Consider the following 72,089-nt stretch of genomic DNA (forward strand, 5'->3'; position numbering starts at 1 on the left):
CCAACCTAGCAGTAGAAATGACAAATTCTCAAAATTAATCTTTAGTTAAATAAGAAATAAAATGGTTGCTGACCAAGTGATCAGTACCCATACCTGTAACTAATCGATGGGAGTGACAGTTTTCTACAGCATTTTAGACATTTCTACATTCAGTGGTTGTTTTGTGCAGTTTAGTTGACTCTAGCTGAAATGGAAACAAACTGATAAAAAAGACATTATTCGAAGAAAAACTGAAAGAAAATATCCATGAAGCAACACATTACATCAACTAAATACCTTCTGAGATCGATAAATAACTGTGAATTTCAAGAAAATTCACAACCTGAAAATACCATTCGAGTCTAGCAGTACACAAAAACAAGGAAAATGTAAAATGTATGTACTGTAATTTACGCTCATTCAACAAAGACAATAACAGGGACTTGTGAATAAACGGTAGCTGCTATTTGTAATACACCATCTATTTGTGTCCACATTGCAGCAAATAGATAGCAATATAGGGTTGGAACTATATATATCTCTTTACCGTCATCCTGTATTACAATATGAATGAATTATGTGAAGCAAATACTACATTACTATTATTAGTAAAAAATAGTATGGAGCTGAGTACAGAGCCGATGACTAATTCTCCTGTTTGTTCAGTACGCGAATATTTAGAAATTTATTTTACAGCTTCTACCTCATTTTATCTGACAGGATCATTCCTGTCGGAACAGCACACCCATGAAGTAAACTAGAGCAGCGTAGGAGGGTGAAAAATATTCATTAACATCTACGTAGTTGGGAGAGTAATAATTTTTTCATGTGGCCCAATTTTAATAAAGCACTGTTAGCACAAAAAAAAAAAAAAAAAAAAAAACCACCACTTCCTGACTCCCCGTAAGTTTGAACAGGAGTCGCACACCGAGGCTTCCTCACAGACTTAATTATGTATACAGACAGTGCATGCCTTCTATGAATCAAGAATTTCGACGAATTTTGCTTGTTATCGATATCGATACAGGCAAATATTTAAATGTGTGACATAAATGGCTGTACCTTTCGACTGAATTGGTAGAAGCTTAACGTTTCTGCAGCGCCAAGGGCGGGTATGTGACGTAAGGTTGAACCCTCAAGGTATACCTGTTTCTGAGAAAATTGGTCTGAACAGACGGACAGACAGACAGACAGACAGACAGTCAATAATACGAAAAATGAAGAAAAAAATTTCTGATACAATTAAAACCCAACTATTTTCGGATCCTTTACTTATACTGTGAGCACCTTGTTTCCTGCTAAATTTCATGATTCTATGTCAGCGGGAACTAGCCTTTATGTATAGATGACTGTGTTTAGGACTATTAAAATATGTTATGTAGATAGTCTCGTCGTAGAAACTTAAATTTCTTACATCGCCAAAGGACCACAGAACTTAGGATGTCACGTAAATTTCAACTTCACACGTCTACCCATTGCCGAGAAACAGGCTTCATAACAGTCGGCCAGACAGACAAACACAGGGACAGCAAAGTGACAATATTACTGTCCCATTTTTACCGGCTGAGCTACGGAATCCTAATTAATCTGAAATGAAAATGTGGACATTGTTTAATGAATGCTATATTCTGGAGATTGTCTCGTTATAGAAGTGACCTACGAATTCGAGGGGAAGGAAATTTGCTGGGTTAAAAAAAAACTGTATTCTAAGTTAGGAAGTAACACTTTGATGTGCCAGAATATCGTGAATTAGAGGCACACGTGTCAAGATAAGTGGAGCCCTTGTTAAGCTTTCATCGTCACTCTGTCGGGGAAATCTCCGTTACACCGGTGTACGATATGTGATACGACTTTAATAAGAACTCGCAGAATGCTCAGCGTCCTAATTTGGCAGCCGCAGACTTTCCCTTTCCGTGGAGAAACGGGGCTACCTCGTCGCTCGTAATGAGATAATCGTGAGGCCGGCCCACGTGTGCCAAGGACGTGTCGGCGCGGCCGCGCCAGCTCGTGGAGGCGGCACGTGGCCAATCGCAGGTCCGCAATGACGGCGACGGCGGCCCGAGGAACGTGGCTAATGCCAGAGCGTCGGAGGAGGGTGGGGGGGGGGGGGGGACGTCCGCCGTCCGTCGTCTGCCCTGAAGACGCCCCGGCACAAGTTGCAGTCTAGTGGATCAGGCTATGCATCATCGTAACAAAGTAAAAGTAGTAAGCCGAAAAGAAAACATAACACCTCTTTCGATTACAACACTTACAAAATACCATGTGCCACAAATGCACTCTCTTTATCCTGTAAAATTACAGCCTTTAACGAGACATAAAGAGAAAAATTTTCAGACAATCAAAATGAAGAAACTTGAAACGGACTTAAAAATTGTGAAGAGAAGCCTGTTAGCGAAGTAATTTGTCAGAGTGTTGAGGACACACTGAGGAAATATGCTGTCCAGTAATATATGTATATTTCTGTTTAAGATTAAAATATGGAATATGCAAAAAAAGTTTTTCTGTCAAGAAAACCTAACTACAGATGAACATTGTTCGTGACATAGATTGTCTATCAATATTAGAGTCTGAGGAGGAAGGAACAGGACAGAGACTGAAAAACTAAATAAAAATTTTATATAACTAGCTTAGGTCCTGCTACTTCGTTTGCGGAGAGTATATGATCTGGACAGATATTTATTTTGGTTTCATTAGTCGAATTTTTGTTATTCACAAACTGCAACCCCCTCCAAACTTTTCACGCTAATGAAAGCCATAGAAGCATGGTCTTTTCCGAATGTACTTCTGACCAAAAAGCGATTATGGTAGCTGGAAGCCAAGGTTTTTGTTAATCATGCCTTTGGAGTTCTTGTGGGGATATTTCCATAGCAACACTCATTCCTTAACACGTATTTTTTTGTATCTAACCGAACAGTGAAATACCAGTTCTCATACATTTAGCTTTAAAAATATTGTAATATAACTAAATATTTTCTTAAAAATTCCATCCCCTATTTCACCATCTTAGGCGTTGAATTTCTAAAAACAGAGAAACATGTATTTTTCATTTCGAACCGAAGCCAAATGTCAATTATCATTTATATCTAGCTTTAAAAATGTATTTACAATGAAATGTGTACAGAAAACGTTTCACCCACTTAGCTCCTGGATTCCACAAACAGTGAAATATGTACTTTCTTACTTCTAGAGTAGAAGCCAAATATAAATTTTGATAAATTTGGTTTCAAAAATTCTTCCATAAATAAATATTTACGTAAGAACTTCCATCCCGTCTTTCACTCCAATAAGGGTTGAATTTTCAAAAACAGTGAAACACGTATCTTTTTATTTCCAACAAGATAAATTCAAATTTTCATAGATTTAGCTAAAAAATGTTTTTATAATGAAATATTTCATCCCTTATGGTTTGAATTTCCCAAAACACTGAAACATGTGTTCCTCGATTTGTAACCAAGAAGTCAAGTACGAATTTTCGTAGATGTAGCTTTAATATTAATTTAGCAGTTCTTTAATAATGATATGTTTTAAGAAAAATTATACACTATTTCACCCCATTAGGTGTTAAATTCGCAAAATTCTGAAACACGTATTCCTTTGTTTCTGACCGAGAAACGAAATAGAAATTACTTTCGTAAGTTCAGCTTCAATATTGCGTTAACAGCGGCACAAATTAAAGAAATGCTGTCACCTATTTAATCCCATTAAGAGTGGAATTTCGAAAAATCCCCTCTTAAATGACGCCTTCACTATAATATCAACACCCTCCGCAATGTTCGGGTTTCTACCCTTAGTGGTTTGGGCTGGGCAAATGCGAGTCAGTGAATGACTGAGCCAGTCAGCCAGTCAGTCAGACACACTGCCGCCTCCACAGAAGTAAGAAAGATAATTCTTAAACACAGTAGCTAGAAAGTTGTTGAATAACGAGTTGTAGAACTGTGGGCGTAAAGTACCATTGTAAAATGTGGAATGCGATAGTTTGATCTATGAATGTGTAATTTGGGGGCGAATCTGTGTAAGAACTTGTTCCAGTTTTGCAAAAGTCAGTTCGCACTCTCCTCCCCCCCCCCCCCTGCCCCCTCCCCCCAAAAGAAAGAAATAGTGTAGCTGAGATTGCTTCTGAATGACAACATTCACTACACAGTATACGACTGATAATGTTTTTCAAATTTCTGCTCGGCATGATCTCTCTAGACATCTAGAAATTAGGGACATAGAACAGATTAAAAGTTGTCATAAAATATCTATGACTTTGCCCTATAAACAAGAGTAAGACACAATAATTTCATTTTCAATCAACAATTCAAACTGTCATTCATAAACAACAACTTGGGTGGCTCAGTTGTTAGAGCACTTACAATCTCGTTCAATAAACAGCATAGTCGATGCATTTTACAGGTCTGTGAAAAAAATAAGGTTACGAGAACATCATAATCTCAGCAAAAGGTTCTGGAATTTATATAAATGGAACAGGAGTACCGCACGTACGGCCTGATGTCCGCCCCTGGTAGCTGAGTGGTCAGCGCAACAGAATGTCACACCTAATGGCCCGGGTTCGATTCCCGGCTGCGTCGGAGATTTTCTCCGCTCAGGTACTGGGTGTTGGGTTGGCCTTATCATTATCATTTCATCGCCATCGACACGCAACTCGAACGGTCTACCCGGCTGGAGGCCCTAGCCACACGGCATTTCCGTTTCCATTACCGCCTGATGCGATAAAAGGTGCGGAAGCAACAGCTGCGGACGTAGAGGACGCCACATCTGTACGCGGCATCATGACGTAATGCAGCCAACCGGATGCCGTCTTGTAGATATAAAAGTGGGAACCTTGGCACGACAGAGAGTTTTAGTCCCTGAAGACGTTGAAGGACAGTATCTCGAAAGCTTGGACATTTACTCTGATTTGATGCGGCAAGCGAACAGAGAACTTGTTATCTATTGCTCCACAGACCTTCAGACACCTCTCTGAAAGTGCCCCCAGCAGAGTTCAAGCAGCCATAATGGCGATAGGTGTACGCAACCCGTATTACTTTCCGCTAATTGATGTCCGATACCTTAACCAGATAATGTACATAATCTAATATTCGGGAATTAAATATCATAGCGACATCTGAAGCATCGATGCAACGTCCCGAACAAAACTGTTAGGGCAATATGGACCAAACGAGTATAGAAACAAAGGGATTAGTATCTGACTGGTGCAGAACAGTATGAATCAAAGTGTATTGATATCAGCTGTCTGTATCACTAAATGTTTCAGACGGTCTCATAGTCACCTTGTCACCCTACTCCGGCTGCAGGTGGCCTTTCGGACAGCTTTCAGGAGCAAAAAAATGTGCATTTCAAATTTCGTATCATTGCTGGCTAATTTTAAAAATTTCTAATGCTTTCAGAGTCTACTCATTAGGAGGCTTAAACTTGCGTTGAAGACTTAACACAATAACTTAAATATTAAAGTTAGAAAGTTTGTGCATGACCTGAAGCACTGTAACGCACGGCGCACAAGTCACCCAGATGATATTAACGCAGTATGTCACAATGAGAGCACTTAAGTACTTACAACAAACTTCACACATATTTTCATATCTCTTCGAAACTTTTTCTCGCTGACATAGCCTAAAAGATAATGAAAGGGAAAACAATTTATCCCTTATTACGTTTTCGTTGTTAGTGGAGGAAACCTTCAGTATGAGCAGGACATTTTACCTTATTATTCTTATTACTGACTCTATTCACTGCCAGTTTCACACAGCGTATCCACGTATACAACTGTATGTACTTGCAAAATTATATCAGCGTACGAAAAATGTACTTTAGGAGAAAAGTGCAAATAGCTTTCAGCACCGGTATAGAACTCAAGCAGCCATAAAAGTGTGTTGGAAGGTAGTGCTTATATGAGTCTGCCATATATGACCTACGGCTATGGGTGAGTCTTTCCGAAACTCCTGAAACAAATACAAATAGGAGACTTCACATGCTTGATGTCAAACGTCTAACACCTTAATTCATTTGTAACCTAACCGGACATTTGAAACTCTGCATGACAGAATGGCGTTGTACTTCCAACATGATGGATGTCCGGCACATAGCTTGTGTGCGGTTGAAGCGGTATTGAATAGCATATTTCATGACAGGTGGATTGGTCGTCGAAGCACCATACCATGGCCCACACGTTCACCGGATCTGACGTCCCCGGATTTATTTCTGAGGGGACAGTTGAAGGATATTTGCTATCGTGATCCACCGACAACGCCTGGCAACATGCCTCAGTGCATTGTCAATGCATGTGCGAAAAATACGAAAGGCGAAATACTCGCAGTTGAGAGGAATTTCGTTACACGTATTGCCAAATGCATTGAGGTTGACGGAAATCATTTTGAACAATTATTGCATCAGTGTGGTATTTACAGGTAATCACAGCATGCGTTCTCAGAAACGATAAGTTCAGAAAGGCACATGTATCACATTGGAACAACCGAAATGAAATGTTCAAACGTACCTACGTTCTATATTTTAATTTAAAAAACCTATATGTTACCAACTGTTCGTCTAAAGTTGTGAGCCATATGTTTGTGACTATTACAGTGCCATCTATCACAAAGCGAAAAAAGCGGTCCAACTAATTTCTTTACATACTACACGAATATGTAATAAAAATGGGGATTCCTATTTAAAAGAAATGCAGTTGATATCCGTTTGACCTATGGCAGCACCATCTAGCGGGCCAACCATAGCGCCATCTGGTTTCACCCTTCAAGCTAGACGAGGTTCTTTCTTTGTAGTTTTTCCGTTTGACGCTTATTTCGTGAGATATTTGGCCCGGTCACGATCAATGGACCAATCTGTATACAAGATAAGTAGCAGTCTGCGGTTGTTTGCTGATGATGCTGTGGTTTATGGGTTATGGAAAGCTGTCGTTGAGTGACGGAAGGAGGATACGAGATGTTTTAGACAATATTTCTGGTTGCTATGATGAATGGTAGATAGCTCTAAATGTAGGAAAACGTAAATTAACCGGAGATGAGTAGGAGAAATAAACGCATAATGTTTTATACAGTTTTAGTAGTGTGCCACTTGGCACATTCACGTCTATTAAATGTCTAGGAGTAACGCTGCAGAGCAATATGAAATAGAACGAACATGTAACGACTGTAACAGGGAAAGTGAATGGTCGTCCTCGGTTTAGCGGGAAAATTTTACAAAAGTTATGCTCTTCTGTAATGGAGGCCGTATATAGGACCCATTACTGAGTACTGTTGGGGTATATGGGATACGCACCAGTTCGAATTAGAGGAAGATATCGAATCAATTCACAGGCGAGCTGTTACATTTGTTAGAGGTAGGTTCGAACGACACATAAGTGTTACGGAGATACTTTGGGAACTCAAATGCGTATCCCTGGAGGGAAGGTGACGTTCTTTTCGAGGAGCGCTACTGAGAAAATTTTGAGAACCGGCTTTTGAGGCTAGCTGCAGAATGACTGTACTGCGCCAACGTAGATTTCGCGTAAGGACCATGAGGATAAATTTATCGGATTAGCTCTCGTACGGAGGCTTTATTTGCAAGTTGAACAGAAAAAGGAAATGACCAGGAGTGGTACAGGGTACCCCTCGCAACGGTTGTTTGCGGAGTGTGTAGGGAGCTGTAAACGCAGAAAGGCGAAAGTCTGGCAGGTCTTCCAAGGTACAACACTCTCACGTCATGAAAAGATGATTTGCCCAGGCAGTACGGCGAGTTTTAATTGAACATAAACAATCCCAACCGCAAGAAATCTTTATTTTTGTAGTTACCGGTTTCGGTCGGTCACTGACCATCTTCAGACCTCACACAATAAGGCTGCGTTCACACTGCCGGCCGGGCCGAGCCGAGCCTGGCCGGGCCGGCGCCCGCTTTGATATCAAACACATGGTTTTGAATTGCGGTGTTCGCACTGGCGGCCGAGCCGCGCCGACACGGCGTACGCCTCCCGGAGCCGAGCCGGCGACATCTCGAATGTTTAATATTGCCGGCGCGAGCCGACCGCAGGCGCGAGCCTGTGGCGCAGCACTTCTGCTCCTGCAGTACACGCATCACACGTCTCCCTTCTGCTTTCATCACAAGTGTGACTGCACACGTCTTTTATTTTAAGATGTTACCTCACATTTCACAATCAGTGAGGAAAAATTACGTTTATTATAATGATACATGAGAAATTACTTTTATTTCATTTATTTAATCTACCGTATTTACATTCAAATTTGTGTCCTGTTTCGAAATTTTGTCTTGAAAATGTATTATGATTCATTCTGTAATATGAATAAAATTTTTCAGGATAGTTTTTAAGTTCTTCATGTAAAGAAAAAAATTCTCCTAAATGTCTGTCGCTATTTATGGGATGAATCCATAACCTCCTAGTTCTTCTGTACTTCAAAACTCGACGAGTTACAGCAGATTCAAAACAATACGAATAAAAGAGTGAAGACATTGTTCTACACGACAGCACAGACTAGCTAAAGGCGAGCAGCTGTTGGCTGCAGCTGCGTTTTCTACTGACTTGCTTGTCAGCTGTCGAAGGGTGGGGATTTTTTAAACTTTATTTATTTGGCCTCCGGCAGCTGACATCCATTTAGCCAAAGAGTGGTGATTACCTTGACAGTGCAGCGCAGCCCGCCAAGGAAGAAAAAAAAAAAACAATGAAGAACAATGAAACGCACATCTGTGTCGATATACAGTAGTTTCATTAACTCTCCATTATTTTTTCTGTCAAAGTAGACAACGAGACTACAGAATTGCGCTTCAGTTTCTGCAGTAAACGTATCACAAATCTCCAGTTTGTTTTTGTGATTAGTTTTACACCACTGATCACTAGTAATTAGTTTTTTTCTGTCCTGCATTATATGACTACATTAAACCAAGCTGTAACCGCTCGAACTCCGTGGCTTGCGGACGCGGCACTGACGCCACTGAATATCTCGCATTACTTGTGACCAGAGACAGATATCAGTGTCATTATCATTTCAAAAACTTTTTGGTACTTTTAGCTACATTTCATTCGCAACAATGTATGGTCTAAAACGGATCGAACAGTAAGCTACCCGCTACATAACTTTTTCACTACAAGATTTGTAAATCAAGTGCACAACGTTGACAAATAGCATCATTTCACAATGACTGTTAAGAAATATGAAAAGATAAATGATTCCATACGAAGCTAAGATGTTACACTAGCACGTGTACAAAAATAAGATTTTTTAGCCGCATACTTTCTTCAAAATCGGTTGGGAAGCGTTACGAAACTAAGAAATCACGCGAAACGAAAAGTAGACTTTTTCTTTTTTCACGACGCTTTTAAGGAAACAATGAGTTCATAAAACGATGTGGCGCAGTCTTATATACCGCTAAGTATTTTTAGAACATGAAAATCGGAGAAGTGGATTTTCCCCCATTTCGCCGTCCCGGCTCGGCGCGGCGCGCAGTGTGAATGCACTACTCGCCGGCCTGAGCTGGCTAGGCACGAGCCGAGCCAGTACGCGTCAGCCCGGCCCGGCCCGGCCGGCAGTGTGAACGCAGCCTAATGGTAGGCGGCTGCAGAGAACGGACCCAGCGTTACGAATCCACGAACATCGACTGCTGAAAGCAGCATTAAAACTGGTCAAAGCTGTTATCATCGGTAATGCCTAATGTAGTGTCCCTTTTGCGATGTTTGAGATTAATGCGTGCGAAGTGTGTATAAAAATATTTAACAAGACCAAACAGAAAAGACTGAAAGTCTATTGTGAAGAAAATATAAAATTATTTACAAAAGATATAACGTCGATACTACGGTACAGAAAGACAATAACGATGATAAACAATATCGCTTTAAAGAATATGATGAAGTAAAACATTTATATCTTTGTATAACTATAGAAGATGGAAAAGATAAGTTATTACTCGCCCTTCTGCTGTTTCTGTTTTTCACGTTACTATTGTTAGATAGATATTGTGTGTAGCGCTGAACGCCAGCAAATGTTCTTTTTGTTCTTTCGACTAAACGATGAAAAATGTGTGTATCAGGTTTGCGGTGTTGGCAGAAGAGCCAACACCGTGTTACGATTGGAGGCCGAAATGCACGTGTTTTAGCTCACGCAGGCTGGCGTGAAGAGGGAAAAACTATACTACCGTGAGGTCTGGAACATGATAAGGAATGAGGATTCAGAAAGCGGACATAATTAGTTTGATACTTAACTTTAATCCATTAATGATGAACATCGCTCTTGACGGTACATGATTCACAATATTATCAGTTCAGAATACATTCTTGAAGAATATGGCGCCTTGCTAGGTCGTAGCAAATGACGTAGCTGAAGGCTATGCTAAACTGTCATCTCTGCAAATGTGAGCGTATGTAGTCAGTGAACCATCGCTAGAGAAGTCGGCTGTACAATTGGGACGAGTGCTAGGGAGTCTCTCTAGACTAGACTTGCCGTGTGGCGGCGCTCGGTCTGCAATCACTGATAGTGGCGACACGCGGGTCCGACGTATACTAACAGACCGCGGCCGATTTAAAGGCTACCACCTAGCAAGTGTGGTGTCTGGCGTTGACACCACAAGGTTATTGATGAAAATATATGTGTAAAAGTGAGTTCATTGTATTGTTTCAAGAACGTGCCAGCCACTAATCGCAATGTTTTAACTGAAAAGAGAGGATAATTAGTATTTTTCAGCTATCAAGAAGACTAAAGCAGTGATCGCTGACTGGCAACAATTGGCCACCATTACGCTGCGGACTTAATATTAACTTACCTTACAGCTTTCCAAAAGAGCAGAAGTGATAAAATCATTTTAAAACATTATTCACTTTAAATCTGAATAATTCCATGAGTTGTGAGAGTTCAAATACTTTCAGATATACCATCTGTCGTAGATCTCTGAACTTTGGCCTTGAACGTATTTATATAAAAACCAGTGATGATAATCTTGTACGGAGCCTGGCGCTCATTTAAATTGAAAACAATCATTTATTTTGGCCTCCTATAAGATACTCTGCTTCTAATGGTCTCACCTACGTACAGAAAATCTTACGTAGTATCAAAAAGCATAAAACCAATATAGAATATTAAAATAGAACCGTTAGACTGCTCCGTTCTCTGCCACCACCTACCGTCATGGTATGAGGTCTGAAGATGGTCAGCGAGCGACCGAAACCGGTAACCACAAAAATAAGTTTTCTCGCGGTTGAGACTGTTCATGTTCAGTTTAAAGCACTAAGTAGAACCGTTGTTCTCCACTAGAAATATTCTGAAAAATTTCTAATACGAAGAATAGTGTCATTAGAAAACTCATGTTAGCTGGAAATGTCAAGATCAATCCAGAAATAGCTAAATTGTCAGTGCAAGGGATAGCTCAAAAGGGAATAGTAGTAGATGTAGACTAACATTACGCTATGAAACGGGACTGCAGAGGACGTAGGATGCAGGATGTAATAGCTAAGTAGATAGAAAAGTTCAGAGCGTATGAAAAACCACATAAACTTAGTCATCTGTCTATAAGTGCAAGGCTAATATTAAGTATAATTACTTTTAGGAATAAGTGTTCCTCAGCTGCTTCCATGTGTGACGGACTCGCGACGTCAACGCAAGGAGTGAGCAGACCTCTTACTGGCTGCCTGTCTGCGTCAACTGACTAGACTAAACTTTACGGCACGTGTAGCGAGTATCTGCTGCGACGCAAGCAGAGACGGTTTGGGAGAATGAGTAAACGCTGTTCCGCTGTCAGTTATTGTGAAATTTAGTGTTACTTGCCAAGAAAATTTGGCGTGCACTTACGAACCTACATTCCCGTAGTTGGTAATCTACAGCGACGATAGATTTGCTTAATTTTGCAGTTATTGTTAGAGAGAGGCCCACTAAACCATTTTCAGCATCGGGAGAAAAGCAAAAGGGTATACACAAACAATTAGATTGTAATTTAATATATTCTCTGTTCGTTTGAACTCTGTCTTACATTCTTGTTCACACGTTGGAGCAACGTAAGCAAACACAATAATAATACAGACCGCGACCGAAATTAATGAATTTTCTTATATTTGTTCAACTAAAACAGTGGAATGATTTAATATTTCACTGTCTCGTTTCGGTTCCACGACCATTTCCAGGTTGACCAAATTGACGAGCCAAAACATTATGACCACATGCATTATAGCTTTTTACCCGGCTTTGGAGAGAAATGCATCATTGATTTTGCGTATTAGGGATACGACATGTTTGACAGGTTTGTGAAGGGTTGTGGCATTAGATGTCTAAGCATAGGTCATGTAATTCGCCTAAATAATGGCTCGCTGATTTGCGTACGCGGTGATGGTGCCCGATAGCGACCTAGATGGGTTCTATAGGATTTGCATCAGGTGAATTGTTCGACGAGACATCGACGTGAGTTCACAATAATGCTCCTCCAGCAACTGTGGCATTGTTCTGACTCCGAGACACGGTCAATTATACTGCTGAAAGATGACATCGCCGTCGGGGAAGACATCTAGCTTGAAGGGATGGAGCTGGTTCGCAGCTGTCAGCGTGTATTTGATTACTACCACAGGTCCCACTTAAGGGCAGGATAAGGTCTCCAAGAGCACAATATTGGTCTCACCAGTTTACGCCTATGACGCGCTGCACGCTTCTAGTCGCTGTGCACCTCGATGACGTCGTTTGTGGAGACGACCAGCGACCAAGTGTAGCACAAATGTGATTCACCCAAAGAGCGACACGTTTCCATTGATGGACGGTCGAATCCCTATGACTCCGTGCCCACTGCAATAGTAATTGACGACACCGTAGGGTCAACACGTGAACACATAGGAGTGATCTGCCGCGGAGCTCCATGTTCAACAACGTACGATGAAGGATGTTCACCGAAACACTTATGCGTGCTCCAGCATGTGCTCTTTCGGCAGAGATGCCACAGATCACACCGTACCCTGCTTCACAGAGCAGAGAAGTCTCCGAACCCCAGGTTGTGTAAAGAGTCGTGGGCGTCCAAATATTTAGTGCCAAGTGGTGGTTTCACTGTCCATCTACGTCTTTACATAAAAGCTCACGATCTTCCCGTAAATGCTCACGTCAGAAGTACATGAACATTCGATCAGCTACGCTATTTTCGAGATACTCTTTTACAGGCTGTGCGTAATAATAATCTGCCCTTTGTCAAAGTTGTTTATCTCAATGGATTTCCCCATTTGCAACCGATATCTTCGATAGGATGATCCCGCGTCCTTGTCTGCTCCGCTTACATACTTTTGTAACCGCGACAAGTGCCCGCAACGTCACCTGGCGGCATCCAAACGTCATGGTGGCCAGTAGTCCTAATGTTGTGTCTTATTAGGGTACGTTAGAAACAACGGTGGTGTGAATGAATATCGGTAGCGGACAGAATATCACTACACAATCAAACTGAAAACCATTAAGCAGTAGTTCGTTGTAGAATGAGATTTTCACTTAGCAGCGGAGTATGCACTGATGTGAAATTTCCTGGAAGATTAAAACTGTGTGCTGGACCGAGATTAGAACTCAGGACCTTCGCCTTTCATAGGGAAGAGCTCTATCAACTTTTTTTTTTTATTTTTATCTCATTTTGTTCTACATAGCTCGTTGAATTTGTTCGGGGCGGACGTCTGATGACACCCATTTAAGTTCTCCGTTGATCTGTTCACTCAATCTTTTGTTACAGACGGTAGCTAACCCTCTGACCCAACACGCTGAGCTACCGTGCCGGCGCAACTGAGCTACCCCAGAACGCGTCACAATCGCTCCTCACAGCTTTAGTTCTGCCAGTACCTCACCTCCTACCTTCCAAACTTCACAGAAGCTCTTCGCAGAGCATTCAAGGCAGGAGACAAGGTGCTGACAGAAGTGAAGCTGTGAGGACAGGTCGTGAGTAGTGTTTGGGTAGCTCAGTTGGTTAGGGCGCTTGCCAGCGAAAGGCGAAAGTCCCGAGTTCGCGTCTCGGTTCAGCACACAGTTTTAATCTGCCAGGAAGTTTCATACCAGCGCACACTCCGCTGCAGAGTGAAAATCTCATTCTGGAAACATCCCCCAGGCTCTGGCTAAGCCATGGCTCCGCAATATCCTTTCTTCCAGGAGTGCTAGTTCTGCTATGTTCTCAAAAGAGCTTCTGTGAAATTTGGAAGGTAGGTGAAGTACTGCTAGCAATGAAACTGTAAGGAGGGGTCGTGAGTCTTGCTTGGGTAGCTCAGTTGGTTGAACAGTTACCCGCGAAAGGCGAAGGTCCCGAGTTCGAGGCTCTGTCCAGCACACAGTTTTAATCTGCCGGGAGGTATAATAGTTCGTTGTATTTCAGCGCAACGTGCTTCCGCGGCATTTTGAGCAGGAGCTTGCACGGAATGTGATCTTTATTTTCAAACAATGACAGTTTTGACGTGATTTCCTATTCCGACTTCTCTGTCTCGTGTGCCCACAATGAAAATATATTGAAATTGTTTTTTCTTAGTGTAAAGGCTCCTGGGATCTGGCAATTTTTTATACAATATGGTATATGAGAAGGTGCTAAACACTGTGCATTATTGTTTATGGGTGCAAAGCTGGATCCTAGAAGACTTTTACACAGCACACAAGGAAACTGTGGAAAGAGAGTCCTCAAGATTAGATAGGAAGCCTCTCATTACTAAAGCACCTGAGAGGAAAATAAAAGCCAAATCTAATGGCTAGTAGCACCGCTATGAGGATGTAAGTCACGTTTGCTTCAAATACAAGCTGCAACGGAAGCGAGCGTTACTTATCTTTGAGATTCCAAGTAGTGAGCTGATGTTAGTCGAGAAGGCTTTTATTTGTGTGTGTGTGTGTGGGGAGGGGGGTTGTGGGGGGGAGGGTCATCAGTCTTCTGACTGGTTTGATGCGGCCCGCCACGAATTCCTTTCCTGTGCCAACCTCTTCATCTCAGAGTAGCACTTGCGCCCTACGTCCCCCAATATTTGCTGAATGTATTCTAATCTCTGTCTTCCTCTACTGTTTTTGCCCTCTACATCTCCCTTTAGTACCATGGAAGTCACTCCCTGACATCTTAACAGATGTCCTGTCATCCTGTCCCTTCTTCTAGTCTTTTCCACACACTGCTTTCCTCTCCGATTCTCAACAGAACCTCCTCATTCTCTACCTCATCAATCCACATAATTTTCAACATTCGTCTATAGCACCACACCTCAAATGCTCCTATTCTCTTCTTTTCCGGCTTTCTCACAGTCCATGTTTCTCTGCCATGCGATGCTGTGCTTCATCTACATCAACATCTACATCCATACTCCGCAAGCCACCTGACGGTGTGTGGCGGAGGGTACCGTGAGTCCCTCTATCGGTTCTCCCTTTTATTTGCGTCTCATATTGTTCGTGGAAAGAAAGATTGTCGGTATGCCTCGGTGTGGGCTTTAATCTCTCTTATTTTATCCTCATGGTCTCTTCGCGAGATACACCACTTGACTCCTGTGTGAAGGTATGTTCTCAAAACTTCAACAAAAGCCCATTCCGAGCTACTGAGCGTCTCTCCTGCAAAGTCTTCCACTGGAGTTTATCTTTCGTCTCCGTAACGCTTTCGCAATTACTAAATGATCCTGTAACGAAGGACGCTGCTCTGCGTTGGATCTTCTCTATTCTTCTATCAACCCTATCTGGTACGGATCCCACACTGCTGAGCAATATTCAAACAGTGGGCGAAAAAGTGTACTGTAACGTACTTCCTTTGTTTTCGGATTGCATTTCCTTAGGATTCTTCCAATGAATCTGTCTGGCATCTGCTTTACCGACGATCAACTTTATATGATAATTCCATTTTAAATCACTCCTAATGCCTAGTCCGCAAATTAAGGTCTCTGTTTGGTACCAGAAGACCTCTCTTTGCCAGTAATGCCCTTTTTGCCAGTGCTAGTCTGCTTTTTATGTCCCCCTTTGCTGCCAAGGTAGCAGAATTCCTTAACTTCATCTACTTCGTGACCGTCAATCCCTATGTTAATGTTCTCGCTGTTCTCATTTCTGCTACTTCTCATTACTCTCGTCTTTCTTCGATTTACTCACAATCCATATTCTTTACACAGTAGGCTGTTCATTCCATTCAGCATATCATGTAATTCTTCTTCGCTTACACTCAAGATGGCAATGTCATCAGCGGGTGGTATCTTTGATATCGTTTCACCTTGAGTTTAAATTCCACTCGTGACCCTTTCTTTTATTTCCATCATTGCTTTCTTTTATTGCCATCAGTGCTTCTTTGACGTACAGATTGAACAGTACGGGGGGGGAGGGGGGGGGGGGAACACCACACCCCAGTCATATACCATTTTCAATCCGAGTGCTTCTTTCTTGGTCGTCCACTCTTATTATTCGCTCACGGCGCTTGTACATATTGTGTATTACCTGTGTCCCCCTATAGAGTACACCTATTTTTCTCAGAATTTCAAACATCTTGCAATATTTTAAATTTTCCAGCCCTTTTTCCAGGGCGCCAGATCGTATGAACGTGTCTTGATTTTTCTTTAGCCTTGCTTCCATTATCAGCCGCAACGTCAGAATTGCCTCTAGGGGGCGTTTACCTTTTCTAAAGGCAAACTGATCGTCATCTATCACATCACCTTTAAGGCGACAAAAACACCATTGTCAGTAGGTCACTGAATTTCACTAAGGTCTCGCTATAGAGCCACGAAATGTTGGATGTTCGTTCTGCGATACCGCAGAAAGTCTTGCCAGGAATGTAGCCATGGTAAATGATGCTCGGATCAGACGGCCACGTGGCACTACCGAGTGTTCGACATATGGCTCTAGTGCATCGTACTAAATCTGGAGCAGCAATCTGAGCAGCAGTTGACACGACAGTGGCACAATGAACTCTTACAAACTTGTTGCCTCAAAGATCGCTCTGTGCCAGATGTAGTATAGAGTACAATCCACTGGCCACAGATCACCGCCATTTACGACTACTTTGCCGACTAACGAGAGCTCATCTTACTCAGGTTGGAGGTCTGTTGTGTTTTCTGATGAAAGCTGGTTCAGCCTCTGTGTCAGTTATGGATGTGTGTTGGTTAGAACGAGACCAGTTGGGGGCCTGCAAGTACTCAGGACCTACACCTGGAGTTATCGTCTGGGGGGAGCGATTTCTTATGACAGCAGGAGCACACGCGTGATTACCTCACGCATCCTGACTGCAAATTTGTACGTCAAGCTGGTTATTCGACTTGTTATACTGCCATTCATGAACAGCATTCCAAGGGGTGTTTTCCAACATGATAACGCACGCCTACATATCTCTGTAGTTGTACAACATGCTCTTAAGAAAACCGACATGTTGCCTTTGCCTGCATGATCACTAGACATCTTTCATATCGTGCAGATACGGATCATCATCAGACGACAAGTCCAGCGTCATCCACAACCAGTCTTAACAATCGCTAAATTGACCATCCAGCCCGCATCTCGTGGTCGTGCGGTAGCGTTCTCGCTTCCCACGCCCGGGTTCCCAGGTTCGACTCCCAGCGGGGTCAGGGATTTTCTCTGCCTCGTGATGGCTGGGTGTTGTGTGCTGTCATTAGGTTAGTTAGGTTTAAGTAGTTCTAAGTTCTAGGGGACTGATGACCATAGATGTTAAGTCCCATAGTGCTCAGAGCCATTTGAACCATTTTTTTTGACCATCCAACTGCAACAGGCATTCTACTCCATACCACAAACTGACATCTCTTACCTGAACAACACAATGCAGGCACGTTTTCATGCTTGCATTAAACGTTGTGGCTGTTAGCCGGTTACTAATTTACCAGAATTTCATATTTTCAGTGGCTTATGTCGCACTTCCCCCCATGAACCATGGACCTTGCCGTTGGTGGGGAGGCTTGCGTCCCTCAGCGATACAGATGGCCGTACCGTAGGTGCAACCACAACGGAGGGGTATCTGTTGAGAGGCCAGACAAACATGTGGTTCCTGAAGAGGGGCAGCAGCCTTTTCAGTAGTTGTAGGGGCAACAGTCAGGATGATTGACTGATCTGGCCTTGTAACAATAACCAAAACGGCCTTGCTGTTCTGGTACTGCGAACGGCTGAAAGCAAGGGGAAACTACAGCCGTAATTTTTCCCGAGGGCATGCAGCTTTACTGTATGGTTAAATGATGATGGCGTCCTATTGGGTAAAATATTCCGGAGGTAAAATAGTCCCCCATTCGGATCTCCGGGCGCGGACTGCTCAAGAGGACGTCGTTATCAGGAGAAAGAAAACTGGCGTTCTACGGATCGGAGCGTGGAATGTCAGATTCCTTAATCGGGCAGGTACGTTAGAAAATTTAAAAAGGGAAATGGATAGATTAAAGTTAGATATATTGGGAATTAGTGAAGTTCGGTGGCAGGAGGAACAAGGCTTTTGGTCAGGTGATTACAGGGTTATAAATACAAAATCAAATACGGGTAATGCAGGAGTAGGTTTAATAATGAACAAAAAAAATAGGAGTGCGGGTTAGCTACTACAAACAGCATAGTGAACGCATTATTGTGGCCAAGATAGACACGAAGCCCATGCCTACTACAGTAGTACAAGTTTATATGCCAACTAGCTCTGCAGATGATGAAGAAATAGATGGAATGTATAATGAGATAAAAGAAATTATTCAGGTAGTGAAGGGAGACGAAAATTTAATAGTCATGGGTGACTGGAATTCGTCAGTAGGAAAAGGGAGAGAAGGAAACATAGTAGGTGAATATGGATTGGGGGGAAGAAATGAAAGAGGAAGTCGCCTTGTAGAATTTTGCACAGAGCATAACTTAATCATAGCTAACACTTGGTTAAAGAATCATAAAAGAAGGTTGTATACCTGGAAGAATCCTGGAGATACTAAAAGGTATCAGATAAATTATATAATGGTAAGACAGAGATTTCGGAACCAGGTTTAAATTGTAAGACATTTCCAGGGGCAGATGTGGATTCTGACCACAATCTATTGGTTATGAACTGCAGATTGAAACTGAAGAAACTAAGAAAAGGTGGGAATTTAAGGAGATGGGACCTGGATAAACTGAAAGAATCCTGGAGATACTAAAAGGTATCAGATAGATTATATAATGGTAAGACAGAGACTTAGGAACCAGGTTTTAAATTGTAAGACATTTCCAGGGGCAGATGTGGATTCTGACCACAATCTATTGGTTATGAACTGCAGATTGAAACTGAAGGAACTACAAAAAGGTGGAAATTTAAGGAGATGGGACCTGGATAAACTGAAAGAACCAGAGGTTGTAGAGAGTTTCAGGGAGAGCATAAGGGAACAATTGACAGGAATGGGGGAAAGAAATACAGTAGAAGAAGAATGGGAAGCTCTGAGGGATGAAGTAGTGAAGGCAGCAGACGATCAACTAGGTAAAAAGACGAGGGCTAATAGAAATCCTTGGGTAACAGAAGAAATATTGAATTTAATTGATGAAAGGAGAAAATATAAAAATGCAGTAAATGAGGCAGGCAAAAAGGAATACAAACCTCTCAAAAATGATATCTACAGGAAGTGCAAAATGGCTAAGCAGGGATGGCTAGAGGACAAATGTAAGGATGTAGAGGCCTATCTCATTAGGTGTAAGATAGATACCGCCTACAGGAAAATTAAAGAGACCTTTGGAGATAAGAGAACGACTTGTATGAATATCAAGAGCTCAGATGGAAACCCAGTTCTAAGCAAAGAAGGGAAGGCAGAAAGGTGGGAGGAGTATATAGAGGGTTTATACAAGGCCGATGTACTTGAGGACAATATTATGGAAATGGAAGAGGAGGTAGATGAAGACGAAATGGGAGATAAGATACTGCGTGAAGAGTTTGACAGAGCACTGAGAGACCTGAGACGAAACAAGGCCCTGGGAGTAGACAACATTCCATTAGAACTACTGATGGCCTTGGGAGAGCCATTCATGACAAAACTCTACCATCTGGTGAGCAAGATGTACGAGACAGGTGAAATACCCTCAGACTTCAAGAAGAATATAATAATTCCAATCCCAAAGAAATCAGGTGTTGACAGATGTGAAAATTACCGAACTGTCAGTTTAATAAGTCACAGCTGCAAAATACTAACGCGAATTCTTTACAGACGAATGGAAAAACTGGTAGAAGCGGACCTCAGGGAAGATCAGTTTGGATTCGGTAGAAATGTTGGAACACGTGAGGCAATACTAACCTTAAGTTTTATCTTAGAAGAAAGATTAAGAAAAGGCAAACCTACATTTCTAGCATTTGTAGACTTAGAGAAAGCTTTTGACAATGTTAACTGGAATACTCTCTTTCAAATTCTGAAGGTGGCAGGGGTAAAATACAGGGAGCGAAAGGCTATTTACAATTTGTACAGAAACCAGATGGCAGTTATAAGAGTCGAGGGGCATGAAAGGGAAGCAGTGGTTGGGAAGGGAGTAAGACAGGGTTGTAGCCTCTCCCCGATGTTGTTCAATCTGTATATTGAGCAAGCAGTAAAGGAAACAAAAGATAAATTCGGAGTAGGTATTAAAATTCATGGAGAAGAAGTAAAAACTTTGAGGTTCGCCGATGACATTGTAATTCTGTCAGAGACAGCAAAGGACTTGGAAGAGCAGTTGAAGGGAATGGACAGTGTCTTGAAAGGAGGATATAAGATGAACATCAACAAAAGCAAAACGAGGATAATGGAATGTAGTCAAATTAAATGAGGTGATGCTGAGGGAATTAGATTAGGAAATGAGACACTTAAAGTAGTAAAGGAGTTTTAATTAAATCAGGTGATGCTGAGGGAATTAGATTAGGAAATGAGACACTTAAAGTAGTAAAGGAGTTTTGCTATTTAGGGAGCAAAATAACTGATGATGGTCGAAGTGGAGAGGATATAAAATGTAGACTAGCAATGGGAAGGAAAGCGTTTCTGAAGAAGAGAAATTTGTTAACATCGAGTATAGATTTAAGTGTCAGGAAGTCGTTTCTGAAAGTATTTGTATGGAATGTAGCCATGTATGGAAGTGAAACATAGACGATAATTAGTTTGGACAAGAAGAGAATAGAAGCTTTCGAAATGTGGTGCTACAGAAGAATGCTGAAGATAAGGTGGGTAGATCACGTAACTAATGAGGAGGTACTGAATAGAATTGGGGAGAAGAGAAGTTTGTGGCACAACTTGACTAGATGAAGGGATCGGTTGGTAAGACATGTTTTGAGGCATCAAGGGATCACAAATTTAGCATTGGAGGGCACCGTGGAGGGTAAAAATCATAGAGGGAGACCAAGAGATGAATACACTAAGCAGATTCAGAAGGATGTAGGTTGCAGTAAGTACTGGGAGATGAAGGAGCTTGCACAGGATAGAGTAGCATGGAGAGCTGCATCAAACCCATCTCAGGACTGAAGACCACAACAACAACATGTCGCACTTATCTTAACCTGTGATATTACAATGTTAAGCACTTAAAGGTGGTACCTAGACAAATGTATTCCCGAAATTTCATTAGTTTACATTAATTATTTTTTGGTGTTGCCATTTTTGCTGCCAGTGTATTTACCAATCTCTCTCTTTCCTAGCATTAATAACGACTAGAGGGGTCTGCTGGTTAATCGGATGTGGCATGTTGATTTTAATGGGTGGCTGGATGCCTTTCCTGTCGCCACCCCATACCCTCCTACCCCCCCCCCCCCCTCCTCCCCCGTGAAGACCAACTGTGTGCATCTAGTGTAAGCCATGGAATAGTGCATCCATGCCCAGATGTCTGCGAGTCTTGTTGCTGAGGAGGATGTGGGGACCAGCCGGTCTTCACCTAGTGGGATGTGGAAAAGCGTCTACAAATCATATCCAGGCTGGCTGGCTCACCGGCCCTCGTCGTTAATCAGCCGTGCGCATTCGATCCGAGGCCGGCGCGCCTACCGGAGTCCAGGAAGCAGTGCATTAGCGCTCTTGGCTACTCTGGCGGGTTATTGTATTTACCACTATATACCACAACAAAGGTCTGTTTTAGGCAAAGAGAATAATTAATGATTATTTGAAGCTCTGAACCACGCAAGGATCTGAAGTACTAAGGCAACGAGAGAGGTGAACGACAGGCAATAAGAACGTTTCTTGCTGGGTGTAGCAAGGTGATGCAAGACACCTTCGTGATATAAACATACAGGAGGTGGCCAGAATTGGATGGTGGGCAGAGTGTGTGGGTGAGATGCGGTACGGCGGTGGCAGCTAGCGAGATGTCATCCGCTTGATCTTGTAAGTAGGCTCTTTAGGTTTTTTTATTGGTAACGCCACCTCTGTATAAAAATCACTGGCTGTGCTATTGTGGCTGCTTTGCATTGTTGTAATACTCGCCATTGTAGTGTTAGGCAGCTGGCTGTGAACAGCGCGTAGCGTTGCACAGTTGGAGGTGAGCCGCCAGCAGTGGTGGATGTGGGGAGAGAGATGGCGGAGTTTTGAAATTTGTCATGAACTGCTATATACATATATATAAGATGATATTAAGGTAAATACATTGTTTGTTCTCTATTAATATCTTTCATTTGCTAACTATCCCTATCAGTAGTTAGTGCCTTCCATAGTTTGAATCTTTTATGTAGCTGGCAGTAGTGGCGCTGGCTGTATTGCAGTAGTTCAAGTAACCAAGATTTTTGTGAGGTAAGCGATTTGTCAAACGCATAGGTTAATGTTAGTCAGGGCTATTTTTTTTTTTTTTGTGGGGATTTTTGAAAGTCAGATTGCGTTGCGCTAAAAAAATATTGTGTATCAGTTTAAGGACAGTCATGTATAATTGTTCTAAGGGGACGTTTGATATGTCGACCCTTAGCCTAGGATACCTCACTGGAATCTTCTGATTTTTTCCTTGTAGTTCGTGTAATTAGTGTAGCTATTGTTTATTGCTAGCGCGTAATTGTAGAGAGCATTTCCTTTGTAGTTGTAGTTTTTCATTGTTGTACACAGTTGTGGCATGCATTTAGATTTGCACCAAGTATTTCGCAGCTGCGCTTGCAATTAACTAGATATTATTTTCAGTGCTATGTTAATGTGTTCTCTTATTTTTGCTTTTCAAATTGTGCTTTTCTGTGTTATCGTGTGAAATATTGTGACAATAATGGCGTGTGAAAAACGTAACACTAGGCTCCAAAGTAAACTGAGAAATGACAGTGAAGACAATAGCAGTGTGTAAGCGCCGCAGAGTAATGAATTAACTAATGTTCAAAGTAGTAATTTGGTAATTGTGCATAGGGAAATGGAGCGGGCTGCAAACAATGCCGTAGACAGTGAAGCAGGTAGTGAACAGGGAAGCATTATCGATCGATCGCTCGGTAACAGCTCGCCTCAGGAATCCGAAATGACAGGACACAATTTTGCAAATACTGTAGATTCAGGTTTTGCGTCCTCACCGTTTTCTCAAATGAGTCAAGACACATTTTCTGCTTGTCAAAATGTGAATGTTGCCGGTGAAAATGCACTGCCAAAAAGCATAGAGAAACAGATTCCAGACACTAATACACTATTATTTCAATTAATGCAACAAATGGAACAAAATCAGAGACAAATGGGACAAAATCGTCAAAAGTTAGACACAGTGGAACAAAATCTTAAAAAGTTAGACAGAGTGGAACAAAATCTTAAAAAGTTAGACACAATGGAACAAAATCAGAGACAAACACAGCAACAGTTAGACACAATGGAACAAAATCAGAGACAAACACAGCAAAAGCTTCAAAAGTTAGACTCATTGGAACAAACTCTTGAACAATAACGTGAAGATTTAACTACTGAGTTACATAACATTGAATCGAAATGTCAAAAAGTCTGTAATGACGTAAAAACACAAATTTGTGAGCATTTTCAACCTATTTTTTCGCGGCATGAAAATGCATTACAGAATCACGAAGCAGCCATAAAAGAACTGCAAACTATTGTTCATGAAAATCATGAGACCTTACAAGCTAAATTTGACTCAGTTGCATCTACCGATTCGGTTACGCAACTTGCAAAAACTCAGGAAAACTTAAAGGACACAGTAGATACGATTTCAACACAAATGGACACTCTGAAACTTGGTTTAGAAAAACACATTGAGGAAATGTGTTCACTATCGGAGAAAGTAGCCGAACTTTCGGATCAGTTCACTAACGTATCTACGGAGGTAGATGATAATGTGAACGACACAAAACCGGCAGTCTTTAATGACACAGAAGAGTGCGAACAAATTAGGAAATTCAAACAAAATCAGAATCAAATTAATACGCAACACCAAAGAGAAATCCGGGAAGTACAAGATCAGCTGACTCAGGTAATACAAGAATTACGTATTTCAGAGGCCACTCGCGCTCCAATACGGGAAGAGGGACTTAGAAATACGGAACAACCACAAAATAATAACACAGGACACTTCGGAAGTTATGAAAGAAATTGGCAAGGTGCACCGAATTTTGAGATTGAACCGCCGACACGACGTAACAATGACCGACATGCGACTCGCCGACACGATGATTTTGACTATAAGCTGTTCATTACTACACGTAAATTCAAAACGTTTAGGAATTCTGGCAACGACATTCATCCACAAGCGTGGCTCCATCAATTCTCTCATTTTTTTCCTCCCAACTGGTCATTAGAGCACAGATTAGAATTTATGTGTGGCTACTTAGAGAATGAACCAGCTGTAAGAATGCGGTCGGTCATTCACGATTGCCACAGTGAAGGAGAGTTTTACCATGCCTTCCTCTCAGCATATTGGTCTCAAGCCACACAAGACCAAGTAAAACATAGCATCATAATGATGAAACGTTTCGAACAGTCTGAATTTTCCAGTCTTATGAAATATTTTGAAGACATGTTGCACAAGAATCAGTACCTGTCAAACCCATACAGCCCCTCAGAACTTATCCGCATTTGCTTAATCAAATTGCCTGAACATTTACGACACATCATTTTGGCAGGACGTTGCAAAGACGACATTGAAGCTTTTCAGGGACTGTTACAAGAATTGGAAATTGACACTGACAATCGCGAAATGCGGAAACAGGAACATAACAATTACAGGTCACATCCGTCACAATTCTGCGATAATAACTGGACGCGACAAGGCTATTCTCACAACACAAATCGTGATCAAAACAGACACCACCCGTATGACAATCGTTGGCAGAGTAGTAATAATTACAGGGAAAGATCACCTCCCCGCGGTAATGACTATCACAGAGACAATCAGAGAAACAGACAATATGGGAACCAAAATAAATATATCAGGGGAGACAGAATAACTTTAGACGCAACGGTCCAGCGTGCAGTTACGATTCAGGGAGAAATTCTCCACCACGTGACCGACAAGAAAGAAACTATGGAATCTACCGACATGACGACACACGATATGATCGTAACGACAGACCTGAATTGCATCAGAACTGGCGGGATTCAAACAGAGCAGGGCCCTCGCGACAAGGCGAATTTGTAGACGTTAGGTCTCCAAATCCCAATAACGACGCGCGCCAACAAAGAGACAATAGGCAATGACTCATACCGCAGGCAGCCACAGAACGTACGTATGAAACTGACGACGCAGCTGCCGTAGCTAGTAATTACGTAAAAATGAAGACATTAGGGACATCTTACTCCAGGAACACGACGTAAAACATAACAACATTGCATATCCTGTGATTCACATTACAATAAATGACGTAAAATTTACGGCAGTACTTGACTCTGGCAGTCCCATTTCAGTAATTAGTGAAACAGCCTTTAGCAAATGTACCAAATCGAACGATTGCCCCACACTTCCGTTACGTAAGATTAAATTACAAGGTGCAATCTTTGGAAAAAGTGTAGATGTACGCCAACAAACCAATTTAGAATTCTTTTGTCAAAGCCACAGCTTCTCTATGAACTTTCTTATTGTTCCATTATTGTCGACGGAAATTATACTGGGAGTAGACTTTTTGAATGAATGCAAAGCGAGCTTAAGCTTTCACGATGCTGAAATAAGTTTAGAGAAAGAAGGTAGGTCAATAGCTTTGAAATTTGAAGATTGGCTCTCAAACCATGACGAAGAAATTAATCGACTTTACCTCCTGTTAGACAACAGTTCGGAATTTTCGACGGAACTTGACACTAACAATCACTCTGCAAGTACTGACAGGGGTGATATCGATGGCGCATTTGATACTAATGAGTCAATTCAGAATAAAATTCAAACAATTGAGAATTGTAATGACAATGATAGGCAAGACCTTTTTGAGATTTTACAAGCACATTCCACAGTTTTTACTCACAAAACAGGAACAATCAAGGGATTTCAATACCAATTTCGTGTTCGTGAGCATACTAAATTTTGTGTTAGACCATACGTAATTCCGGCGCATTATAGGGACCGTGTTAGAACAGAAGTACAATCTATGCTTGACGAGGGCATTATTGAGCCTGCAGTAAGCTCATACAACAATCCATTACATGTTGTTGAGAAGAAAAATGGATCGATCAGACTTGTCTTAGATTCGAGACAAATCAATACTATCATTATTCCAGAAACAGACAGTGTAGTGTAACGACTTATTAGGGTTTTCGTTTGGTATATGTATGACCATGTGCTGACTTCGTCACCCACGTCAGTTACACTCACTTCAAAAATGATTTATATTCTTTTTAAATTGTCATAGAATGGTTCTTGAACGAAACTGTAAAACATCAGTTGAGTCGTGTGCAGAGAATTACATCACTTGGGCCAATTGGTTTTCGTAACTTTTTCGAATTTAAATTTCGTTTGTTTCTCCTCAGAAAATTATATCGACACACGTTATCTTGATCTAATCGATATCAGAATCACACATTAAATAAACTTTTTAGATTCAAAGTTTCGGCCAACGCTGTCTGAATCAATAATCTTGTCAAATATATTATTAATCCGTTCACATAACTCTTCATAAATAAATCTTCAAGACACGTGTTTCAACTTTAGTAGCATACACTATTTTATTAGCTTCCTACACATACAGATGTGAACTTGAGCGTTGACAGACAGTGACTAACATTTCAATAAGACTAAGATCTATTTGATGTCATTGTTGTACAAAAAGAGTATAAAAATTCATTTTTAATTTTTTAGAAACACGACGCAACAACTCGGTTCCAGGATCTTCTGTTGCTCCTTGGCTGTCGACCCGCGACGTATAGCGGCCAGCAATTTCCTCTCTGGTCGCGGCAACGAAGATGCTGTCCCCGTTCGTTGCGCCGATCTCTCCGTACATGAAACACATAAAAAAAATACAAAACTTTTAGATAATTCACATTTATTACAAATAATAAGAAAACACATAAACAAAACTAAATTAAACTTATAGTCACCTGCAAACTGGGCTGACTTTGGTGGATGGGTGACGCTTAATTTCGTCCCACTACATACCCCACCCACAAGCTCAGTTTGTCAGGTTTTAACCGAAATTAAAACTTTTCAATATACAATATTTAACTGTTAATACATTTTCCTCACATTTTACGTAACCTAGAGTCCTTGCTATTAGATAGATTTAATCCTTTTAATACGATATTGTTGTGACTGTTTATCATTTCCTCTTAATTGTGCTATTATGGTAATTCGTAACCGAATATAGGGAGATTGCTCCTCTTCAGTTAATAGTTGCTAATAAATACTAATTTAGTACGTTCTTTAACGTTGTACATTAGGACAGAGCATTCAAATTGTGATAGATTAGTTATAGTTTCATTTATTTACTAGAGTTATTCTTTTCAAGAATGTATATTACTAATAAGTTTCTCACAATATCTAATAGTACTATTTACTTTACGTCATTCTCTTCCCTAATGCCTTATTTATGCCTGAGGTCAAGAAGAAATCAAGCAAAACTTTCTTTAGAATCTCGGCACGGCTTTCTTTACCTTCGGATACCTTGTTGGGTAATGGCCATTTATTTAGGAGAAACAAGCGAGAGAGCCCCGTTTGGTGTGTTCTATATTAACACTATTACAAACCTCTATTAAAGGCACTCTGCTATGTTCTCGTGAGCCATATAGCTCTGGACGCCCATGGTCCCTAAAACTATTAACCATCCCCTTTGGTTCCTACTATCCGAGTAAATTTAAAATACGCAAAATTCCTTTAGACCTAAGAGCAAAATTTCCTCCATATAAATCCCCCTTTTGGTTATCTTTCTCTTTTTGAAGTACCAGTAGATTATTGTAGAACACATATTTAAGCTTTCTGTCATTTATTTAAAATAACACGTAACTATCACGAAAAACTTCACATGAATAAACTATGAACGCTCTTCCGTATGTAACATATACTAAATATTAACTTATTTAGAAATGAAGGGTTTCATTTGATCAACACTATATAATCCTTTAATTACACCTGATGAAGGTTCCATAAGAAGTAATGCTTTGGGATGTACAATCTTATGTACAACATATGGACCTTCAAAGATCAAGAAGAATTTTCTACATTCCTTACCGATCTTAGAACTTTTAGGATGAGATCGTACTAACACAAGATCTCCTACCTGAAATGAGGGTTCTATAGCCTGTTGATTATAGCTTTTAATTCTCCGTTCGGCATTTTTTACAATCTGTTCGCAAACTTTTTCGTCTGGAATACATTGTTGGATCTCATTTACTGGTGGCCAAGGTAAAGCAGCTAGTAAAGGCTCACCTATAATTCGTTTGCCTAAAATTTCTATAGGTGATAATCCCGTCGTTAGGTGAGGCAATTCATTTAATGTCTTTTCGAACTCAGGCATTAGTTTGGCCCACCGAGTATGTTTATGTGCACAATAAGTTCTGCATAATCGTCCTAATTCTTTCATGACTCTTTCTACTAAATTACTTTGAGGGTGATATTTCGAAATTAAGATATGTTTGATTCCATATTGTCTTATCATATCTTGAAATCTTTGACTAATAAAGGCACTACCGTTGTCAGACATAAGTCATTTAGGAATGCCCCAGTTAACAAAGTAATTTCGGGTGAGGCAGCGTATAACGCTTGCTGTATTCGCTCGTTTCAAAGTATATAGTTTCACATGTTTGGACCAACATTCCATTACAACAAACACATATGTTAATCCTCCTGAACTCCGAGGCAGAGGGCCGAAAAAATCTAATGACAGTAGATCCCACAAACCTCGAGGAATTACAGCATATAATTTATAACGCTTGGATTTGTTATTAACTTTAACCTTTTGACAGGTTTCACAAGCCCTAATAATACTTCTCACAATACGGGACATATTTTTGAAATAATAATACTTCATTAGATGTTTAATACATTTATGAATTCCAAAATGCCCGTAACCTTCATGAATATAAGTAATTAACTCGTCCACAACCGTTTTCGGAATGCAGATTTTCCATCTCTGGTGTTCCCTCTGTGCTTTCCAATACAACAAGTCGTTAAAATATAACCACACACCCCGGGTGTTAACTGTTTCGTCCCCATTATTAAGGTTTTGTATAATTCGTAGAATAACATTTTTCTTTCCTTTATGTAATATGGTAATCCACTAATTAGGACTCGCATTAGATGACTTTCAATTAATTTAGCACGGTTTAAATTCCATTCAAAATAATTCCTATAACCTCCCCACCGTTTAGAATATGGAGGAGGGTCTAACAACTCTAAAGTTAAGTGTTGTTGTTTTCCTCTTGACCAATAATTTTGTTTAAACTGCTTAACAAAATCATCCCAATCCCTGAATTCATTTCTATGCAGTACTGCCCATTCCGCAGCTTCTGCTTCTAAATGTCCTATTACAAATTGAATGCGTTTTTCATTACTCCATTTAGGAGATAATGATGTTTCAAAAGCTTTTATAAAGATTATAGGGTGCAGTTCGCCTCCTGGTTTGAATACAGGAAATCGACTTGCTACATTTGAATTTGCCGTTATGTCATCCAGACATTCTGCGAGAGAAATAGTCGGATTTTGTTTAGCTTGCAGAGACGGAGTTGCATCGGATTGGCTTGCCGTGATTGCCTTATTCATATTGTTGTCGTCCGTGCTAGCAAATTCGATGCGACTGTTGTCTCTGATTATGTTATTACCTCTGCTACCTGAAATGTTCTCGTTATTATCTAATTCCGATAACCGTTTGGTAATTTCCTGTATCCGCATTTCTGTATTGGATACGCGATTAGCTAATATCGATTCTTCACTGTGTTCACGATGTGAACGCTCTGTACCTTCGTCAATATTATTATCTTTGGCAGTCTCAAGGTTACTGCATATTTCAGTAATTAAAGATTTCATGTTTTCGATTTCGGTATGGTCCTTTTCTACTTGATGAGTTAATGTCTCTAATTCTACATTATCTATTGAAGAAATCTCTACAGGTTTGGTAGAGACCTCTTTAATAGATTCCAATAATTCTCTACGAACAGTTTCTGTTTGCATAGAAAATTCATCTCGTAACATATCGTTATTTTTCTGTATTTCATTTACAACTAAGATATTGACACTATCTAGTCTCTCGGTTAAGTCAGTGATATCGTTTCGCATGCGAGCTTTCTCCTCGCGCGATTCCTGGATATGTTCTTCTAACCTTTTACAATTATCAGCAATCTTATTACTAAGTCCTACTAATTTTTCCTGCATTTCAACTTTAGAAGACTCTATTTTATCACTTAATTCTCGACTGGTTTCATTAAGATGTTCCTGTAACCTGTCTGTAGATTTTGTTAGCTCCCCTTTAAGTCTAGCAGTAGATTCCTCGTTAGACTGTTTTAATTCCTGTTTTAGTTCCTGTTTCAATCTAGCAATAGATTCCTCATTAGACTGTTTTAATTCCTGTTTTAGTTCCTGTTTCAATCTAGCAGTAGATTCCTCATTAGACTGTTTTAATCTAGCCATAGATTCTTCGTTAGACTGTTTTAATTCCTCTTTTAATCTAGCAGTAGATTCTTCGTTAGATTGTTTCAATTTAGCGATCGCCCTAAAAAGGGATCTCACGCTCCTATCGGACATAGATTGCTCTTCGTCTGACATTTCACTTCCCGACATTATTGTAAGATATTAACTATTTACACACGCAAACTTGTAATCAACAATCCTGTAGAAGCACACTTCCTATGTACAACACTCCACTTCCAACTTGAAACAAACTCACCGGACACTAATATTGTAATTTGTAGTTCTCGATGACCAGTGTGCTGCTATGGGCTGCAGATGTAACAGCCGTCGATGCAGCCGCTGAGATGCTGCGACCCCGCTTCCGCAACCGGCAGGACGCTGAGTCGAACACCGAAAACGTCGCTGGCTGCAACCACGCCCGGCACCGCCGTAGACAGGCGAAGCCCTCAGCAACACCTCTAATACCAGCCGGAGGAACGCCCCGCAGCTGACGTACTGGGCCTATTAGTTTAGGGAGAAAAAAGGTTGTCGGGGTTTGCAGCGTTCAGCTGCTGCCCAACAGACGCGCCTCCTCGTGGAACAACTGCGTGACCGTACTGCTTGGCTGCGGCTCCGTCAGATGCCCACACCCACGAAGTCGCCGCTGGCTGGTGAAGGCTCCACGAAAACTCGCGTTAACTTCCGAAGGACTCTTGATGTTTTGTTTCGTACCTGTGTGCCTTAGTTGCACACAAGTCCTGTTTCTAAGGTCGCCACGGTGCGGTGTAACGACGTATTTCGGTTTTCGTTTGATATATGTATGACCATGTGCTGACTTCGTCACCCACGTCAGTTACACTCACTTCAAAAATGATTTATATTCTTTTTAAATTGTCATAGAATGGTTCTTGAACGAAACTGTAAAACATCAGTTGAGTCGTGTGCAGAGAATTACATCACTTGGGCCAATTGGTTTTCGTAACTTTTTCGAATTTAAATTTCGTTTGTTTCTCCTCAGAAAATTATATCGACACACGTTATCTTGATCTAATCGATATCAGAATCACACATTAAATAAACTTTTTAGATTCAAAGTTTCGGCCAACGCTGTCTGAATCAATAATCTTGTCAAATATGTTATTAATCCGTTCACATAACTCTTCATAAATAAATCTTCAAGACACGTGTTTCAACTTTAGTAGCATACACTATTTTATTAGCTTCCTACACATACAGATGTGAACTTGAGCGTTGACAGACAGTGACTAACATTTCAATAAGACTAAGATCTATTTGATGTCATTGTTGTACAAAAAGAGTATAAAAATTCATTTTTAATTTTTTAGAAACACGACGCAACAACTCGGTTCCAGGATCTTCTGTTGCTCCTTGGCTGTCGACCCGCGACGTATAGCGGCCAGCAATTTCCTCTCTGGTCGCGGCAACGAAGATGCTGTCCCCGTTCGTTGCGCCGATCTCTCCGTACATGAAACACATAAAAAAAATACAAAACTTTTAGATAATTCACATTTATTACAAATAATAAGAAAACACATAAACAAAACTAAATTAAACTTATAGTCACCTGCAAACTGGGCTGACTTTGGTGGATGGGTGACGCTTAATTTCGTCCCACTACAACAGGCCGCAAACGTTGGAAGAACTTCTTCAAAATTTTAATGGTGTAAAAGTGTTGTCTTCCAGTGATCTCAGATCCAGCTTTTATCAGATCGAACTTCATCCAGAATGTAGAAAATACACAGCTTTCCTTTGTTTCGGCGTTTGTTATCAGTTTCGGAAACTTCCCTTTGGTTTGAACATTTCTTGAGCAGCATTCATTCGCAGGCTAAATTCCATATTACCTGAGTTCTTCAAACGTCACATCACCTTATATGAGGACGATATTCTAATAGCAGAAGCTTCATGGGAACAACATAATCGCATCCTTAACAGTTTGTTACGTATTTTTGCAGAATCTGGAATTACAGTTAACTTGGAAAAGTCTGAATTCGGAAGGTCAAAGGTGAGGTTGGGACATATTATTTCTTCTGAAGGCATTCAGCCGGATCCTGAAAAGTCAGAAGCAATCAGAGCCATTCCAGTTCCATCCACAAAAAGACAAGTCCGCAGTTTTCTGGGTCTCGTAAATTTTTACCGTGGTTTTCTGAATATGCAAATTCTTGTTACACCAAAACTTTGTTCTCTCACTGGAAAAAAACACTATTTGGAACTGGGATGAACAAGCACAGTTGGAATTCAATTCTTTGAAAGAATCGCTACTTAACGCGCCAATACTAGCTCATCCAGATCTGTCACAAGATTTGTGCCTTAGCACGGATTCTTCTAAAGTCGGACTTGGTGCCCATTTATTTCAAGAAGCCATAGAAAATGACACTATTGTTCAGAAAACCATTTCTTTTGCTAGCCGAGTGCTAACAAAATCTGAAAAAAATTATTCCGTTACTGAATTAGAAGCTTTAGCTATCGTTTGGGCATTTAACAAATTCCGTTTCTTTCTTTCTGGTAAGCACGTAAAAGTATACAGTGATCATCGTACATTACAATTTCTTATGTCTTCAAAATTAAATCATGACAAGTTAAAACGTTGGGCATTGTTTCTGCAAGAATTCCGCTTCGCAATAGTCTACATTCCCGGCAAGGAGATCATTGTTGCAGACGCACTGTCACGCGCACCAGCTGGGCTTGAGAAAAGTAACACATAAGGTAACCTCGAGAAACATTTCAGTATTCTTTACATTCAGAAAGTCGCCTTTGAAAACTTCATCACCACATCTTTAAAGGACATTGCTCATGAACAAGATAAAGATCCGATTTGGAAAGACATCAAAAGCAAATGGCGTGAAAAGACACACACACAGATTCGGCATTATTATTTGGTTAGAAACAACATACTGTTCAAACGCTGCACTGTTGATGACAAGCTATGGGTACTTTGCATTCCTGACGATTTTGTTAATAAGCTCATTTGGTACATTCATTTCAGCTACGCACATTTTGGTCCACGAAAATGTTATAATATTCTTCGAACGACTTGTTATTTTAACAATTTGGAAAAGAGAATTCGAAGAGTTCTGTCTACTTGTAAACTTTGTCAAAAGGCGAAACCATCTACTATCTCACGTCGTGCTCCGTTGTTTCCTATCATTCCTTCTAAATTAAAAGAATTTGCTGCAGTTGATCTATTGGGAGCCCTTGTCAGAACATCGAATGGATTTTCGTACGTTCTAGTCGCTGTTGAACTTACTTCAAACTTTGTTTCTTTCACACCGTTACGTAAAGCCACTGGACGGTCTGTATCCAACGCCTTTGTTAAAAATTTCTTACGTGAAGTTGGACACGTTAGTAAAGTCATTTCAGATAACGGACCGCAATTCAGATCTGCTGTTTGGTCACGCATGCTTCGCAATGATAAAATCAAACCTGTTTTTATTTCATTGTACTCACCACATTGTAACCCATCTGAACGGATTATGAAAGAAATCAATAAGCTTTGCAGACTTTATTGTCACAGAAAGCATCACCATTGGGACAGATATTTACACTTATTTCAAAACGTCCTGAATGAAATGCCTCATGACTCGACTGCTTTACCACCTACTCTTGTACTGAAGAATGAAAAACCACCGAACAGAATCAGAGAGCTTGTACTTTTCCCGAATACACATTAACTTCGACACAAAGACATAATTGATTTGGCTATTAAAAATATAAAATCTGCAGCAGACAAAAGGAGAAAACTACACGGTAAAGCAAATGCAAAGAAATTATGTATTGGTCAGAAAGTTCTCATTAAAGCTCATTCATTGTCACATAAGAAGAAATACTTGAGTCACAAAGTCTTTCTAGTTTACAATGGACCTTACAGAATCCGACGTATACCACATGATAATTGCGTTGAAGTTGAAACTCTGCGTACTAGGAAGAGTAAAGGTTTACACCACATTTCACATGTAAAACCGTTTATTGAAAAATAATCTGCTTTTTAACTTTGTCTTTGCCATATAACTTTTCACTTTACATTACTAGTATGCTTTGTAAGACTTAAGAAACTGTTAACATGCAATAATGTTTGAAGTTAAATATCCAGTCAAGAACCAAGAGAACTTATTTAAACAGAAATTACGAATGCATTGTTATTGTGGACAGACGTCACAGTGTTATTGTGTGTGTACATTCTTGCTTGTTAGTTGCACGGTTACGTAACTACTATAAGGCTCACATACTTAGAACATTTACCAGTACTGCTACTGAGATTTTAATGCAACATTTTGGTTTACTTGAAAACACATTCTGGATTTAAAGTACTTTCTGTGAGATACCAGATGACATAGTGGCTAGTTTATGTGACAGCTACACGATTTTATCACGACGCTACTAATGAGTGACAATTTACAATGTTGCTTTTGCGGTGTATCTGTTTTATATCTGCACAGTTTTCTGAATTCTTCTGGAAAGAAAAACATGTATTAGTAGTAACTTTTGTGGTATAGCAACAATGAGACAGCCTTTTTCGTGGCACAACAATACGTTACTGTACAGTACTTCCTTCATCACGCCAATAAGCATAATAACTACGATATCTATTCGCAAAGCATTACACTTTTGTTTATCATGAGGTAAGTACATTGACTTCTGCAGAACTTAGCTTTCGGAGGACGATAACTACAACACTTCCACAGAGATTATGTTACAAGACGCACAGTTTAGCGCTACAGTACACGTATTTGAGTGATTAATTTTATACATAAAACATCTATTTTTAAAGATTTTTGAATTACAGAGAAAGTTTTCCGTGATACATTTCATTCCATTGGTGTAATCTGTAACACCTGAGGGTATAATTACATTAATCCTCAGGGGGGTACACGCTTACTTTGTGTACCATGTGTTTGGCAAGCACAAGGAGCCCTAGCTAATATGGTATTTGCTTATACAAATTTACACATCGGTACCATATTTCTCTAACACACAAATTACACAGCTATCTACATCTACATCTACATCTATACTCCGCGAGCCACCTTACGGTGTGTGGCGGAGGGTACTTATTGTACCACTATCTGATCCCCCCTTCCCTGTTCCATTCACGAATTGTGCGTGGGAAGAACGACTGCTTGTAAGTCTCCGTATTTGCTCTAATTTCTCGGATCTTTTCGTTGTGATCATTACGCGAGATATATGTGGGCGGTAGTAGTATGTTGCCCATCTCTTCCCGGAATGTGCTCTCTCGTAATTTCGATAATAAACCTCTCCGTATTGCGTAACGCCTTTCTTGAAGTGTCCGCCACTGGAGCTTGTTCAGCATCTCCGTAACGCTCTCGCGCTGACTAAATGTCCCCATGACGAATCGCGCTGCTTTTCGCTGGATCATGTCTATCTCTTCTATTAATCCAACCTGGTAAGGGTCCCATACTGATGAGCAATACTCAAGAATCGGACGAACAAGCGTTTTGTAAGCTACTTCTTTCGTCGATGAGTCACATTTTCTTAGAATTCTTCCTATGAATCTCAACCTGGCGCCTGCTTTTCCCACTATTTGTTTTATGTGATCATTCCACTTCAGATCGCTCCGGATAGTAACTCCTAAGTATTTTACGGTCGTTACCGCTTCCAATGATTTACCACCTATGGCATAATCGTACTGGAATGGATTTCTGCCCCTATGTATGCGCATTATATTACATTTATCTACGTTTAGGGAAAGCTTCCAGCTGTCGCACGATGCATTAATCCTCTGCAGGTCCTCCTGGAGTACGTACGAGTCTTCTGATGTTGCTACTTTCTTGTAGACAACCGTGTCATCTGCAAATAGCCTCACGGAGCTACCGATGTTGTCAACTAAGTCATTTATGTATATTGTAAACAATAAAGGTCCTATCACGCTTCCCTGCGGTACTCCCGAAATTACCTCTACATCTGCAGATTTTGAACCGTTAAGAATGACATGTTGTGTTCTTTCTTCTAGGAAACCCTGAATCCAATCACAAACCTGGTCCGATATTCCGTAAGCTCGTATTTTTTTCACTAAATGTAAGTGCGGAACCGTATCAAATGCCTTCCTGAAGTCCAGGAATACGGCATCAATCTGCTCGCCAGTGTCTACGGCACTGTGAATTTCTTGGACAAATAGGGCGAGCTGAGTTTCACATGATCTCTGCGGAATCCATGTTGGTTATGATGAAGGAGATATGTATTATCTAAGAACGTCATAATACGAGAACACAAAACATGTTCCATTATTCTACAACAGATTGACGTAAGCGAAATAGGCCTATAATTATTCGCATCTGATTTATGACCCTTCTTGAAAATGGGAACGACCTGCGCTTTCTTCCAGTCGCTAGGTACTTTACGTTCTTCCAGCGATCTACGATAAATTGCTGATAGAAAGGGGGCAAGTTCTTTAGCATAATCACTGTAGAATCTTAAGGGTATCTCGTCTGGTCCGGATGCTTTTCCGCTACTAAGTGATAGCAGTTGTTTTTCAATTCCGATATCGTTTATTTCAATATTTTCCATTTTGGCGTCCGTGCGACGGCTGAAGTCAGGGACCGTGTTACGATTTTCCGCAGTGAAACAGTTTCGGAACACTGAATTCAGTATTTCTGCCTTTCTTCGGTCGTCCTCTGTTTCGGTGCCATCGTGGTCAACGAGTGACTGAATAGGGGATTTAGATCCGCTTACCGATTTTACATATGACCAAAACTTTTTAGGGTTCTTGTTTAGATTGTTTGCCAATGTTTTATGTTCGAATTCGTTGAATGCTTCTCTCATTGCTCTCTTTACGCTCTTTTTCGCTTCGTTCAGCTTTTCCTTATCAGCTATGATTCGACTACTCTTAAACCTATGATGAAGCTTTCTTTGTTTCCGTAGTACCTTTCGTACATGATTGTTATACCACGGTGGATCTTTCCCCTCGCTTTGGACCTTAGTCAGTACGAACGTATCTAAGGCGTACTGGACGATGTTTCTGAATTTTTTCCATTTTTGTTCCACATCCTCTTCCTCAGAAATGAACGTTTGATGGTGGTCACTCAGATATTCTGCGATTTGTGCCCTATCACTCATGTTAAGCAAATATATTTTCCTTCCTTTCTTGGCATTTCTTATTACACTTGTAGTCATTGATGCAACCACTGACTTATGATCACTGATACCCTCTTCTACATTCACGGAGTCGAAAAGTTCCGGTCTATTTGTAGCTTCACGAGTTGGTTCTCTAACTATCTGATCATTTAACTGAGAGATAAACATTTTTTTTACTACGTCAGTGACAGATGTTTACGCAATTACACAGTTGGATAACTTCACACTTATGAAACTGTATTTTGTCTGTGCTTTGTGAACTGTTCATATTTTTTCGGACCCATTGTGATATTATGAGAGCTTTGAATGATATATTTGGTATGGGATCACGATTTTTAAAGTACGTTTAAGGCAGATGACACTTTTGAGATGAGCAGAGAATTTTTGTTAGGCTTTGAAATTATTGGAGGAAGCTACGACGTTTTTGAGATTTGACTGAGGTGTTATGATGTTATTTTTACAACGACGATGTGTATTATGCTGTTGAGGTATGTTTATGATCAATAGGATGATGCTACCGTAAATGAGGAATTTGATTATGCGACGTATTTATTTTGATGAAATATTGAAGAAGTGTCGACGAATATTTATATGTGTAACGAGGTAAGGAATAATGAGTAGTGTTTAGGGACTCTGGTTGTGAAAAAGGATGTCGGAAACCGAGAATCGTACTTTAAGAGTTATGAAATGTGTGTATACGCGTGACTGTATCACAATGCCGGCGAAAATTTTTTGGACACTTATAATTACAGGATTTGGTTTCTACACATTTGTAACGCAAATTCTCGACCTGTGTAATTTTTATATGAGATGGTCACTGTAGCAGAAACTGGTGTCGTAAATATTTCGGTAAGAAAGTTAAGTGACCACCTGCACGTAATGCGTCGTGGGCACCCAGCTGGGCGACAGTCGCCTGAAAAAAAAAGCCATTAGCGTGTGCCTTTCAGAGGTACAGGTGGAGAAAAATGGGAGGCCATTATCCTCGCTGTTGACATTCCTTTGTAGAAAGCATCGCAAATACGACACGCTCATAACTTGGAAACATTCTTACATCTGCACATCTGATTAGGACAAGTGTCTATCTACGAGAATTGAGAGAATTTCTACTAACTTATGAAATGCCTCATGACTACTGAATGATTATTTTATGCTTTACTTTGTACATAGTTGCTTATTTCATTTGATATCTGGTTTCCAGCTGTCTTGCAGCATTGGTTTCATAAAATAAAATTAAATGCATTTGCTAATGTGAACACTTTCTGTCAACAGATCTATTAAATAATTATTTTATGACCCACATTCTTCGAAAAAGGAGCTCTTGGAATGGTAAGAACAATAAGAAGGGACTAATAACAGTAACTGCATATATCATTTTCTTTTCAAGTACTTGGTAATGACTTTTGTAGAAATAGTTGTGGTGCACCACTTTAATTACTTAGACATTAAGATGTGATTATACATTTCCCTTATCTGCATTGTTATCTTTAGTGTACTATTTCTTCTGCTTGAGCTATGTCATGTTTAGGTATAAGTTGTTTCATTTTCTGCTATTGTTTGCCAAGCATAGTGTTACTGAATTTGACTCTGTATTATTCTGTTAAGCCAGTTTTACTAATGATTTATTTTTATTGTTTGCTGCACATTGCCCTATATTAGTTGTAATATTGCAATTGCTTTGCTAATTTCTATAATGCTGCTTGCTTCACAGATCTGCATTTTTTTTCATTGCTGTTTGCGTTAATTGTTTTGTGCTGCTGCTTTGCCTCGTCCCTTAGTTTAGCATCTGAGCTCAGTAGATTTAAGTTAGCTTAAGAGGGGGTAGACTATATAAGAAAATGAGTTGCGATGAATTGGAAGAAACGCATTGAGAAGATATAAGAAACAGATTTGGCAAAAATGAGTATTGTGCACTGAGAAATAATTATTTTGAAAGAAATATGAATAGAATACAGTAAGCAGGTATAGATAGGTCTTTTTGGGAATAATGATGAATGAAGGGAGATCTCCAAGAAGTAAAGAAAGTTTTGTTTGCAAAATACTGCAGTAAAACAAACCCTGTCCTTTCCTTTTGTATTATTATGCTAAGTGTTTGTGTACCCTTGTGTATTTCTTTTCTTCCTGTCTCTGTGTACTGTTTCATAGAAATTTTTTTCTGTTCTAGTACTAAGCTACATGCACTATGATGAGGAATACTGTTATCCTCAAATATAATTTGCATTTATAATATGTTATTTTCTTTGTAAAGATGTTTAGACATTATTTATTCTGTTTTGTTTTAATGCTCATGTGTGAAGTTGATGTTTCGAAAGTTATTCTGATCTTTATGTACTCATATCATAATTCCTGTAACACTGATGTATATGTTATTTCGATTCTTTTGTAAAGCTTGTACTACAAATGTTATCTGTATTGTTATGTTCTTTAATGATGTATTTTGTTCCTTTGTAATTGTATTCTCATGTTATAAAATTGTAATTGACACCAGTTTATCAAACTAAGTAACTTGTAAGCATTCATTTCACTGCACACATTTCTGTTGGTCATAGTATATGGACAATATGTGAGAAATAGGGACTGTTAGTGTTTGCATGTGTGTTAATAATTCAGCAAGGGACTGGATAACAGCATTGCTGGTTCTAAGGACAATTCCAAAAACTTTGTGAGTGCACAAGTGGTGGTTTATGGACTTGCTATATTATCCGTAAGACTCTTCAATGGTGATTGTGCACCTGCACAGTCACAACAGATGGCTGCTGGCCATCTCTTCAAGGACTACATTGGGTCTGCATCTTTGATGATCCACCAGTACGATTATTTCTACAAGGACTGCAGTGGGTCTGCACCTTTGATGACCCACCAATACCATTATCTCTACAAGGACTGCAGTGGGTCTGCACCTCTGATGGCCCACCAAAACCATAATCTCTAACAAGACTACAATGGGTATGCTCTGTGACGACCTACCTACCAATATTCTTCAAAACGTCGACTGACTCTGCTGTGGGTTTGCTCTGTTGTGGACCAATACCTGTCTGCTTGTCAAGAGTCAGCACTGTCTCTCCATTGGAAGGACAACACTACTTCTTCAAGACTGCATGGAAATCCACTACTTCCGTGTGCATTTTCTTTTACTGCTCAGACTTTGAGAAAAACACTGCAACGTTACTGTGATGAACGATTAGGACTGTCTTTATAGACTGTGAGAAACTTTAGCTTTTAACCAACATTGTATCAATACGTGTGTGCATTTGATATCTTTGTTATTGTAATTATGAAAAATTTTATCAAATCATTATTGGCCACTGCCCAAAACAATTTGTAAAATTTTTTGTGGGGAGCATGGGGGCTATTTAAGTAGGCTGTTTAGGTTTTTTTATTGGTAACGCCACCTCTGTATAAAAATCACTGGCTGTGCTGTTGTGGCTGCTTTGCATTGTTGTAATACTCGCCATTGTAGTGTTAGGCAGCTGGCTGTGAACAGCGCGTAGCGTTGCACAGTTGGAGGTGAGCCGCCAGCAGTGGTGGATGTGGGGAGAGAGATGGCGGAGTTTTGAAATTTGTCATGAACTGCTATATACATATATATAAGATGATATTAAGGTAAATACATTGTTTGTTCTCTATTAATATCTTTCATTTGCTAACTATCCCTATCAGTAGTTAGTGCCTTCCATGGTTTGAATCTTTTATGTAGCTGGCAGTAGTGGCGCTGGCTGTATTGCAGTAGTTCGAGTAACCAAGATTTTTGTGAGGTAAGCGATTTGTGAAACGCATAGGTTAATGTTAGTCAGGGCCATTTTTTTTGTAGGGATTTTTGAAAGTCAGACTGCGTTGCGCTAAAAAAATATTGTGTATCAGTTTAAGGACAGTCATGTATAATTGTTCTAAGGGGACGTTTCAATCTGGCTAAGGAGGGACATGACGGCCGTTTCGGCTGACGGTGCATCGTAGAAGTTGCTCACTGCGGCCGCTTCCAGACTCCACCCAGAAATATGGAGTAGTGCAGCTGGTGACACTTTACATTGATTGCATTGGTAGCAGTCGCAGAAGTAGAGATGGCTGTCGTTGCTGTACCACACTATACAAGGGACTGACACCACCTTCAAAAACACGTGTGTATGTTCCAAAACTTGCTTGAAGGACATGTGTATTAACTGATATTAACGCTGTACTAGCGTTTCAGATTTTCATATACATAAACCACGAAACATTTGAGTTATTATATTCCTAAGTCATTGTAAATGACTGAGTCTGTCTCCTGAACCGTTGTGCGATCGATAGGTCCCTCCATGGTCTTAAGGAGGACATCGTGCATTAGGAAGACGTGGTTCACACAGAGATCGGAGGTGCGAGGTCAGGGAGAGTAACACCGGAACGTGAAAACAGTTCACTCGGGGTGAAGCGGTAGAGATGGGACTGGCAGCGAGGCGATCAGTGTGCAGGCAGCTGATGGTTGCTAGCTGCCGAGTGAGCAGTCATCGGCTCCTAGAAATACCAGGAAGAGACCCGCAAGCATGTTAGAAGATTATTACCTCAGTTGCTGCCGGCTGCGAACCTTTGGACGTGTGGGGCGCGTACCGAGGGAAGGAGCGTGTTGTGTGCTTCAGCGACCGACCAGACTTGGAAGCGGACCGCCGCAGTGTTGGAGTTGTGAGTCGACACCACGCTGTACTTTCTCGATCGTTGTACGGATATGTCTGGTGAGCCTCCGGTTTGGTTTATCGGACGTAACGGAGCCGAGCATCGGCTATAACCAAATATACAGGGCTATTACAAATGATTGAAGCGATTTCATAAATTCACTGTAGCTCCATTCACTGACATATGGTTACGACACACTACAGATACGTAGAAAAACTCATAAAGTTTTGCTCGGCTGAAGCCGCACTTCAGGTTTCTGCCACCAGAGCGCTCGAGAGCGCAGTGAGACAAATTGCGACAGGAGCCGAGAAAGCGTATGTTGTGCTTGAAATGCACTCACATCAGTCTGTCAAAACAGTGCAACGACACTTCAGGACGAAGTTCAACAAAGATCCACCAACTGCTAACTCCATTCGGCGATGGTATGCGCAGTTTAAAGCTTCTGGATGCCTCTGTAATCAACGGGTCGGCCTGCAGTGAGCGAAGAAACGGTAGAACGCGTGCGGGCAAGTTTTACGCGTAGCCGCGGAAGTCGACGAATAAAGCAAGCAGGGAGCTAAACGTACCACAGCCTACGGTTTGGAAAATCTTACGGAAAAGGCTAAAGCAGAAGCATTTCTTAAACAGGAGATTGGAAAACCGATGGATCGGTCGTGGTGGAGATCATGATCAACAATTCATGTCATGGCCTCCACGCTCTCCCGACTTAACCCCATGCGATTTCTTTCTGTGGGGTTATGTGAAAGATTCAGTGTTTAAACCTCCTCTACCAAGAAACGTGCCAGAACTGCGAGCTCGCATCAACGATGCTTTCGAACTCATTGATGGGGACATGCTGCGCCGAGTGTGGGAGGAACTTGATTATCGGCTTGATGTCTGCCGAATCACTAAAGGGCCACATATCGAACATTTGTGAATGCCTAAAAAAACCTTTTGAGTTTTTGTATGTGTGTGCAAAGCATTGTGAAAATATCTCAAATAATAAAGTTATTGTAGAGCTGTGAAATCGCTTCAATCATTTGTAATAACTTGTATTTGCCATTTACTATATCAGTACTGTGGCTGTTTAGTTATTCTGGTTGTTTGTTCGATGTTCACGGCCAGTTTCGTACCATACGTCTGATTATTGACCCCGCTTCTGTCTCTAGGCAGGAACGTTGTGTGTGCACTACTATAAATCTACTGAATTTGTTTGTTTATTTAATGTTTCCAATCTGAGCCATATTTGGTGTAAGGCGTCGGATTTGTGGCGGGACGCATTTATATGTCAACTGTCTAAACATCCCGCGGCGGCAGAGTGTGGCGCAATCCCAGTATTCACAGAAGCGTGTGTCAGTCCTTAGTCAAAAATGGTGCGAATGGCTCTAAGCACTATCGGACTTAACATCTGAGATCATCAGTCCCCTAGACTTAGAATTACTTAAACCTAACTAACCTAAGGACATCACACACATCTATCCCCGAGGCAGGATTCGAACCTGAGACCGCAGCAGCAGTGCGGTTACGCACTGAAGCGCCTACAACCGCTCGGCCACAGCGGCCGGCAGTCTTTAGTCCACCGACTTCCTGTTTATAGGAATTCCCAAATTCGCGCACCTCCCGAGTATTGTACTTGTCTGCTGTTTCCTTGTGTAGTTAGTGAGAAACTACCCGTTAAACCGAAAACATCATACAGGCGACACCCCATATCACACGCGGCCAATCATGTACATGTTTACTTTGTGGTATGTTCAAATGTGTGTGAATTCCTATGGGACCAAACTGCTGAGTTCATCGGTCCGTAGACGTACACACTACTTAAGCTAACTTACGCTAAAGACAAGACATCCACCCATGCCCGAGGTAGGACTCGAACCTCCGGCGGGAATGGCAGCCCGATTCGTGACATGGCGCCTCTAACCGCGTGGCCACTCCGCGCGGCCTTTGTGGTATCTCCTTTAGCTTTTACCGTTGTTCTTGCTAACCGTCGCTGTATATTGCGATAAGTGCAATGCAAGTAATTACTCCTTTGTTCCCTTTTGCTTTTCTATCAGTACGGAGAATATACGTGATGAAGTTATACTTCAGATACTTCGTGGTCTGTCTGAGGACGAAGATGAAGGGATAGAGCCTCCAAGAGATTTCACCGTTCAAAGTGAATGTGAGGAGTAAAGTGTGAACGTGGACTGCCACAGTAGCGACTCAGAACAATCCGAGCACGAACATTCCCATCCCTTAGATGGTATTCGAGGAAATAATTACCGTTTTTACGTCGGAAAATACTGGGAAACATTTTGGATAAGCAATTCCTTACCTCTGTCGAATAAAACGAAATCAAAAAACATTATAAAAGTATTGACAAGCCCGACCCGCACGTGCAGAATTATTTCCTCAGAATTGGACGCGTTTATGAGCATAATTCCTTTAAATATGACTGACAAAATTGTAGGTTACAGAAACCTTTATATTTCAGAACGGAGGTGTACAATTCAGTAAACGAGGAAAAGAGATTCTAGGTTTACTTCTTCTTCGGAAATGAAAGCTTTTGTGGAGTTCTTGTCTTGATTGCTCTCAATAAAAATATCGGCGTCAGAGCCCGACGAGTTTGTACAGGGATGATGGCTTGCCGAGTTGCGTTTCCCTTTAGCAGATCCATGTTCCTACTGAGAGGCATCAGGTTTGATGAGAGGGCAACCAGGGGAAAAAGATAAAACTATTATAAATTAGCAGCCATTACAGGGAATTTTTGTAAAAACAATTACTCCCTATCAGAATTTGTGAACATTGATGAAATGCTGCTTCCCTTTCGAGGTCTGTGTAGCTTCATGCAATATATGGCCGCCAAGCCAGCAAGTGCTGCCTGAAATTTTATGCCATGTACGACAGTAGAACTATTTATGTGCAAAGCTTTGAAATATACTGCGACAAACAAAGGGAAGGTCCTTACTTTGCATCGAACAAACGGCTCGACGTAGTCAAGCGACTTGTTCAGCCCATCTTAGGCTCCCAGAGAAATGTGACAACCGACAACTACAACACTAGCTATACATTGGCGTAGTTTCTTCCGGGGAACTGTGTAACTTTTCTTGGCACCACAAAAAAGAATAAAAAATGAATTCCAGGGACTTTCTGGATCTGAAATCCCGAGAACGGAGTTCTCGGCTATTTCGATTCCAGGACGATTGCACCCCGGTATTCTATATGCTAAAGAAAAAAAAAAGTATGCTGTTTTCTACGATGTATGATTGCGAGAAAATAGACACAGAAACTGGAAAATCTCCTCTGATAACGGACTATAAACGTACCAAGAGGAGGGCGTTGATGCAATTGACCAAAAGTGTTCGCTTTATTCGACTTCAAGAAAAACGAAAATGTGGCCACTGCCAATATTCTTCAGATTTTCGGACATGGCAGAAATAAAGTCACACAAATTATGGACGTGGAATGATATAGACGAAACACGTAGTAGACAGTGGACAGGACTTCCTGAACGTGCTTCTTAAAGAACACTACAAAGACCGTGCGAAATTTTAGAATTTACCAACATATATTGGTCACTATCGAGAACCAACTAATACCGAATCGATGAGATAATCGAATGAAAAAGTGGTGGCAGGAATGTGGCCCACACAAGAGTAACAAGACTACTGTACGTTGTTGGAAATGCAGATATTTTGTATGTAAGAATCACTCACCACGCCAAGAGGTTTGTGATTGCTGTCGTGGAAGATAGGGAAACGAAAGTGCAGAGCGACTGATATTTAGTGTTTTCGTATTTATGTATGTTGTAATTTGTAACATCATTTCAGTTAATATGAGAAAAACTTGTCTATGATTTATACCGCAGTTATTCAATATTATACATTATTGAAAGTAAAAGTATTTCTATTGTTGTGTCTAGGCAAGACAGCCTAGACACCATGAGAGGAAGCCGAAAGGCACGCGCTTAAACTCACGCAGGCTGGCGTGAGGTCTGAAACAGGATACGTAATGAATGCTATAAAGAAAAGTACGTAGCTGCTGGAATACTTAACTTTAATCCATAATCAGTGTACATCGCTCTTGTACAGATGTAATCTCCGTTTTTATATACTGGTAATGGCGCCTTGCTAGGTCGTAGCCAATTTAGCTGAAGGCTATGCTAACTATCGTCTCGGCTAATGAGAGCTTAATTGTCAGCAATCCCACTCAGGCAAAGTCGGCTGTACAACTGGGGCGAGTGCTAGTACGTCTCTCTAGACCTGCGATCACTGACAGTGGCGACACGCGGGTCCTACGTATACTACCAGGCCGCGGCCGATTTAAAAGCTACCACCTAGCAAGTGTGGTGTCTGGCGGTGACACCACAGTTATTATTACATAAAGCATAGTTACGGACTCATTTATCTTTATCCCCTAAATTGGAAGCGAAGTTAAAATAAATATAATTTTTCTGTAACGTTTAATGTCCTTGCATTTTAGAGGCATTATACAAGTAATAATACTTACAAAAATGTACGGTTGCTACCATTTTGGAAACGCGGCACCCAGGTCTGCGCGCTATATGTCATGAGGCTCTGACACACGCGGTATTTAGAGGGTCAACTGGGTTCATTTCATGTCCCACACCCTGCATGTATTGTTACTGGAGCGCACAATTTCATTTACTGCTTTATTGAGTGCTTATTCTACCAAGTTTGACTGTTTTCTTGTTATTTTTAAGGGTGGGGCCCCTTTATCTAAATTATTAAGTTTCTCTCTGTGAGGACTTTATTTTGCGTTTCTTACTACCATCTTATACGTGGCTGTAATGACATTCAAAAGGTTATGTACTATCTACTGTTAGTCATGGTTCCAGAGTTAAGGGTTTAGTGCTCCGTCCGTGTGGCGGTTACTTGTTTACCCCTCGCTCACGTGGTGCAAGTTTTGTATAAATTGTGGTCCCTTCTCAGTAACTGTACTTACATTTTAGTTGTCTTACAGGTTTTGTCGACTTGACTCCATTAACTCACTGAAAAATTATTTATTGTTTTTCTTGTTGCTGTTATTTTGTCTGTCGTGCGGTGGCGTTCGGTCTATCGTAGAGGACTGGCCAAATTTCTGTCTACATTCTCTATTTCTCTGTTAAATAGGCTACCATTCGTGTTTCTTTTGATGGGACTTGGGTGAAGTCTGCTTGGTTAATAGAGCAAGCATGCGCAGTGTCCGAGAGTGGAGCGAAGTCCGCGCCCGGCCGAACGGCCAGCCAGGTGCAGTTGGTCCTGCACCATTTAACTTCTGCGAGCCCACTACGCCTTGTGAATATGGGGTTTTTTAGCACGTCGATGTATTCATTTGCGTCTTGATGAGCAGCTCTCCTTTTATTTTCATTATTTCTAGTTGATGTAAATTGTTAAACTGGCAACCGGTTAATCTGATAATTGAGTAATTACTCGATTTGTTTACTTAAATGTGTTTATGCACGTGTGGCTCGGCCAGCTGAATGGTTATTACTCTTTGTACGCACTGTTGGTTCTCGAGTTGGTTTTCATGAAGGTTCTCACTATGCGTACCATTCAGCACGCAATATTTAACAGCAATTTTGTCTAGCTATTTCTCTTGCGTGTCTTGCGCACTTCCGCTGTCATCCGCCGATATAGTAATTTTTTATACGGTGTTTATTTGCGGAGTATACTTTTGTTTTGAACTGTAAACCTTAAAGTTTCTGACGAGAAAGAAATTTTATTGTACTGCCAGAGCTTTTATTGTTGAACTTAATCTGTTTGCCATTAATCAATTTACCACAGTTTTGTGATTGTAAATTATTCCGTTTCTGAAGTCGTGGCAACTGGAGGTATTTTTCCAATAGATTTTTAATAAATCTAACTTGGCATGTTCTGTTAAAATAAAGAGAAAGTTCACTACACGAATGATGTTTAGTCTCCGTTTGGCCCTGTCCTTCCTACTACAGATAGCCCGACACGGGAACTGTGTACCACCCCCAATACAAACGATCTGCCAGATAGTTTAGAAGGGAAGGACATCAGAGCAGGGATATGCCTCATATCATTTCACCAAAATCAGCAGCATGAAGACATTGCAAGTAAGTGAACTTTCCGACTACAAGGAACAGTGATTTACTTAACTCTGTGACTGTTCCAATGTATTACGTGCCCAGATTGCAGCGCGAATTAGAACGCCGCTTTCGAGATTCGAGAAGGCGTGACGCCCCCGGATGGAATCCGCTTGGCGGATTAACGACGAGGGCCAGTGTTCTGGCTAATATAGGTGTGGTTTATAGGCAGTTTCCCACACCCGAATACATGAATGTCGGGCCGGTAACCACTATCCGTCTAAGTTACACGACTCGCAAGCATTTCGACAACATTATCACTTTATTTCTGTCACGGGGAGTGGAGGGGCGGTGAAGGGGGGGTGGGGGCAGACGGTGGCTACAGGAAGAGCACCCACAAACCTTGTTGCAACTTCCTGTTAGAACACAGAAATACACTAGTATTTTCCCATAGTACTTCAGTAGAAAAATTAACAAAAACGATGATTATTTTCTCCTGGGCAGCAAGTCACTGATGAGGTGTGAACGTGTGGACGCAAAACGGGTACTCCATACTGACAGACGTAGTCCATTTAGTACTGCAGTTACGACCATGCGGAAACATCAGATAGTAATTTATGTGACGTGTTTCCGGGAAGACTGTTAGACGCAGAGAAATACAACTAACACATTGAATTAGATACAAATTAAGGTATCAGTGATCAAAATATCTGAATTTATACCTCTAATACCTTGTACATATGTTTGGCTCGGCTTTTCCGTGAAATTGACAGACTACTGTCAGTAATGTTGGTCAAAGAGTAGCATTCAGGGGTAAGGTTAATGTGGTGTAGTTGGAGGAGTAACTAAGAGCTCACATCGCGACGTTTCCATACTATGGAACTCTTGTACATGGGTGGACGCGCCGTCTAAATACCGTAAGTGGTAGGGGAGCACAGTTTTTCTACATGCAGCCAGCAACTGGAGGGGGTGGGGGGGGCTGTTGCTACAAGAAAATTTACGACCACGAAAGCAGCCGGTTTCCCGGAGAGAAGCGAACAGCTAATAGAAAATGGGATGAGAATATCCTTCGTGTAAGTCCGACAGCATAAAATTTGTTGTGACCAAACAAATCATTTTTGCGACACTTAGCGCTTGGTACATCAAGCGTATCGAATTAAATATTGCAACCGTTATCTGATGTTACTCTACGTCCATATAGTACGCAACTCTGTTTCTGTCATTAGTGTCATAAGTTTGTAAGAAGGAATGCTTTATAATACGAGGACTATCCAGAAAGTAACAGACATTTTGAAATAAAAAATTAACAATATTGAAAACCGAATTTTGTTATATATATATTAAAGCTAAACTCTTAAAATATTTCTCTACATAGTCTCCATTCAAACCGAGGCACTTATCATACTGTGGCACAAGTTTTTCGATACCGTCTCTGTAGAAATCTGTCGGTTGCGATTGCAACCACTGGTTTATACTAGCACGCAGTTCGGCCCCAGCGTCAAAACGTTGTGTAGTAGTGCCAGATACCAGGGCCGCCAGACGCTACTTATTTCCTGAGGAACGAAATGTGTCGAACAGAGTAGAATTTGTACATACTCTGAAGGCATACATACCTGCTAGCTTGTGCAGCAGGCCGATTAACAGGTACCAAGTGCGAAAGATACATAAAAACGTTGCTCACTTTTCTTAACGTATGGGAACTGACTTTTATAAATATGCTACACAATATCATTAAAAATTGATAATCAATTTTTCCACACAGTTTCTGTCGACAGTAATCGCCACCTGTCACTTCGTAGGGGCTAAACATCTCCCAGACACATTTAAAATGTCGCCTGAGTATGAGTGAGAAATCGATGCTCGTTGATTTGTGTTCTTTTCGGTCGATTCTAGTACGTAGTATTCAGTCGTATCGAGTGTGTTCAGCACAGCTGTTATTTCTGTTACAACGTGTCCGTTAAATGCAAACATTTGTAGCGTTTAAAAAAATATTGTGGCGGAGTGTGTTTTTTGTAATAACTCTGATATGCACCTAAAATATTTATCGGAGAGACGTTACAGAAGTGTCTATCAGTGTTAAAATGCAGAAAGGCATATAACGTAAGATTTAAGAATGTTGTTTTGCCGACTGATTCGTTTGAAAGCGGTTGTCACAGACAGTGTTGTAAGTCATTTACGGGATGAATGAAAAAATATTATTTGCTGAAATCGACAAATACAGAAAGGACTGCTCCAAAGGACAAATTGTGAAACAATACAGAGAACCCATCGACAGTGTGTTTATCAAGAACTAACTTAGATACGCAGTGCACTTAGCCACAGTCATCTATTTCACAGCTTCAAAGTCCAGTAACTTCTTTTATGCCTGACTCCAGTACGATAGCTCATTAACTTGTCTAGAAGCTGACTCCAGTACGATACCTGGGATAACGAATACACATGTAGTACACGAATCAGCCCCAATAAATTCACAAGGAAACAACGTACAGCTAGATAATAGTGCTTGTCACTCTGACATTAATATCACTGCTGAAAGCGATGTAAATATTGGAGCAGACAGTACCTCTATATTTTGCGAACAATGAACCAAAAACCATCGGTCAAAAAGACTGCCGTTATTGTCATCCTCCAAAAAAGATTTTCTTTCTAAAGTCGATCAAGAGGATGAAAACTTTACCGAGTTCATTAATAAAATAACAAATAATCCAGTTTTAAAACTGTACTATAATAATACCTGCCAATTGAACTATTTTCATAAGGCATCTTCAAACAAAATAACAACTAAACATCATTTGCATGATCTTCGTGAGCATCATCAAATTGCTTCTGCAAAAATCTGTGCTTCTATTCAAGAAAATGTAATAAAAGAGAAATTTTTTTTACTTATCTCCATATTTATTACATGTAGTTGTCAGAAGAAAATAAAGAAGAGAATTCTGGGAAAGTCAAAGGCAGTTTCACACCACACAAATTAGAACTTAAGATAATAAAATCATCTGATAAAGAGTTTAAGTTCTTTTCATACAAAATGAAAAACCATTAGCTCCAAAACATTTAACAACTATTGATGAACAAACATAAGAACATTTTAAGGTTGAAGACGTGGTAAACAAAGCTGCTTTGTTATTAAGAAAATCCGTTTTGCAAATCGAGAAGAATTATCGCAACGCAGTGGAGAATTTGAAGGAAGGAGAATCATCAGGCTCACAAGAATTAATGGATGTTTATTACACTTTCATAGCCGTCGGGAATCGAAAAAAGAAAATCCCAAATGTATTTGTGAAATCAAATCTCATTGTGAAGACGTTGTGCATGCTGTCCGAATGGTAAAGGGAAAACGTCAAAACATGTTATGCTCGGAATATCTTTGAAGAGTTTAACAAGCCGTCGCAAAACCCTTGATATTATTCATAGAGAGGGCCATTGCATTAGTTATCAGGAGTGGAAGAGCTGGAAGCAGAAGCGACATACGCACTGAAGCTCCAAAGAAACTGGAATGGGCATACATATTCAAATGCAGAAATATGTAAACAGGCAGAAGACAGCGGTCCAGTCGACAACGCCTATACTACACAAGTGTCTGTCGCAATTGTTAGATCAGTTATTCCTGCAACAATGGTAGGTTATCAGGATTTAAGTGAGTTTGAATGTGGTATTATAGTCAGCGCACGAGCGATGGGACACAGCATCTCCGAAGTAGCGACCATTTCAGGAGTGTACCGTCAATATCAGGAATCCGGTAAAACATCAAATCCCCGACATAGCTGCGGCCTGAAAAAGATCCTGCAAGAAGGAGCAACGACGACTAAAGAGAATCGTTCAACGTGACAGAAGTGTAACTCTTCCACGAATTGCTGCACAGTTCAATGATGTGCCGTCAGCAAGTGTCGGCGTGCGAACCATTCAACGAAAAATCATTGATATGGGCTTTCAGAGCCACAGACCCACACGTGTACCCTTGACGACTGCACAACGGAAAGCTTTACGCCTCGCCTAGGCCCGTCAACGCCAACATTGGACTGTTGACGACTGGAAACATGTTGTCTGAGTAGTTGAGTCTCGTTTCAAATTGTTTAGAGTGGATGGCCATGTATGGGTATGGAGACAATCTCATGAATCCGTGAACCCTGTATGTCAGCAGAGGACTGTTGATGCTGGTGGAGGCTGTATAATGGTGTGGGCATGTGCAGTTGGAGTGATATGGGGCCTCCGATACGTCTGGACACGACTCTGCCAGGTGACACGTACGTAAGCATCCTGTCTGATCACCTGCATCCGTTCACGTCCATTGTGCACTCCGACTGACTTGGGAAATCCCAGCTGTCTGCGTGCTCGCGGGGGCCCTACACGATAACAGGCATGTGTTTCAGTTTCTTTGGCTCTTCAGAGTACTTCACTACAGAAGTCAAGTTTATACCCTGAAAAATTAAAAAATCGCCACATGTATTCACCAGTGTTGCTTTTGACAATTTCGAACGGTTTATACAAACAAAGAGTGGAAAGGATACATTACACGATACTGTCGCCATTATTTAACAAAACGTTGACTGAAATGCCGTAGGAGACGCACACTTAGTAGATATACCTGCTGCTCACACACGAAGAAATAAAAACGAAGAACACTTACAGTTATATCTTTAGATACGAAGAAACAATCATTGTCAACAAAATAAATAAATAAATTATTTAGATTTGTCAGCTCACGCAAGTGAAATTACAGAAACTCTAAATGGACAGGTATACAAAATGATTGATACATTGTGAATAGTTAGCATGCCCTTTAGTTGCCCAATATTCCAATGTGGATTCGTTTCAGTAGCTTACAGAGGGACAAAAAAAAATGGTTCAAATGGCTCTGAGCTCCCCTAGAACTTAGAACTACTGAAACCTAACTAACCTAAGGACATCACACACATCCATGCCCGAGACAGGATTCTAACCCGCCACCGTAGCGGTCACGCGGTTCAAGACTGTAGCGCCTAGAACCGCTCGGCCACACAAGCCGCCTTACTGAGGGACAATGATAATTCAAAACAAATAGTTTCATATCTACATCCCATTAATGAATCACCAACCAATAAATCAGTAGTTTTGAGAAATTGAAACGAAACTAGAAAATTTGTAAAGATGTCCAACAGTCATCCATCCAAGTCACATACGATGTCGCAGTTGGGGAAGTAATTTTACAAATTCAAGCTAGCAGCAAACCAGAGCTCGATAATCTATTTATACATTGGAGCCTTTTCTTATCTTGTTGGCTTGTTTCAACGCTGTGGGTAAAATCATACAGACTATGGTTTAACCTGCGTTATGGTCCAGAGTAATCTGTTATCTTCGGGATCCATAAATAGGTTTATTGAAGGAAAACTCTTCGACACATGTAAGGGACCTCACCCTGTGATGACTGAAGAGCTGGATATTTTAAACTCCAGATCTCTTGTGGAAGTATAACATAATAACAGATCAAACGGCTGTAGAAACTGAGAACGTCTTCATTATCTTAATTTACAATAGAGAATGAAGATCTAGATGAGCTGTTACATAACTATAATACTTTGTAGCAAGAAACTCTCCATGGTGAGCTCCGAAAAATATCACAGTTTTATTTGCGTTATATTCCACTTATCCATTATTATTTAATTCTATTAAGAAGTGTCCGCACAGGAGATTCTGAGTCAGTTAAATCTGTACTACCAAAAATCATCAACTCCTTTTTCATACATAATCAACAAAATTTTGGTCACTTGACAGTTAAATGCAGTGCGGTGACAATTTGCAAAATGTTGCAGAAACTCATCCTAATTCATTTCAGCAGAACAACCAATCGATTTAGTTCGGGAACAAACAAGCAACGAAGATGCAGATAGGACACTCACAGTTATGATACAGCTCACAAGTTCAGTCTCAGCACGTCAACGATGGGAGACAGCCATGATATCCAATCAACCACAATTAGTTATGTTTATAAGGATTTGGATTTGCGTAAAGAACAACATGTTACAGCAGACTTAGCAAATCATCATATGAAAAATAATAATCAATTACTAAAATTTATTGAGGCCTTTGGTCAGTTTATCAATCCATTCGACGCTGAGGTCCCTGAAGATTTCTTAATAAATATTTCACCCAAAAAGCAATCTCAGAACTAGATGGAAGATTCTTTCTCAATATTGAACAAAATGGTGAGATTAAACGTAAAACTTTCACTGTAGAGTGTATAGAAGACGGAAGCAGATTTCAGAGGAGCTGAAAATGAATTCACTAGACAAATTTTAGTGGATTATTCCAGAAAAAATACAAAAAGGATGATTGGTGGTAAAGTGCAGGAAGTACATATTCAAAGATCTTTACTTGGACTTATGCTCGGTATATCGATTGATGATGACATGTCCAAAATTTTGTCGTATCCTATAACTGAAGTGGCATTATCTGTGTGCTATTTCGATGGTGATATTTGTAAAACCCAAAAATCTACTTTAATGAAAGCTCTGTATAAATAAGTAGGGCACAATCCACCCCTGAGGTAAATATTGTGATAACTGAAGGCTTTTTCTTACTTTATAATATGACGAAAGCCCTTAAACCTTTAGGAAATGTCTCAAAAAATGTGGTGCAAATGGTACCATAATTAAAAGCAGCAACGTATGACGTCATTTTCGACCAGTACCTTTCACCATCAATTAAAGGTTACGAGAGATCTCTTCGGCATGAATCTACACAGCTGGAGTTTAACATCAGTAGACCCGATGAAGTTAGACCTTCTGCCTCCGCCAAAGATGTGAAAAACATATGCTTCATACAGGTACCTTCTTGATTTCTTTATCTTGGTCTGGGCTTCTAATGAGATAGTATCATTCATGGGCAATAAACGAGCCTTTAATTAATTGTAAACAGTGTCACACTTATGCTGTCACCAATAATACAGTTTGAAGAAAGTCTATCGTATCCAGATCATGAGCAGGTTCACACCAAAATTGTGTACTACGTCCGTAATATTGATGCTCCGTCTAATTTTGTGACTCGATGATCTGATACTGATATTGCAGCAATCATTCTGGGCGATGTCCATCTATAAAAAACGAAAACTCTCAAGTGTGGCACTGGAAATAAGCTGAGATACGTTGATATTTCAAAAATTTACAGAGTGCTAGAACTGTCCCTATCTCGAAGCTTACCTGGCTTCCATGCGATCACTGGCGGTGATTACAACCCAGCTTTCTTCAAGAACGACCAACAAAGGCAATTCAACATACTTAGAAAAAACTAAGAGGATCAAGAAGCAGATTCAGCGAGATGAAAATATTCATTAGTAGCGAACGAGAGGAATAAACCTTCAATATAATTAAGAAATTTACTAATGATAATTACAATGTGGCAGGAATTATAGATGTAGATACTGAAAGACTTCAGTTGGTACTCAACATTTGCACAGCTTCTGAGGTAAATGAAGAGCTTACTCTCAAAAGTATTAAAAACTTTGATGCCAGCAACTTACCACCGTGTAAGGCTGAACAACGACAACTGTACTGCAGAGCAAATTACATCGCTAGTCTCTGGAATAAGGCTCATATAGAGTTACTTAGTATTTTCTGCCTTGAAGATATTGAATAGAAGTTAGAAGACAACCAGTATCAGTTCGGAGGCTTCGATGGAGACCAATTGCCGGCTTTTGTTAGTGACTTGCCTGAGACTAATTCATGTATTTGCTTTAACTCAGAAGTTGGTTTCATAAGTTTGTAGCTATTCGACTCTTAATTTCGTTACGCCGTCTTACAGACGCAGACACAAATAATGCTGACGGTGATGATGACTTAGATATTCCATACCAAGACTGGCTGGATGATGAATTATCAAATATCAATGACAACGATGATGAAAGTTAAAGAATCGCAGTATACTTATTAAGGAAAAGTAACTAATCTTTAAATTACGTTTTCAACAAATTCATTGTATATATTTCTTATATCCTGTAAGAAAACGTCAAACTCAAAATTTCTAAATGGAATTATATGATGGTAACAAACATTTATTTTCCAAAAACATTTGCTACTAGTATATAATTTATGTCTGTAGGTCAAGAATTTGTTGCCTTACTGTGATTCGTAATTTGTACTTGAGCATTAAAATATGATTTCATTCATATGGGAATAATTTCGTTAGACCACGAAAAACATAAGACTAATGGGGCTTTGTTACTACAAGGCCACCTGATTATCAAGCATACTTTCATGTTCATGGCAATGTTTGGCCCCGACGATCTACAGATAGAATTTAAATAGTTCCCTAAGTATCATGCATAAAAATCAACATTCAGGATGTAGGTAAACTTACATTATTTTCTCACAAGCTTGTAATTTCTGGTGGCAAATACAGCTGCAGGAAATTCTCTCACAATATCGATTATTAATTTTTAATTATAATGTGTAGCATATCCATAAAAGTCACTTATCATCCTTTACCAAAAGTGAGCAACAGTTTATGTACCTTTCCCACCTAGTAAATGTAAATTGGTCTCTGTGGCCAAAGGTAGCAGGTATTTATGCCTTCAGAGTATATACTAATACTAGTCTGTATGACACATTTCTGTACTCAGAAAATAAGTAATGGCTGGCAGCCCTGGGATCTTGGCCTATGGTGAGCCCTGTCAATAGCAGGGCAAAGTGGGTTCAGAGGAATTTTGTTTCTGAGGGTTGCATACATTAAAGGGAAAGCATACATTCAGGGGCACACCTATTGTTATTATAATTGATTTATGACCCTCTGGCTGTTGAATGATAGTCCCCTAAGGATAATTAACCTTTCTCAGAAACCCTCCACCTCCCCCCACCTTACACTTGTCCCTCTCACCCCTCTAGGAAATCCCCAACTCTCCCCATCCTCACCCTCACTGAGACAAGGACAGTATCAAATTAATTGACAGTATCAAATTAATTACCCCTCCTCCCCCACCTCATTCACTTTCCATCTGAAAATGGGTGGGAAGATGACTCGGTCTGTGCTGAGCTGTTGGAGAGGAAGTACATACTCGAGTTTCTTGCTCTGGGTGCTACTATGTTGAAAATTGGCAGGAAAGCTCAGCCTCTCCCATCCCCCCAACTCCCCTCACACCCACCAAGAGATATAGTGGGAAATGTTCAGTCTGTGCTGAGTTTTTGGAAGTATTATCCTTCCCAGCAGATATATGCCCTAATTATGTAATTGCACTGATGCAGATTGAATGTGGTGTCTAGTTGGAAAGTTGGTGTGCATGTGCTCACCTTGATATGTTGACTGAGCTAGTGCAAAATGCCATTAACATAAGATATCCCAAGCCCTGCCCTTCCCCTTCTGGAAAAATTTCTCAGTCTGTGCTGAGCTGTGAGCCTGAAAGGATCACGTGACAGGATATTCAACTGCATTGCATAGGGTGTAATAATACATTGTTTATTTATGAGATTCAATTTGCAAACCAATTTTCAGGGCTTTGATCTCTCTACTTGTGTGGAAAAGCTCACCATTCTCTGCTATTTACTTAATTTTGAAAGATGCAGGTCTTGTAAAATACACTCCTGGAAATGGAAAAAAGAACACATTGACACCGGTGTGTCAGACCCACCATACTTGCTCCGGACACTGCGAGAGGGCTGTACAAGCAATGATCACACGCACGGCACAGCGGACATACCAGGAACCGCGGTGTTGGCCGTCGAATGGCGCTAGCTGCGCAGCATTTGTGCACCGCCGCCGTCAGTGTCAGCCAGTTTGCCGTGGCATACGGAGCTCCATCGCAGTCTTTAACACTGGTACCATGCCGCGACAGCGTTGACGTGAACCGTATGTGCAGTTGACGGACTTTGAGCAAGGGCGTATAGTGGGCATGCGGGAGGCCGCGTGGACGTATCGCCGAATTGCTCAACACGTGGGGCGTGAGGTCTCCACAGTACATCGATGTTGTCGCCAGTGTTCGGCGGAAGGTGCACGTGCCCGTCGACCTGGGACCAGACCGCAGTGACGCACGGATGCAAGCCAAGACCGTAGGATCCTACGCAGTGCCGTAGGGGACCGCACCGCCACTTCCCAGCAAATTAGGGACACTGTTGCTCCTGGGGTATCGGTGAGGACCATTCGCAACCGTCTCCATGAAGCTGGGCTACGGTCCCGCACACCGTTAGGCCGTCTTCCGCTCACGCCCCAACATCGTGCAGCCCGCCTCCAGTGGTGTCGCGACAGGCGTGAATGGAGGGACGAATGGAGACGTGTCGTCTTCAGCGATGAGAGTCGCTTCTGCCTTGGTGCCAATGATGGTCGTATGCGTGTTTGGCGCCGTGCAGGTGAGCGCCACAATCAGGACTGCATACGACCGAGGCACACAGGGCCAACACCCGGCATCATGGTGTGGGGAGCGATCTCCTACACTGGCCGTACACCACTGGTGATCGTCGAGGGGACACTGAATAGTGCACGGTACATCCAAACCGTCATCGAACCCATCGTTCTACCATTCCTAGATCGTCAAGGGAACTTGCTGTTCCAACAGGACAATGCACGTCCGCATGTATCCCGTGCCACCCAACGTGCTCTAGAAGGTGTAAGTCAACTACCCTGGCCAGCAAGATCTCCGGATCTGTCCCCCATTGAGCATGTTTGGGACTGGATGAAGCGTCGTCTCACGCGGTCTGCACGTCCAGCACGAACGCTGGTCCAACTGAGGCGCCAGGTGGAAATGGCATGGCAAGCCGTTCCACAGGACTACATCCAGCATCTCTACGATCGTCTCCATGGGAGAATAGCAGCCTGCATTGCTGCGAAAGGTGGATATACACTGTACTAGTGCCGACATTGTGCATGCTCTGTTGCCTGTGTCTATGTGCCTGTGGTTCTGTCAGTGTGATCATGTGATGTATCTGACCCCAGGAATGTGTCAATAAAGTTTCCCCTTCCTGGGACAATGAATTCACGGTGTTCTTATTTCAATTTCCAGGAGTGTACATAGAAAAGATATTGTTAAATATGTAAATAGATGGATCTTTCCTTATCCTGCAAGGAATACTGTCATGAAATCAGCAAAAAACACTCATCACACCTCATTTCACTGGTGACTTTTTTCCACAAAAAAGCACTTGCCCCAGCTGCCTCATAAGACCGAAAGCACCCTGCTTCATTTGTAGCATCCACATCGGCATACTGTACCACATGCAATGAAACCACCTTCGGAGACTGGGTCATGCATTGAAACTTCCTACAGGGCCTAGACACTGCAGGCATACAATGGGCTCATGCAATCCGCCAGGGCCCTACCTATACAGCAGCCGCCAGACATTGCTAATCCCCTGACCAAAATGACCAGGGGCCAGTATCCCACAGATAAGAGACCCACTTCTTGCCTCCCTCTGCCCCTCCCTCTCTCTCAGTTCCCCACACCATCTCTCTCTTTCTCTGTCAAGTGGCTACTTTCTGACCAGTGAGCTTCTGAGCATGCCATTGGAAACCACAGTAACCCACCTTTTCTCCTGAAAAAAGTAGAAGATATCTGATAAACCCCCAGCAGTGGATGTCTTGGATATAGGTCCCCTCTGTATTAAATTAATTGACTAATTAAATAAATCCATACACTGTTTGTGAGATGGTGAGAAACTCTGGGGTTATCAAGGATTCGATTCCACAACCATCCAGTTTCCTAGCCCTACTCTTACCACATTCTGGATTTTTGCCTAGACCCTGTTCGTGGATACTGGTATAGTTAGGTCATTTGACAGGGAATGCCTTATGTTGGAGGTATTTGAGAATCATCTCAACTGCGCCATGTCCTTAACCAGTCTGCAGGAGGTGCTGGACAGATGTGTGCCCATAGTACCACTATCAGAAACAATAAACTGATCAGTCAGGAATTTTATATCTCAATTGGAAGTGGTGCTGTATAAAATGATAGCTGTAATTTAAAATTTAGGCTGGAATTTATGACATCATGGTTGCAGAATTTCTCATCACCACAAATTTGCTAAGTTTTTCTTTTTTCATTTTTTTTAGAGAACTATAGAGCTGCTTAGTGGGTAATCTGTAGAGAAGAAGGAGCAGGAGAAGGATGGGTCTGCTGCATGATAGGGTAGCAACAACACAAACACTGCTGAAAGACAGAGTCCACTGGGCTGTTCTGAGAGTCATTAAACACGCACACTTAGACCATGATCCATTCTAGAGTAACTTTCACAGATGTCAGAGATCACAGAATCTTCTGTAGCCCACTGCCACACATTGGCCACACTGGTAGCTGTTTGCTCATCTCCTGGCATCCACATACCGATGGTTCCAGGCGCTCAGAGGTCAGAGATAGTGCCACTGTGACCATCCAGCCAACAATCGATCAATTTCCATGGGAAGAGATGATCGTTCAGCACAAACATTCAGAGCATTGAACCTTCTCAAATTTCCTCATAAAAATCTGAGAGTACCTGCAACACACACGATCACAAAGGCTGCCAAATGCATACTGATTATTGGTTCGCTATTCATCTGTCTAGAGGGCGCAGTTGCAAGCTACATCATTTGTGGTCGCCAAGTCATCCTACAGCTGCAGGGCAGCACCGACTACAGACTGGAAGACTCACGAATCTCCAAACAAAGCATCGGCCACCAGCTACCTCTGCCACACACTCAGACACCAAGAGAAGTCGCCCTAGGAAACCATTCACGTATTTATCAATGTAAACCAACACATGGACACATACATAAATAAAAATAGAGCAAATTGTGCTAATTGTCGAGAAGTACACTACATTTTAGACCAGTTTTAGAATACGTGGCCAGAAGTGATGTCGTGACCACACTAGCAGTATAGGAAAGAGCGCGTGACAGCAATAGAAATAAGAGAAAAGTTGACATTGAAGCACCAGGACCAGAGCACAGTTATTTTTCGTGGGCAGCAATAAGATGGCAGGAAGATATTGATTGATGTGGATGACCACCAAAAGTAGAGTAAATACATTATATATGTCCGATCAAAACCCCAAGTGTGATCCCAAAGTTATTGGCAACCACCTTATAGATTTCTATGAAGTGTCTTTAGCTAAATAGTATTGTGTTGCCATCTTGAGAACTGTAATATACAGCTATGGAATGGTTCCCGTGTTTGACCATATGCAAGAATGTTTTCAACTCTAACAAATGGTATTTACAATGTGCTCATATGTACTCTCTACCAAACAAACATGCCAGAGCAGCTAGAACAGTTGCTGCTATACGTTACTGATTGAATAGGGTTACATACAATTTGAATGCTGTCCTCGATGCTTTCATAGGAAAGAGAAACATCTGCCTCTAAACTGACTTGGATCTGCATTAAAGGATAATACAAAGTAGATGGAGTAACTGGTTGAGAGGTATATAAGGAGGTGTGGCATAATGGTAGACATAATATATTCTAGAGAGAGGGAGATGTGGTGGCAGGTCATTTATCACACATTTAACTTTTTCCATTGTTCTTCTGGTCTGTATCAATTGTGTGGTATAAACTGCTATCGACTCATATACAACTGCATATTCTGTGTGACTTAGAGCGCTACCTACTTGCAGTTGTTAACTGCAAATCTCTCCATAACACAGTCAGCAAAGGACTTCCAACACATGTGTGGTGAATAATGTTGCTACAAAAGTGATGGAAATTCTATTTCGGCATCCTCCTCTACATGAACGAAGACGTATGCAAAGTACACCATCTCCCTGCCACATTTTGGACATAAATCGAGTCTTCAGTTTCATAGCTGTCACTAGGCTAGTGGCAGGGATTTGTGATGTACTGCAATCCCTGTGTATACATTTGCTTGGTAGATGTTGTGTGTGGAAGAGATCGTGTTCTGTTCACAGATTTAGTGCAGAATGGAGTGTAATTTCGCATGTCAAACACCAAAGCTATACTTTTGCCTATTTCCTCATAAGATGTATTTGTTTCATACATTTTCCGTTGCTAATGACCATTTCATAGGACTGATGCAACCATATCACAATTTCCGAACCATAACTGGATGTGTCAGTGGGCCTCGTTTTATGATCTTTAAGTTTCTTACCATAGTGAGTGGGAAGCAAAACTTGCAGGGCCAGTGCATTTCAGATGGTGGAAACATATTTGCTGAACTGCTTTATTAATAGTATTTCATTCCACGTGACTTATCTGTGGAAAACACTCTGCTTCAACATTATAGCACGCTTAAGTGCAAAACCATGTAGCCTTAGGAATGTGTGTTTATGTTCTGTGATCGATTTCTGTCTTCAAAGTACCTTCTTAGTATGGAATCTAAACACTACAGCAATACTGCAGAAATGGTAGCACAAGTGATTTACGTAAAACGTTTTAAACTCCTTCCATCTGGCACTTCATTACGCAAATACCAGGCGTTCTTCTTCTTCTTCTTCTTCTTCTTCTTCTTCTTAACGGTCTGTTATATCACCACAACAATCTCAAATGCATCAAGACTGTGCCTACCATACACCAAAAAGAAGCATGGATGCTTCTTGAGAGATTGTGTACCATGCAGCACTCATAGTGAAACTGGAGACTGAAGGGGCACGTTGTTTCAAAATAGAGGACACGGTGCTGTTATGGTTTTGATTCGTTTGTTGGGGTGGTAATTATCAAAGGTGTTAGTGAGATCTTTCAATCTCCAGCTTTTTCCGATGAATGCAGAATACACCATGACACTCATCCACATAGGGGGAGGTGGGAAATCGAAAAATGTCTTATAGAATTTATGAAGTGTTTCGGCTAAGGAAAGCAATTCTTGCACCTCAATTCTGCTGATGGCTGTTTCCTACACTAAGAATCAGTGTCATGTGATGTAGGCAGTGTAACATGGTTTGTGATATGTCCATATGTATTCAAAATATTCAAATGTGTGTGAAATCGTATAGGACTTAAGTGATAAGGTCATCAGTCCCTAAGCTTACACACTACTTAACCTAAATTACCCTAAGGACAAACACACACACACCCATGCCCGAGGGAGTACTCGAACCTCCGCCGAGACCAGCCGACAGTCCATGACTGCAGGGCCTTAGACCGCTCGGCTAATCCTGTGCGGCCCACATGTATTCATATATGTCACTTGCAGAGTAATGCATGGAGTGGTTCAATAATGATATAGAAATCGAGAATCATCCTGAAATGTCATTGGCTGACAGCATCACGAGATCGACATGATGAGACATTTTAATGACGAAGTAAATCGGAAATTCGTGGTAAGGTGTTATGGGACCAAACTGCTGAGGTCATCAGTCCCTGACCTTACACACTATATAATCTAACTTAAACTAACTTACGCTAAGCACAACACACACATCCATGCCGGAGTGAGGACTCGATCCTCCGATGGGGGGACCCATGCGAATTGTGACAAGGCGCCCCAGACCGTTCGGCTACGCCGGGCGGCTTTAATGCGTGAAAACTCGTGAAGAGTGGTGGTTTGGCCCTCAATTAATTGGGTAGTGGTTAAAAGTATGGAAAAGTTGTAAAGTTACGAAAATTGATGGAAAATACATAAAACTGTTGAAAAAATTACAAAAATATGGAGGGATTAGTGTACTTACATGGTTACCTGGATTTGTGAAAATGATTCCAATCCATCACCATTGGGAGTGACAACTGATGGTGCACACTATTCGTATACTATAGGCTTAGGTCGAGCAAAAACACATTGTTCCACATGTGGTTATGCACTGTAAGGCATAAAAACTAAAAACACTATGTCCAGAGATTTGGAGGTCAGGATGACCACCAGCTAGGACTCCAGAACAGTGATTGTATACCTAGGCCCAATATGCTCCGCCAGTACGAGAAATAAATGTTCTTGGTCTCTTCAAAAATGGAACACTGTGACATCTGCTATCCTGTCACTGTCTAAGATGAGGTTAAATGTAGAGGTCATCACCTGTGGATAACTGTTTGGAAATGCTCCGCAACGTAGCACGCCATTCAGGGTAGCTGCATGGTCTGAGGTGCCTTGCCACAGTTTGAGCAGCTCCCCCAAACAGAGGTTCGACTCCTCCTTCACACATGGGTGTGTGTGTGTGTATGTGTGTGTGTGTGTGTGTGTGTGTGTGTGTGTGTGTTGCCCTTAGTGTAAGTTAATTTAAGTTAGATTAAGTAGTGTTTAAGACTACAGACCAATGACCTCAGCAGCTTGGTCTGTTAGGAACTTACTACCACCACCAGTGTAGCAAACTCTCCCAGTTTCTATACGTTGCGATGTCTTCCACATATTTATCAATAAGAAACACCACCTCTGTCTTTTATTTCAACAACCCTGTGTGTTGTGGAGGCAACTTAGTTTACACCATGCAGTGTCCAGCTTTCTGTGAGAGCCAATGGATCGAAATATGTTAATGTCGATTTAGCACCTGCCTCAGAGCTCAGTTTTTCACTGTGTACACAGCTGTAGTCATACACTGCTTTAATGTGTTACAGCAGAAAAAAGTGTGTCAGACTGCTTATGAAACAGCATAAGAACCCTCAATTGTAATTGATAATCTGTGGGATATGGTCTTCCTCCAGCACAGGTGACAAAACTTTACACAGAGGTCCATGGAAGCGACTTCGATCACTGGCCACGTGCTCTGGTGGACCAATATATGAATATTTAAATGGGTTGCACATATGGTTGATGTCACCACACATATGGTATTTGTTTCTGGTGTATCAGAAGAGAGGTGCGGCCAACTCTTACTGAATTCTCTACCAGCAACATTAGCAACGTTTTTATAGTCTGTAGTTTTACTCTGTTGAATGTTACAAAATTAACGAGGAGAGAGAGGGAAAGATAGAGACACTGTGCTGTCAATAAAGCCTCTGACGCCATTACACTGTCGTATTTCTGGAGTACTAACCATAGGAATATGATAAAGGAGATTAGGATATGTACAGAGGGATGTATGTAGACTGTCACTCGATATATATGAATTGTAGGTGTTCCGCTTCTGAATTTCTTTGTGTAGTATACGTATACTATGCATGGCTGTGAATTTCCTCCCGTAAGTTAGTGTGCTATTTCTCTCATTGTGTTAGCCATTGACATAGTCAGTGACTGATGGATGACTAGACAGCCTTATAACTATTGAACAGTGCTGTTGGATCTTAAAGGGGAGCTATGGCAGGCCATGCGAAATGACATACAGCTAGTGTGAGTGTGGACATACCATAACTTTTCGGACGCTATACACCTATAAATGATAATCACGCTAGTTGTCGGGAATGTTATGCTTTTAGAACGTATCGTTACTGTGGATGGATGTATGAGTGAAGTGATTAGACTACTTTCCTGAAAAATTTACTTATGTATAGTCATAAAGGGGAGGAGTGCATTGAAGTTGGGTATTGTGGTTTTAGTGCATTGCCGGCCGGAGTGGCCGTGCGGTTCTAGGCGAAGCAGTCAGGAGCCGAGCGACCGCTATGGTCGTAGGTTCGAATCCTGCCTCGGGCATGGATGTGTGTGATGTCCTTAGGTTAGTTAGGTTTAATTAGTTCTAAGTTCTAGGCGACTGATGACCTCAGACGTTAAGTCGCATAGTGCTGAGAGCCATTTGAACCATTTTTTCAGTGCATTGCCGAATATATTAGACGTAAGGGGTGGTAGATTCTCTTCATAAACACCTACACAATACACCAATGCAAGGATTTAACTGGATCTGCTTTAGCGTAGAAGCAGGGCAGGCAATATGGCTGTAACGTCATGAATAGACAGAACTTCCTCTCATTGGCTCCCTAAGTAAATCCTCACATGTTGCTCGACTGTGGTGTTCATTACAGTACACCAGTGCATATCGGTGATGTCTTTCCAACTATCTTGTTCGTGAGAGCACTGTTGATTTTCACATATTGCTGGATCCCTGTGCTTTGTTTGAGAGAGTTTTGGTGGGATGCAGCACCATCCGAAAGCGCTGATTCAAAATACCTGCTTTCTGCTCTTAAATCTGATTAGCTGAAAGACCTAAATGTTAAATAATTTCCTAGAACCAATGAGAATCTAGAGACATAGCCAGCGTGTGGGAGTCTGATAATACCAAAACTTTTCCAACGCTGTACACATACAAATGATAACCGGAAATATTACACTGTTGGAGCATAAAGCTACTGTTGTGAGTTTTCCTTAAGAAAAAGTACATGGGTGGGGCCTGGTCAAAAGGGGGGGGGGGAGTATGTATTTGGCGTCGAACATCGTGATTTTGACATATCGACAGCCACAAGGAGTATGAGAGATATTGCATGGAAAATTATGTGCAGTCAAAAAGAAATATAAATTTACATGGGAGACTGATATCTCCAGAGCCATGTTCGCTATGAGGAGACATTTCCAGCACTCTTCTGTTCTCACACGGCCGAAATCGTAATATTATGTTATAATTATACTCATAAATACGTGGCTGATTGCCTAGGATGATTCCTCTTGGTGTGTGTCAGAGGTAGCTGGAGGCTGATGCATTGTTTGGGGATTGGCAAGACTCCCGGTCTGAGGTCGGTGTCGCCCTCCCTAAAGCTTGATTTGGCGGACGTGCAGCCACAAAATGATATAGCTTGCGTCCACATTCACGGTGCCCTCTGGGCGACTTAATAGCGAAACAATACTCAGTATACGTTGGAAAGCCTCCACAGTCACATATGGCGCGTGTATTCTCCAATTTTTGTCGAAATTTCAGATGATTTTCAATATGGTGCGCATTTTCGCTTGACGATCCTCCCCCTCCCCCTCCTCCCCCACACCCATGTAAATTGATCGACTGACGGCTGGGTGGCTACGGCTGCACTCTCTCTGACCTCTCAGCACCTGGAACCGTTGTTGTGTGGATGCACAGATGTGATAATGCAGCTATTGCCATGGTCGATGAGCTGCTGTGGCTTAAGAAAGTTTCTGAAGTCTCGAAAATCTAGCTGAAGCTTCTACTATGGAATGGGTCATGGTTTAAGTGTATATGTTTAGTGCTCCAGTGGAGTCTATTTTAAATTGGCATTTGTGTTGTTACTACCCTATCATGCAGTAGACCCTTTCTCCTCCTCCCTTATCCTCTCCAGCGAAAATCAACTTAGGAATTCTACAATCCTTTAAAAAGAGAAAAAACATTTAGCAGATCTGTAGTGGTTGGGCACTTCATTAACATAATGCCATAGTTTCCAGCCTAAATATTAAATTACAACTGTCGTTTTGTACAGCACCACTTTCAGCTGACATGTAGAAATCCCTATTGATCAGTTTGTTGTGTCTCACAGTGGTTTTGTGAGCACACATCCACGTAACCCTTGCACAAATAGTTTAAGAACATGGTGCAACTGATCTGAAATTTTACAAATCTCAGTTATCACCAGCATAATACATTTCCTGCCAAACAACCTAACTGTGGCAATATCCACCAGTAGGAGGTAGGGAAAAAATCTGGGCCGGCCGAAGTGGCCGTGCGGTTAAAGGCGCTGCAGTCTGGAACCGCAAGACCGCTACGGTCGCAGGTTCGAATCCTGCCTCGGGCATGGATGTTTGTGATGTCCTTAGTTTAGTTAGCTTTAACTAGTTCTAAGTTCTAGGGGACTAATGACCTCAGCAGTTGAGTCCCATAGTGCTCAGAGCCATTTGAGCCAAAAAATCTGGAAGCGGTAAGAGTAGGGTTTGGAAACTGGGCATTTGTGGGATCAATTCCTAAATAGCCGCAGAATTTCCCACCAAATATACAGTTCTAGTATCCACCAGTAGGATGCTTGGTGGAACTGTCCCACATAGAGAACATCGATTTAATTAATTGTTGAATTCGTTTGATAGAGTGTGGAACCTATATCCAAGGCATCCACACCTGGTGGTTTACCAGGTATCTGCTTCTTTGTTTAGGACAAAAGAGTGGTACTATGGTTTCTAGTGGTGCATGACAGATGCTCGCTGGTTAAGAAATAGCCACTCAACATAGAAACAGAAAGAGGGGAGCAGACAGAGAGCAAGTGAGAGGCAGGTAGTGAGTCTGTTATCAAAGGGAAACTGCCACCTGATGCTTTTATTCGGGAGATTAGCTGAGTCTTGCAGGTGCTGCGGTGTTTGGGCCCCTATCCATTGTTGCGAGGCCAGGTCATGGCTCTGGCAGCGAGGCCCCTTTAGCGCTTTTGCTGTGCAGCTCAAATGTTTACCAGTGGTGAGTGTTTTTTGCCGGATTCATGATGGTATTCCTTGCATGATTGGAAAAGAGCGATCTCTTAAGTATTTAATTACTTCTTACTATGTATTTTACAAGATCTGCATCTTTCAAAATTAAATAAACAGCAAAGAATTATTAGCTTTACCCACCAAATAAAGTGATCCAATAAAGATATTCAACCCCTTCAAATTGGTATGCAAAGCTAATTTTACAAAATATTATTATACCCTATGCAATGTAATTGAATTTCCTGTAGTGTGGTCCTTTCAGTCCACCAGCTCAACACAGAGTGAGTGATTTTCCCACCAGTTTTTCTGGGAGGGCAGGGAGGTAGGGGTTGAGGTGTGGGGGGAGGAATACCTCTGGTGGTGGCATTGAGCATTAGCTCAGTCAATCCATGCATGTTAAGGTCAGCACACACCTGAAAATTTTCCAACAAGACAACACCTCCAATCTGCATCAGTATCAGTGTAATTATGTAATTTGGACATTTAGTTGCTGTATCGATTCTTGAGTACTGATGAGTATCTGGGATGTCTGTAAAAAGACATCGAAGCAATTCAGAGATGAGCTGCTAGATTTGTTATTGGCAGGTTCGACCTGCATGTAGTTGTTAAGGATATGCTTTGAAGTTCAAGTGGGAATCCCTGGAGTGATTAAGCCATTCATTTCGAAGAACATTACTGAGAAAATTTGGAGAAGTTGCATTTGAAACTGACAGCAGAATAATCCTACTGCTGCCAAAACTACACTTCACATACGGACCTTGAAGATAATATACGAGAAATTACGGCTCATATGGAGGCATACAGACAGTCACTTTTCTCTCACTCTATCCCTGAGTGGAACAGGAAAGGAAACAACTAATTGTGGTACAATGTACCCTCCGCCACTCACTGTACAGCGGCTTGTCGAATATGTATTAGAAGTAGACAGGGTAATATTTGCACCTTCACACCCATTAGCTCAGCACAGATTGAGCATTTTACACTATTTCTCCAGGTGGGGGGATGGGGTTAGTGGAAGAGATAGGAGGGTCTGGGCTTTTCCCAGTTATTTCCAACATAGCAGCACACAAAACAAAGATAATAAACCACACTATGCCTTTCCTCTCCAGCAGCTCAGCACGGACTGAGTCTTTTCTCTTCCAATTTCCAGATGGGAGAAGGCAGAGGGGGGGGGGGGGGGGCTGAACGATCTTCCAGGAAGGGAGAGGTACATAATTGATCAAATTAATTAATTAGTGAATTAATTTGATATCAAAAGTGTTCTTGTATCAGTGAGGGGTAGATTTGGGGTTTTCCCAGAGAGGAGGGAGGGAGGAGGGGAAGGTTGGATGATTTGTCCACAGAATGCATTATCTCCAGGGGTCGGAAATCGACACCCAGGGGTTCATAAATCAATTAGCATAATAATAGCTTTGCCTCTGAATGTATGCATGCCCCTTTATGTATGCAACACCCACAAACCAAGTGGCTCAAAACCCACTTTGCCCTCCTACTCATTTCTTCATTATTGGAAAGAGATAGCAGTCACTTGGCGCCAAATTCAAACTGTGTGGTGGATGGTCAAACACCTCTGATCCATAACCCCACAGGAGTTCTCAGGTGTGGCTGGTCATATGTAAGCATGCACTGTCGTGACAAAACAAAACTTTGCCACCAGTTCTCTCCAGTGCTTGTTTTGTATGGTGTGCCTTAACTTTGTCAGTGTTTGACAATACCTCTGAGTTAAACGTTGTGCCACGTTCAAGGACATCAACGAGAATCACTCCCCTAGAGTCTCAAAACACAATAGCCATGAATTTTTTTGCTGACAGCGTTTGCAACACTGCCCTGGTTTCTTGAGACAATGTGTGTGTCCCGATTCCATCGATTGTCTTTTCGTTTCACAACTGACATGCTTCACCCAAGTCTCGTCCCCAGTTACCATACGATCGATAACTTTGTTACCATTTTTCTCGTCATCTTCAAGGAAGGTCAGTGCTGAAACCAGTCTCTGTTTTTTGTGGTCTTTTTGGGAACCCGCCTAGCACAAAATTTGTGGTAACCCATTTTCTCCGCCACACTTTCATGTGCAATACACCGAAAATTAAGGGAAGTTGTTGCAAAAGATCTGTAGTCACTAACACGATTTTCGCTCATTTTGCCGTTGAGTTTCATCACAAGTTTGTCAGACAGAATGGTTCAAATGGCTCTGAGCACTATGCGACTTCTCAGGTCATCAGTCGCCTAGAACTTAGAACAAATTAAACCTAACTAACCTAAGGACATCACATACATCCATGCCCGAGGCAGGATTCGAACCTGCGACCGTAGCGGTCGCTCGGTTCCAGACTGCAGCGCCTATAACCGCACGGCCACTCCGGGCGGCCTTTGTCAGACACAAAGCTACGCCTACCACTGCGGTCCTCAACGTCAACATTGGTTCGGGCATTTTTAAAATCAGTGCACCATGGCCTCGCTTGGTTCCCACTCGTTATTCCTTTCCTGTATTCATCACAAAGATCGCTATAAATTTCTATTTATTTGCAGATTTTTCCCGAAAAATACCTAATCACAGAATGCACCTCACAATTGGCAGGATATTTCAGTGCAGTGCACATTTTAACGAGATACAGAAAGCAAGGTAGGAGAGAGGCAGACCACACGCTACAACCGCTGGATGCGTCCTGGGTCGAGGAACGACTGTTACTTCCTGTATAGTCATCGTATCTAAAACCAGCCTTTCTTTTCCTTCTCCTCTTAAGCAGTGTGCACACGTCATTACGTATCAATCATGATGGGAGAGTTATTTGCAGACAACTTGTAACTAATGATTGTAAACTTATATAGGGTGTTAAAAAAGTGTTGAATACTTTTAGAGGTGATAGTACACATCGAAACAAGGAAAATAAGTCCAGTAAACACGGGTGCGGAAACGCATACTTTCTGAGATAAAGGCGTGGTTATAGGAAGGGCTGTGCGACGCTCGGTTGGGGAGACTAGCACTGTTTTTGCATTGACGTTCCGTCATTTGTTAACAATTGAAGCCTACTACTTGACAAGTGAAACGGCGAACATAATATTCTGCTATGGTTTAGTAAATGGACGAAGCCTGCGAGCCCATGCCCTTTACGCTGAGTAATATCCACATTGCAGAGTGCCCTCTGAGAAGCTGTTCGGCGTACTTTTCCAACGTCTGAGGGACCAAATACCCTTGCACCTCGGAAGGTTGACGGTGAAAGTCCTCACATAGTCCACATGCCTGACATGGAGGAGAGTGTGCTACGGGCAGTGGAAGAAACCCCTGGAACCAGTGTGCGACGGTTAGCATCAGCAGAAGGTGCGTTTCACTCTCTTATCTGGTGGGTACACATGAAGAATTGCTGTGGCCATATTATCTACAGCACATTCACGCCCTAAGGCCACAGGGTCATCATGGCAGACGGCGGTTCTGTCGAT

Source organism: Schistocerca piceifrons, chromosome 2 (assembly GCF_021461385.2).
Source record: "Schistocerca piceifrons isolate TAMUIC-IGC-003096 chromosome 2, iqSchPice1.1, whole genome shotgun sequence".
NCBI lineage: Eukaryota > Metazoa > Arthropoda > Insecta > Orthoptera > Acrididae > Schistocerca > Schistocerca piceifrons.